We start from the raw sequence: 72,089 nt of genomic DNA, 5'->3' as shown, positions 1-72,089 counted from the left end.
CAGATCCTGATGAAGTTGTACCTAACTTCATTTATACGGGAGCATCCATCACTCCCAAAGTTGCCTTGCTGGTGGATCAGCTGACTATTGATTCCTAAAGTGCTATAGTCTCCGCCAGCAAATTACCAGAAGAGGAGCTGACTGAGCTATTATCTCAGCTGGATCGACCAGCAAGAGAAGAGGTATATGAGATATTGGACATGCTACAATAAGTTAATGAGCAGCCATACTATCACTACTTTGGTATGGCTCCAGCTGCTTCTCCATGGCCTGGTATATGAAGGCCTCTCAAGTTCATCATAGATCCTGCTACTGGTAAATGTGTTATGCAAAATGTCCCTGATTCGCCAGTACCTTCTGATTCATCAGCTTCTTCCTCATCATCTTCTTCATCTGATGGTGATGCTGATAAAGGTACAGGTAAGGGCGGACCAGTCACTCATGATAATGTGACTGGTTCCAAAGACAAACCAGTGGATCTAACTGATGATGCTGATAATGATGCTGACAAGGATACCAGTGGTTCTAAACCTTCGGGTGAAGGTAAAAATGATGGTGATCATGGTGACGAGTCAGATTATGACCTTCCACCTCCACCACCCCACGAAGGTACTCCTATGTTAGCTGCTAGTGATCGCCCCTTAACCAGCAATTTTAATGCTGATGAGGTAGCTGCCATCTCCACCCTGGCTGTCTATAAGATGTTAGCTGAAGTTATACTAGATCTACAATGCACCATTCGCTCTGCTATTGTTGATAGAATAACTGAAGCCATACGCAGAGCTGGAGAGGTTACCACTTCTACCATTGATAACCAGCTCAAACAAGTATGTGCTTTTGCTGATCTAGCGGTGGAAGCTATTGTCAAACAATATGAAGAAGAGGAGGATCTCAAAAGGCAAATCATCTCTCATAATGAATATGCTGATCATATTTCCCGTCTTCAAACTGATCTTGATGCTACTAATCGAAGGAATATTTTTCTTAATGAAGAGAATCGGGTATTGATAGAGAGGTTGGATTCGCAGGAACAACAAATGGCTAATATGGTTCTTGTCTCTGCTTATCTTCAATTGGTGGAGACTATGCAACAAATGGCTGCCCTACAAGCAGATTTTAAGGCCGCTGTTAATCAAATGGCCATGGGTGTTGCAAGAAATGAAGTTAGATCTTCAAATCTGTGTCTCCGACAATATGGTGTAGATCCTGGTGCCCATCTCTCTCCTGCTGATGCTGACTGGAACAACTTTGCATTTTCAGTTCCTGAGTCAGATAGTGACCTTGATGCACAGGTTTCCCCTGATCACCCTTCTGCCCCTGCTGATGACAAAAAGGGGGAGAAGAAGTCTAAAAAGAAGTCCAAAAAGAGAAAACAATCTGAGGGGGAGCATGAGCATAAAAAGGATCCTAAATAGCAAAGGAGAGATGGTGATGATGATGGTACTGGTACTGGTCAAGGTGCTGACACTAAGCCCAACAACGCTCATACTGAAGTTGGTGTACAGGCAGCTGGTGAATCTCAACCCAGTATATCTGCCACATCAGTGGATGATATTAGTTCTGGCAGTAAGCCCAGTGATGTTTCTAAGCTCGCTGTTGCTGAATCTTTTATTGTCTCTCAGATAATTGAAAGGAAAATGAAAAGAAAACTGGAGAGACATCAGAAGAGACAGCAAGATTTAAATGATGCCTTTAATGCCAAATGGGAGGCTTATGTTACTCATAAACAACACAGAATTAAACATAGAAGAAGCCTGGTCCCAGAAAAGTTGGATATTAATGATGAACTACTCAGCATTAAAAAGTACAAAAGAGATGCTCGTAAAAGAAATGCTAAGTTCATGGTTAAGTATGACAAGAAAAAGGGCAAAGCTGTATGCTGGAGGAGCAGAAAGTATCAAACGAATGAATCCTGAAGAAATGATAGATTATCTACAATCTACTGGGTTAGGAGGAGTTAGAGCTGACGTGTTCATGAAATGGCTAGATGCAATGTTAGAAACTAGCTCATCTTCTCGACCAGCATCTTCTGCTCAGCCAGCTACACAACAGCAGCCAGCAGAAATAATAGACCTTGATGATGATGATTTTAAGGGGGAGCATCTAGCAATTGTTCCCTATCTGCCTCTACAAGAACCAGTATCAACACAAGAACCATCAGCTGAACCCATGCCAATCGATAAACAAAGGGTGAAATCTGCTCCTAGGGACAACCAGCCCCTAAGGAAAGGACCCCTATTTGAGGCAGCTGATGAAGATACTGAGGCAGTTGTGCCAGCTGATACTAATTAGTCAGCTGGTACTGAAGACATAGCAAGGAGTGCTGTGATAGAAGACTCGTCCAGTAGTGTGCTACTGGGTGAAACAAGTGTTGAAGACCCAGCCAAGGGGGCTGAGCTGGGTGTTAAACAAGATACTGATACTGTTGATCCTGCTGATTTTACAGTCTGGGATAGAGGAGATCATCTGTTTGTTCAATCACCTATCTCTTCCCGGACTCTTGCTTATTTTGACAGAACACAGGATAAACGTATTAATCAGTTTTCAGTGAGTTCTTCAGGCATATCAGAATCATACATGTATCCTCCATCTTCCCCAAAACCTCATGATAAACACACAACTTGGGAAGATGATTCAGTTGCCTGTGGTGAGCCAGATCTAAGAAGGATGAATCCAGATGAAAGAGAGGCTTACAGGCTGGAGATCACTGTATCAGAATTGCTTGAGCAAAGATAAGCAGCTATTTCTGAAAGGATACGTCAAGTTAGATTGCTGCATCATCGTCTTGATCAGCCATTCTATATCACTGCTTTAACCTATGGCATTGAAATTGACGTGTATCTAAATAACAATGGTCAAAGGCTTCATACTAATGAAGAGAAAGCTCAATTTTAAGAGGCTCAGTGATATTGCTCAAAATGAACATATTATTAGTTGCAATATCAATCCTTAATGTTATGATTTTATGTGTATTCAAGTAGTTTTTGTGTTATAATTGGTTAAAATGTCTAAAGCGTCGAATTAAATGTTATTATAGATTATCAGTGAAGTAATGCTCAAAATGAAGACAAAACGAAGATTTCCTATGAGCAACAAAAGACTAAAAACATCACGCCTCAAGACTACAAGTTAAAACGATCGAAATCACCAAATCGCTGCACGAGAAAAATCATAACTAAATCATCCGGACCCGAAAAAGGTGAATCCAAAGCCAAGACGTCCGTAACTCAGACGACTACAACTTTGATTTGAATATCTAACTGTAAATCCAAATCAAATGCGATGATTTTTGACTAACTCTGCACGAAAGTATTTTAACATATAAAATTAGGTGACTGTCGGCTAGATAAAGTCAAGTGTTTTATACACTTACTGCACCAAGAATTAAACAATGATATACTGAGATGGTGGGTATTTATTTAAATCAAAAGCATAAAAAAAGATGAGGAATATTACAAATGGGGAGACAAGTTGAGAAGTGTGGTTATTTAAAAAGAATAGTTGACATTATTAAATTTGCAAGATGTCGAGTGTGAGTAGGCACATCTCACCAATTTCTCAATCACATCATTCATAAAAAAATCGAAAGGAGAAATCAAATGCAATAATATGATGTTGGATATGGATTGATATAGATGAGCTATATATAGAGAGACTGGGATGGACAGAGACACACACAACAAGTTCAAAAAATGTAGAACTTATACTCCGTCCGTAATATTTAGTTAATAGTAGTAATTAATATTTACTCCATAGTTAAATAAGGGTGTTATTATTTGGTGTTGTACGGGTGTTGTAATTCAAGATTTCTACCGCGAAGATGATACAAGTGAAGAAGTGAAAGGTAAAAGACTTTAAAGCTACAAAGAAAACGTCAACGTACAAGTTACACTCCGAAAGGTACAATTTATTGATGCATTAATTCTGAAGATTGAAGATTGTACAAGATACGCAACGCAAGTTACAAGCCTATGAAGCATATATATATATATATATATATATATATATATATATATATATATATATATATATATATATATAATATATAATATATATAATATATATATATTTCTGTCGGCAGAGCTAAGCAACAAAAGACATGTGAGCTGGGACAGCTGGCCATGCGATCGCATGGCCAGGAAGGGTTAAAACCATGCGCTCGCATGGGCTCTAAAGCTTGGTCAGGTCTATAAAAGGCCACGAATTATGGACGAGTTACACACACCTTCAATATATTTTTCTCTCTTCTTTCTGTAAGATTATATTTATATTTATATTTATAATTAAGTTTTAGTAAGATTAATAATAAAGTTATGGTTTAGTTGGGTTATTGTAAGAAATGTGTTACGGGTTTTAAAGTCGAAACTCTGTCCGTGTAACGTTACGCGATTAATAATCACTATAAGCTATGTTCTTCCTTTTTAAATTAATGTCTCGTAACTAAGTTATTATTATGCGTATTTAAGTCAAAGTAATCGTGATGTTGGACTAAATATTAAGACGGGGTTATTGAATTTTGTACCATAATTAGGGTTTAGACAAAAGACCGACACTTGTAGACATTGAACCATGAACTATTAATAGATGGGGGGTATTGTCTAATTGAGCGACAACTCATTGGAATCTGTCGAACCTTTCTTCAAATTAGTTAATCTAATAATTATTAAATGATTATGAATGTCCTATTTAGTGACGTTTATACGACATCCTTTACAATCATTTAATTAATTATTCGGGTTGGGTAATTGATTATTCAAACTGATCAAGTGGGTAAATTAATATTCATATCTCATTAAAATAGGGGTGGATTACATACAACGATAATTGGTGTAATTGTTAACAAAGTATTAAAACCTTGGATTACACACAGTCAATAACTTGGTGTAATTATTAACAAAGCATTAAAACCTTGTTACAGTCTAAATCCCTAATTAGTTGGAATATTTGACTTCGGGTATAAGGTTAATTTGATGAGCATTTTATAATTATGACCGATGGACTATTATGGACAAAAATCAGATAGGTTTCAAATAAATCCAGGACAAAGGACAATTAACCCAGAGTAATAAATTAAAATCAAAACATCAAACATCATGATTACAGAAGTTTAAATAAGCATAATTCTTTTATTGTATTTCTCATCGTACTTTTAATTACTGCCATTTAATTTATCACAATTTTATTTTACGCATTTAAATTATCGTCATTTATCTTTACGCTTTATTAAAAATTGACAAAACGGTCATTAAACGGTAAAACTCCCGTTTTATATATTATTATTGCTATATATAAATACACACACACACATATATATATATATATATATATATATATATATATATATATATATATATATATATATATATATATATATATATATATATATATATATATATTGTAAAAATATAGTTGTTAAAAATATAGTACGTAATCACTAGCTCCTCGTGGAACGAACCGGAATTACTAAAAACTACACTACTCTACGATTAGGTACATTGTCTATAGTGTTGTAGCAAGGTTTAGGTATATCTCATTCTATAAATAAATAAATAACTTGTGTAAATTGTCTAACGATCCGTCCAAATCCATAAGGACGAATACATTACATTTGGTTACATCGCGAGGTACTTGACCTCTATATGATACATTTTACAAACATTGCATTCATTTTTAAAAGACAAACTTTCATCACATCGAAAGTTGACAGGCATGCATACCATTTCATAATATATCCAACTATAATTGACTTAATAATAATCTTGATGAACTCAACGACTCGAATGCAACGTCTTTTGAAATATGTCATGAATGACTCCAAGTAATATCTCTAAAATGGGCAAATGCACAGCGGAAGATTTCTTTAATACCTGAGAATAAACATGCCTTAAAGTGTCAACCAAAAGGTTGGTGAGTTCATTAGTTTAACATAAATAATCATTTCCATCATTTTAATAGACCACAAGATTTTCATTTCCAGTTCTCATAAATATACGTCCCATGCATAGAGACAAAAATCATTCATATGGATTGAACACCTGGTAACCGACATTAACAAGATTCATATAAGAATATCCCCTATCATTCCAGGAAATCCTTCGAACATGATATAAAACAACATCGAAGTACTAAAGGATCCGCTCCAACGGATGGGGTTCGTTAGGCCAAATAGATCTATCTTTAGGATTCGTGTCAATTAGTAGACTGGTTTACTAATTCTTAGGTTACCAAGGAAAAAGGGGCATATTCGGCTTCGATCATTCAACCATATAATGTAGTTTTAATTACTTGTGTCTATTTTGTAAAACATTTATAAAAGTAGGGCATGTATTCTCAGTCCCAAAAATATATATTGCAAAAGCATTTAAAAAGGGAGTAATGAAACTCACAATACTGTATTTTGTAGTAAAAATACATATGATGATATTGAACAATGCAGGGTTGGCCTCGGATTCACGAACCTATATCAATTGTATATCTATCAAAATATATAATGGAAATCACATAATTTCATTTATTATTATATTTTATTTATATATTTGTAGTTATATAGAATTTATACAAGATTCCATTTAAAACGTATACTTATAATAATAATAATGATACTAACAACTGTAAATATAATGATAATACTAATATTTAATGATAATAATACTAAATTGTAGTATGTTAGTAATATTAATAGTTAAAAATAATAATAATAATATTCAAATTTGTAACCATAATCATAATAATAATAATGTTAAAAATAGTAATAATAATAAAAATAATACTTATAATAATAATAATATGATATATGATAATAATAATAATAATAATAATAATAATAATAATAATAATAATAATAATAATAATAATAATAATAATAATAATAATAATAATAATAATATTAAAAATAATAAATATACTACCTCAAAGAAGTAGATCATAAAAAAAATAAAGCGCCCACATCAGGACTCGAACCCGCAACCTCTCCTTTCCCACAAGCACCCTTAACCATCTAGTCCATCTTGTTTTTCTGATAAAACACTAAACCCAAAAATATATAACTCGTTTTCTGTCTTCTGTAATATTTCATGTATCACTATTGAGGTCCAATCTACATGAGTCCAATATGTTAGCCTACTAGTTCCTTTCTAGTTTGATTAAAGCCCGAATGTATTAGAAGCCCACTTAACAAATCCATGGGGTGTCGTTGATCTTTAAAAGGGAATCGATTAGTAAGGTTTACGGTTACAGTTGTTTACAGGATCATCATGAATCATCGTTATTACATCGTTCACCATCATCATCATCATCACAAATACATCGTCACTTCATCATCATCATCATCATCACAAATACATCGTATTCATCATCTCTGTAGCATCATCTTCATTCCATCATCGAGTACATCATCATTCTCCATATCTTTCATTCTTACGAACTCATCACCGCTAATCATAATAGTCGATCCATCATCATCATTAATCATTCCGTGACTTTTCATCACCGAAGCACCATCATCAATATATCATAATCATCATCATCATTCGTTCGTTACTGAAACAAAAAAAATAGAAACAGAAAACGTATTTGTAGCTACAGAGTGACGGTTGAGATTGAAACAGAAAACAGAAGATATCTGCAGCAGGTTTATGGTGATCATGATAGTTTAAGGTGACGGTTTGAGACTGGAAAACAAGCAGGGACATCAATATAGCAGTAATTTTATTTGTTTGAATTACACAGGAACGTAGCAGCAGTATAGTGCTCGATTAACTAGGAAAATAGAAGAAAACCGAAATAAAAATAGCTGTAGCAGTAATATTAAAACATAAAATGATGATGGTTGTGTAGGTTGGTTTGAACAAGACGATGAATAGTAGCTGTAGTAAATGTGGTGAAAGTTGTTTGTTGTTATCGTTGTTGGACAGGAACAGTAGAAAAAAATAATATCGCGAGTAGAGGTTTCGAGGTAGTGGATGGTTTTTGGGTTGATTAATGAAACATAAACAGAGTTCTTCGAGTGGCATCCAGTGGGTTTGAAACAAAGCAGAAATTTGCAGTAGTGGTGGTGTTTGTAGGATGTAAATGGGGTGTACGTATTCAAATGAAAACAACAACAAATAATCTCGATGATGTTTGAGTTTGGTTGTGAGAGGTGGTGATTTGTGATTAATAAGAGGAGAGAGAGAGGAGAGATGGGGTGATTGTAGATGAAGATGGTGGCAACAGATCATGGGTGGAGGATGGTAGGGCGAGAGAGCTGAATGGTGGTGATGTTTGGTGAATTCCTTCGGCCCATAATAGTGAGAAGAAGATTAAAACAAAACACGCTCAAAAATATTAGCAAGGGTGTGATGGTAGCATATATCATAAACCGATAACAGTAGTTGCAAGTTGTTGAGTTAATTAGTCTATGGTTTAAGAGCATGCATGGGGAGGATGAATTACAAAGATAAAGTGGTGATAGTAGTTTATGTGAGATTGGTGTAACAAGAATTGAAACAAAGAATAAAAAGGAAATAGGTTTTTATCTGCATCGTATATATATTTTTTTATATATAGAGAAAGTGGTCTAGTTTATAAATCAAGTGGGAGTCTTGGATGCTCACATCATTAACATTATACATATAATAATATTACTAATATAATTATAAAGCTATATTCTCAAAATATGTTCATATATTGTAAGAGTCAAACAAACAAACACAGAAACATATATTTAAATCAGGTACAGTGTAAAGTAAATAGTAATCAAATAATTTAGCAGTCTCAATTTTGTATATTCCTACCGACAGTTTTCACGGACTGTGTATCGTGCGAAATCAGTTGCGGATAAAAGTGTTCAGGAATATCCCATATTTTTAAATTAACTATATTTATTTATTTTGGTCATTATGGTATAAAATTCGATCCTTGATTTGTTAAATGAAAATTACATCACATGTCCCTCTCATTTATGGATGAAATATAAAAAGTGTTAAAATTTAATAACTAGGTCCTAAATATATTTTTAGTAAGCCTAAAATTTATAGAACTCATTTTTGAATCACCGTTTATTTTAAAATTACATAAGTTTGAATTTAACTTGCTTAATATCAATCGGAACATCAAACGAGTATTACAAGCATTTAATATTTATTTTTAATATACTTTATTTATATATAGAGATATATTTTAAATAATAATTATTATAATATCCTATCTTTATTTTATTAATTTTTAATAACAACAACATATAATACTTCAAATTATATTTCGAATTATTATTTATATATACATACACACATATCTATTTACACTTAATTGTTTCGTGAATCGTCGAGAGCAGTCGAAGGTCAAATGATTTCATGAAACAGTTCAAAAATTTTGAGACTCGGTTTAATAGACTTTGCTTATCGTGTCAAAACTATATAAAGATTAAGTTTAAATTTGGTTGGAAATTCCCGGGTCGTCACACAAAATTTGAGTGAGGTGGTCATGGCTGACAATAGAAATGTTTTCATGACAAATATGAGTTTATGAATAGAGTTTTATCATCATTGAGTAATACAGATAAAACAATTCAATTATTCGAAGTGTATGAGTGAAGTTATGACAAAAGAGTGAATTGAATTAAGTAGAGGTTCGACTTAACTTTTGACGTAGTCACAGTTGATTTTCGGAATGCAAGGGATTTAAAGAAAATCTTCAAAATCTACAAGATATGGTTCTTCGGTGAATAAGGAAATTAGAATCTCTATAATTAAATACGGTGATCTACCTCGATTACTCTGTCTGATATTTCCATTATAAATTAAATTCTTTCATCCCATTATTCTCACCATTCCTATACTTTCTTTCTTAGTTCATACATCCAAAAGATTGTGAAAATGCATAATCCAGTTCTAATACTTGATATTTTCCTAATTATCATTTCCGTCATCCTTCTTTCCAATCTTCCGCCAGAGAAATATGTTTACTTCTACTATTACCTTGGGTGATACTATTCTTAATTACACCGTGTATTTATATTGCTATTCTTATTAATATCCATGGTTTGTGACCTCCGTGTTGTTTTTGGGCTTTATATTTTCTCTTATATTTTGGATCTCTTTGCTTTTTTATTTTCCTCTCGACTTCTAGTAAAGCGAGTAACGGTTCAGAATTCGTAAGTATGGAATTTCTAATGGACTTAATGTTCTAAACAAGAAAGAACGAAATCGCACGATTTGATTTGTCAAATTATCTGAATCACTGAGAATAGAACTATCAAGAATATATTTTCTTGATATGTTCAGAAGTTAATCAGAATGAAAGAGTTATGTAACATGACACATGATGACGTTATAATCTGTGAATCATCATGTTCCATTTAGAAACTTAGCATGACTTACTGTAATATAATCACGTTGATCAAGTGTCATTATATTATACTAACTCGTGCATCAATTCCCAACACTACTTCAAAAACATTCATAATTTAAACTCGAATTTTAAGGAAATTTAGAAACTAAAGTAGTTTCCTTTTATGATATAACACAGATAGCACAGAGAGATAATTGCACGGAGAGATAATTAATATCGAACGAGAATATTTATGAAGATATCTTCAGAAATATTGAGGATATTTATAAGGAAAGATACGATAACATCGTAGAATTTTAGATTCAAAGTGTGATGAAGAAATTCATTCACAATGATTTAGAGCGATTAAGGAGTAAGGTAATCGCTAAAGATTTCATCAAACACAGAATCATCAGGATTCTTTATGTACAAGTTTAGTCCTTGTAATTTGTTCAGAGTTTTAGGATGAGAGATCATAATTCTAAGGGATAAATATTATATGTATATATAACTTTTGATGTAGACACGCTGCGAGATTTAAAATACTGATTGCTGATTTTTTGATACTTGGTATGGAAATTCTCGTTACAAGATGCCGATGAGTTCATGATAAGACTTCAATAGATAAATATAGTGATTTGTCGAAGAGATTTAAGCCAAGGAGCAACGAGGTTGCTGATACGTCTGCTGGTAATATAATGGGATATAAAAGGTTCCCTGATAACAATAAAAGAGCACGCATATATATCAAGGTTATAATAAGGTTGTTTCGAACGAAAAGTCGTAGTTGACTTGTTGGAGCTGTGACAAAATTTGCTACTTTGAAAGGGATTACCAAGTTATTTTGGGTAATAATAACGCTAAGGAATTAGCACAGCTACGTGTTAAACGTTTACTCTGTTGCCGAGAGTTTCTCAGGTGCATAACTATATGCATAAATCTTTTCTTCCGTAGATGAAGTGCGGTTGGTTCATCCTCTCGATTGAGGTGTTTTCAAGAATTATGAAAGGTTTGAACGCAGATTGTAATCATCAAGATACAAACGAGGTTTAAGATGAAATCAAGTGGCAAACTTGAAGAATTATTTAGTTTCATATGTTATAATCAGTATTTTAATTCATTTTAATTGTCCAATATTATTCATCCACAGTCGATAGTCCACAGTTAACAGTCCAATCATTCATATATAGTTTAATATATAATATTCGAATTAATTAATACGTATCGTGACCCGTGTACATGTCTCAGACTCGATCACAACTCAAACTATATATATTATTGTAGAATCAACCTCAACCCTGTATAGCTAACTCCAGCATTACTGCATATAGAGTGTCTATGGTTATTCCAAATAATATATATAGATGCGTCGATATGATATGTCAAAACCTTGTATACGTGTCCCGATATTTAAAGTGCGTAAAATAAATAACAGAAATTAAATGACGATTAATAAAATTGCGAGAATTAAAATTGTGATAAATAAAATGCGATAAATAAATTGCGATAAATAAATGGTAATACGGAATTAACAGTTAGCTAGGAATAGTTAGCTAGGAACAGTTAGCGTGGATTCTTAACAAAATTTCTCATAGTTAATTTGTTTGTTTCTAACAAATTTTATTTTTTCCAATGTTTTCTTCATTATGCCACTTGTTCGATTCTGATAAATCAAAATCCAAATATGAATTTGAATAAAAATGGTTATTCTGCGGTGAACGGATACATATATCTGTGGATGAAAGTGGGATAGTAAATGACTGTTGAATCAGATTCGAAGAATGTACAATGTAACTTATTAATGTGAAATCTAAATTTTTCTCGGGTATTACCTACCCGTTAAAATATTTTCACCATTAACAGTTTGTCGAAAGAATTTTTAATTACAATCTTTATGAAAATATACTTACATATATATTTTCTTCAGATGTAATCATGGATTTAATGAGTCAATATGATATTAATCTCATTTGATTTACCGTTAGAATAGAATATATAATCTCTAAATCATTAGAGATCACATAATCGCCATATCGAATGAAGATAAATGATGTAGAACGTCATGTAGAACGAGGATTACACTCGAGGTACATAATAAGATGTTGATGCATGGATTGTTGATGGTACTAGTGTCGATGTTAGTAGTACTGTTGGTGCCGGTGATGTTGCAGAAGCTGGTAAATTTTGTGCCATATTCTCCAAATTGATTACTCGAGCGCGAAGTTTGTTGATTTCTTCTATTATTCCGGAATGATTTGTCAGTCGGAACGAGCGGATGAATAAGGTTTAGAATTGTGGATAGAATATAATCGTGTCAAGCTACTCTGGAAATGAGGGTGAAAATGGTGTTTCGGACTGATTCGCCGGTAAGTGTTCCAGGTTCATCGCCAAGAGGAAAATTTGGTTGGTGGAAAGGAATTGCCTTCTTCTCGTTTCCGTTGATTAAGTTGACTACGAACTTATCAGATGAATTGGGGATGGCTGATTGGTTGATTCATTCTGGTGACGCTGCTTCCAGAGTTCGAGTGGAAATCCATATCGGAATAGCTGTCGGAATAACTATCGGAATAGATATCGGAATCTAAGGGACTCGAACTGGTTGAGGGATTCATCTCGTACGATCAGATGAAGGATTTTCGATAAGAAATAGATTATAGGATATAGATTAGTACCCTGCAATACATAATTTACATATGCATATATAAAACTAAAATCTCATAAGTTACGGAGGAATCTACGGAAGCTGTCAAGCAAAGTCTACAGTAACAGCTACGCTAAGATGTGAATTAGCAGATATGCTAAGATATGAATTTTGTCTATACACTAATCATGCAATCAATGCAATAAGATGTGTCTAGACTAAGGATGATAAGCAAGTGATTCTCAAAGAATGATAAGCAGGTAATTTTCGACACGAAATGATAAGCAAAACTTTTGACATGCAGACACGGTCGAAGTCCAGACTCACTAATGCATCTAAACAACTATCAGTTAGACACACTAATGCAAGACCTGGTTCGCTAAGACCACCGCTCTGATACCAACTCTAACGATCCGTCCTAATCCATAAGGACAAATACATTACATTTGGTTACATCGCGAGGTGCTTGACCTCTATATGATACATTTTACAAACATTGCATTCGTTTTTAAAAGACAAACTTTCATCACATCAAAAGTTGACAGGCATGCATACCATTTCATAATATATCCAACTATAATTGACTTAATAATAATCTTGATGAACTCAATGACTCAAATGTAACGTCTTTTGAAATATGTCATGAATGACTCCAAGTAATATCTCTAAAATGAGCAAATGCACAGTGGAAGATTTCTTTAATACCTGAGAATAAACATGCTTTAAAGTGTCAACCAAAAGGTTGGTGAGTTCATTAGTTTAACATAAATAATCATTTCCATCATTTTAATAGACCACAAGATTTTCATTTCCAGTTCTCATAAATATACGTCCCATGCATAGAGAGAAAAATCATTCATATGGATTTAACACCTGGTAACTGACATTAACAAGATGCATATAAGAATATCCCCTATCATTACGGGAAATCCTTCGGACATGATATAAAACAACATCGAAGTACTAAAGCATCCGCTCCAACAGATGGGGTTTGTTAGGCTCAATAGATCTATCTTTAGGATTCGCGTCAATTAGTAGACTGGTTTACTAATTCTTAGGTTACCAAGCAAAAAGGGGCATATTCGGCTTCGATCATTCAACCATATAATGTAGTTTCGATTACTTATGTCTATTTCGTAAAACATTTATAAAAGTAGCGCATGTATTCTCAGTCCCAAAAATATATATTGCAAAAGCATTTAAAAAGGGAGTAATGAAACTCACAATACTGTATTTTGTAGTAAAAATACATATGACGATATTGAACAATGCAGGGTTGGCCTCGGATTCACGAACCTATATCAATTGTATATCTATCAAAACATATAATGGAAATCACATAATTTCATTTATTATTATATTTTATTTATATATTTGTAGTTATATAGAATTTATACAAGATTCCATTTAAAACGTATACTTATAATAATAATAATGATAATAATAACTGTAAATATAATGATAATACTAATATTTAATGATAATAATACTAAATTGTAGTATGTTAGTAATATTAATAGTTAAAAATAATAATAATAATAATAATATTCAAATTTGTAACCATATCCATAATAATAATAATGTTAAAAATAATAATAATAATAAAAATAATACTTATAATAATAATAATAATATGATATATGATAATGATAATAATAATAATAATAATAATAATAATAATAATAATAATAATAATAATAATAATAATAATAATAATAATAATAATAATAATAAATAAACTACCTCACAGAAGTAGATCATAAAAAAAATAAAGCGCCTACAACAGGACTCGAACCCGCAACCTCTTCTTTCCCACAAGCACCCTTAACCATATAGTCCATCTTGTTTTTCTGATAAAACACCGAACCCAAAAATATATAACTCATTTTCTGGCTTCTGTATTATTTCATGTATCACTATTAAGGTCCAATCTACATGAGTCCAATATGTTAGCCCACTAGTTCCTTTCTAGTTTAATTAAAGCCCGAATGGATTAGAAGCCCACTTAACAAATCCATGTGGTGTCGTTGATCTTTAAAATGGAATCGATTAGCAAGGTTTACGGTTACAGTTGTTTATAGGATCATCATGAATCATCGTTATTACATCGTTCACCATCATCATCATCATCACAAATACATCGTCACTTCATCATCATCATCATCACAAATACATCGTATTCATCATCTCTGTAGCATCATCTTCATTCCATCATCGAGTACATCATCATTCTCCATATCTTTCATTCTTACGAACTCATCACCGCTAATCATAACAGTCGATCCATCATCATCATTAATCATTCCGTAACTTTTCATCACCGAAGCACCATCATCAATATATCATAATCATCATCATCATTCGTTCGTTACTGTAACAAAAAAAATAGAAACAGAAAATGTATTTGTAGCTGCAGAGTGACGGTTGAGATTGAAACAGAAAACAGAAGATATCTGCAGCAGGTTTATAGTGATCATGATAGTTTAAGGTGACGGTTTGAGACTGGAAAACAAGCAGGGACAGCAACATAGCAGTAATTTTATTTGTTTGAATTACACAGGAACATAGCAGCAGTATAGTGCTCGATTAACTAGGAAAATAGAAGAAAACCGAAATAAAAATAGCTGTAGCAGTAATATTGAAACATAAAATGATGATGGTTGTGTAGGTTGGTTTGAACAAGACGATGAATAGTAGCTGTAGTAAATGTGGTGAAGGTAGTTTGTTGTTATCGTTGTTGGACAGGAACAGTAGAAAAAAATAATATCGCGAGTAGAGGTTTCGAGGTAGTGGATGGTTTTTGGGTTGATTAATGAAACGTAAACAGAGTTCTTCGAGTGGCATCTAGTGGGTTTGAAACAAAATAGAAATTTGCAGTAGTGGTGGTGTTTGTAGGCTGTAAATGGGGTGTACGTATTCAAATGAAAACAACAACAAATAATCTCGATGATGTTTGAGTTTGGTTATGAGAGGTGGTGATTTGTGATTAATAAGAGGAGAGAGAGAGGAGAGATGGGGTGATTGTAGATGAAGATGGCGGCGACGGATCATGGGTGGAGGATGGTAGGGTGAGAGAGCCGAATGGTGGTGATGTTTGGTGAATTCCTTCGGCCCATAATAGTGAGAAGAAGATCAAAACAAAACACGCTCAAAAATATTAGCAAGGGATGTGATGGTAGCATATATCATAAACCGATAACAGTAGTTGCAAGTTGTTGAGTTAATTAGTCTATGGTTTAAGAGCATGCATGGGGAGGATGAATTACAAAGATAAAGTGGTGATAGTAGTTTATGTGAGATTGGTGTAACAAGAATTGAAACAAAGAATAAAAAGGAAATGGGTTTTTATCTGCATCGTATATATATATTTTTATATATAGAGAAAGTGGTCTAGTTTATAAATCAAATGGGAGTCTTGGATGCTCACATCATTATCATTATACATATAATAATATTACTTATATAATTATAAAGCTATATCTCAAAATATGTTCATATATTGTAAGAGTCAAACAAACAAACACATAAACATATATTTAAATCAGGTACAGTGTAAAGCAAATAGTAATCGAATAATTTAGCAGTCTCAATTTTGTATATTCCTACCGACAGTTTTCACGGACTGTGTATCGTGCAAAATCAGTGGCGGATAAAAGTGTTAAGGAAAATACCATATTTTTAAATTAACTATATTTATTTATTTTGGTCATTATGGTATAAAATTCGATCCTTGATTTGTTAAATGAAAATTACATCATATGTCCCTCTCATTTATGGATGAAATATAAAAAGTGTTAAAATTTAATAACTAGGTCCTAAATATATTTTTAGTAAGCCTAAAATTTATAGAACTCATTTTTAAATCACCGTTTATTTTAAAATTACATAAGTTTGAATTTAACTTGCTTAATATCAATCGGAACATCAAACGAGTATTACAAGCATTTAATATTTATTTTTAATATACTTTATTTATATATAGAGATATATTTTAAATAATAATTATTATAATATCCTATCTTTATTTTATTAATTTTTAATAACAACAATATATAATACTTCAAATTATATTTCGAATTATTATTTATATATACATGCACACATATCTATTTACACTTAATTGTTTCGTGAATCGTCGAGAGCAGTCGAAGGTCAAATGATTTCATGAAACAGTTCAAAAATTTTGAGACTCGGTTAAATAGACTTTGCTTATCGTGTCAAAACTATATAAAGATTAAGTTTAAATTTGGTCGAAAATTCCCGGGTCGTCACAAATTGTATCGTATTAAATATATAAAAAATTGTGTAATATTTCGTCGTATTTTGTAGTAAACAATAATAGTATTTCGTACGCCCACGCTGCACACATCAAGTTTTTGGCGCCGCTGCCTGGGACTCGGTGAAAAACGCTATATTAAAACTTTATTTTTGTAAAAAAAAAATTATTATATCTTATTTAGTAAAAATATTTTGTATTTATAATAAGTGTTAAAAAAAGAATATATATATATATATATATATATATATATATATATATATATATATATATATATATATATATATATATATATATTTTTTTTTTTAAAGATTTTATTTAAAGTATAAAAAGTGTTTTTATTTTTAGTTCTTAAAATTTAAGTTTATTTTTTTATATATATAAATTTTACTTATATTAAAAAAAAAACCGAAACTGCCTGATTTGAAGCTGCAAAAACATCAAGTTTTGAACCTGTATATCAAATTTGAACCTGCAAGCCATGCGACCGCATGAACCTATAGGCAAAAATCCATGCGACCGCATGAGATAAGTTGATAGACCCAAAACCTCGGACGCATTTATTACGCTAGGGTTTAATTATTATTATTATTATTAAATAATTAAGATTAGGGTTTATATTTAATAATATTTAGTTTTAGTGTTTAATTAAATTTGTATTGTAAGTTTAAGTTATTATTATTTTCATATTTATATTAATACTTTTATATATATAATATAAAAATAATATTTTTATAAAATTTGTATTTTTATCATTTTAGTTATAATTTGTATTTTTATCGTTTATTTCATAATATTTATCGTTCGTAATTAATTGCGTAGTTATAGATTTGCCGTAGATTTTTAGCTTTTAAGACTTTGCTGTAAAATCCCTTAAGTGCTTTTTCTTTAGATTAAGATTTAGGCGCTCTAGAATTTTGCGACGCAGTTTATAAATTTTAGTACCTTTTAAGTTATTGCCGTTTTGGATATAGAATTCCTTTTAAGTTTTAATACCTTTAGGCGCAACTTTTTAGATTTAGTTTTTAGACTTTTAAGTTTCAACTTTTTTCTTTCTTATTTTTATTTTTTGACGTTTTTTTTCGACGCGTTTCGTTTTCTTTTTCATTTTTGCGCTCTAGTTTTTAGGACATAGAATTTTCTTTATTTTCTTTAAATTTCAACGAAAAATTATAAAAAGCAATTAAATAATAGACATCTAAATTTTCTGGTTCATAGTAATAGTTGGATTTGTTAGTGGCGAGTTGTGGATTTTCTGATTTAATGGATCCTGGCTACTTGCTGCATCTATTGGTTATTCGAAACGTGGGCAAAATCAGAAAAGTCTATTAATTTGATAACTTTAATAATTTTTATATTTATAACTAATAGGATATTCAGTGAATGCACCGAGCAAAACATTCAGCACCTTTCATACGTTCACCACCTGTAACCAGATCAAGACATCTAGCTAATATTGCCGCTGTTGATTTTTCTTTAGAATCATCATCTAGTCGAACAAGAACTCCAATTCAAATTTCTGATAATCCATTTTTTGAACCCGACTTCACAAGTGAGAACCCGGAGGATATTCAAGGACAATTCCAAGATCCTGAAACACTGATCATTCCTCCTGAACCACAAACCGTTAAATCAGAATCTTCTAGTGATTCGAATTCAACAATTTCAATTATGGAAATGATAGAACCTCAAAGTATGGAAGACCGAATGAGAACCACACGCACGGGCCAAGGACACGCCATTATTCGACCAGATGTTAATACGCCAGATTATGAAATCAAAGGACAAATCCTACACATGGTAACTAATCAATGCCAATATAGTGGTACGCCAAAAGAAGATCCAAATGAACATCTTCGAACCTTTAATAGGATCTGCACTCTATTCAAAATCAGAGAAGTTGAGGATGAACAGATATATCTCATGTTGTTTCCCTAGAATTTAAAGGAAGAAGCCAAAGATTTGTTAGAATCGTTACCTGAAGGAGCGATTGACACATGGGATGTCTTAGTTGAAAACTTTCTTAAAAGATTCTTTCCGGCATATAAAGCCGTGAGACTTCAAGGAGAAATTGTTACGTTCGCGCAAAAGCTAAATGAAACATTATATGAGGCGTGGACAAGATTCGGAAAGTTGTTGAGAGGATGTCCTCAACACGGTTTAGACACTTATCAAATAGTACAAATATTCTACCAAGGTGTCGATGTTGCTACACGAAAAGACATCGACACAGCAGCTAGTGGTTCCATTATGAAGAAAACCGCTACCGAAGCTCACAAAATCATTGATAACACAGCCTCCCACTCGCATGAGTGGCACCAGGAAAAAGATATCTTTCGTTCATCTAAAGCGGCTAGAGCCAATTCTAGCCATGAATTTGATTCAGTTTCTGCAAAAATAGATGCTTTCGAGAGACTAATGGAAAAGATGATTAAAGATATTCACGCAATACGAATCAGTTGTGAGCAATGCGGTGGACCACACTTAACGAAAGATTGTCACATTGAGCAAACGATGGAAAAATGTGAGAATGTTTCCTACATGAACCAAAGGCAGGGAAATAATTATCAAAATAATTATCAACCGCTAAGGCCAAACTTCAATCGAAATCAAAACATTCTTTACAATCCAAATGGACCCAACAATAACTCGTATAACCAACAAGTTTCGAATAACCAACCAACTCAAAACAACACTTTCAATTAACAAAGACCTGGTTTATATAAACCACCTCAACAAACCGAAGAGAAAAAGTCAAATCTAGAAGAAATGGTACAAAAGCTAGTTGAATCTCAAACACAATTTATTGCAACTCAAACTCAAACGAATGAAAGGTTTGATCAGTCATTTAGAACTCAACAAGCCTCCATTTTAAATCTAGAAAAACACATAGGTACTCTTGCTAGCATGATGAGTGAGAGGGAACAAGGAAAGCTACCGAATAATACTGAAATAAATCTTCGGAATGAGAATGTTAATATGGTGTCAATAAATTCTGAAAACCGAGCTCCAGAAGATGGGAAGGTTTTAGATGTGAATAACAATGAAGAAGTTACAACACCACCACCACCCGAGTATGTAAAGCTAGTGGTGGCACCATACAGACCACCCATCCCGTTTCCAAGAAAAGGAGTTGAGTATGAGCAAGTAATAGGTAATATAGTTTGTGATACCTTTGGAAAGAAGAAGAAGAATAAGAAAGTACAAGAAACAAAACCCGTAGAAGTAAACCCAGTGAAGACAGTTCCACCAAAACTTCCACCAAGGTTGGGTGATCCGGGTGAATTTATTGTTCCTTGTCTACTTAGTGATTGTGTCATGTATGATGCACTAGCAGATTTAGGTGCGAGTGTGAGTGTTATGCCTCTTTCATTATATAAGAGATTAGGAGTAGGTGAGTTAAGTCCAATGGAAATGAGTGTTTGACTCCTTGATAAAACTATTAAGCACCCAGTTGGAATTGCTGACAACCTACCCGTTCAAGTGGGTAATTTAACCTTTCTAGTCGAATTTATTGTCATTGACATAGAAGAGGACTCAAACATTCCTCTAATTTTAGGTCGACCATTCTTAGCGTCCACCGGGGCGTTTATCAATGTAAGAAAGTGTAGAATGACACTTAGTGATGGTGACAAATCGGTCACCTTTGTGATTCGAAAGTCTAAATCTCCACCAACCAAAACCGTTGAACCGATAAAGACGATTGGTAAAAACCATATTGTTTTACCAACTCCAACGGTAGTGCTTAACAATGATAAAACGCCTAAGCGTGGGAAAGATGAAGTAACACCTAATGATGACTTGATAACAAAGAACCCCGTTGTTGATACGAAATTAAATGACCCCGTTATTAACAGTTCAATGAAGAAACTTTATAAACGGGTTTAAGATGCTAGAATTAAGGGGAACTTTAAGTTATGTAACCGGTTAGTATCCAATCTATCGCCTAAAGAAAAGGCGAAACTAGTTGAATTTGTGGATAATATAGAAGAAGCCGACCATTGGCTTAAAGCAAAAGTCACAGATATGCAAGTTGATTATGGCCCAAAAGAAATTGACGATGAAGTTATTCACAATTTCGACACCACAGCTACCTAAGTGTGGGGAGATTCAAATGTTCTAAGAAAAAAATGTTGTCTAGAGTTAGTTGTTCTGTTCTCGTGTAGTTTCGAGAATGGAATTCGATTGGTCTTTTCCACCAGCAGACACTAAAGAACTAGTTTTCTCCCCCCATTCTGAATTTTTTTTGTAGGTTTTGTATAAAATTAATATGCATTTTAAATTTAAGTTTTGTGTGAATTTAAAAACAAAATTTACTTTATTTCTTTAAGTTTAAAAAATGATTTCTAAAATTCATCGTAAGTTAAAGACTAGGTCATGGAACCGAAATTGCTTTACCCGAGGACGGGGCGAAAAATTTTATTATCATTATTTTAATATTATTGATCTAAAGTATGAATATATATATACATACATATATATATATATATACATACATACATATATATATATATATATATATATATATATATATATATATATATATATATATATATATATATATATATATATATATATATATATATATATATATATATATATATATATATATATATGTTTGAAGTTTATTTTATGTAAAACAGGGTAAAACAGTGCACTTTCAAAGACTGGCATTAAGTTCAGCAAAAGCTACTAATTTTGACGATAAGAAGCAAAACAAATGTGAACTTACAACAAAAGGAATGAACGATGAGGCGCGCCATCTATCATTCGACGAGCTTAGTAATTACAAACTGGGTATTTTTAATCACTTTTCTACACTAACACCCTCATGAATTTATAATTATAGTCTGATTTCATGCAAATGAGGGCATTGCATGATCTCAAGTGTGGGGAAGGGTTATAAATTCTCTCGGGTATACACTTGGTTTAATTGCCAAATTTTGTGAAAATTTGAAAAATTTTCAACTAAATGAATTCAAAATTATGTTTATACATATTTATGAACGATAAAAACTAGGTGTTAATACCGAAATTATCGTTACCTCGGAAAGGACATAAATTGAGAAACAACCCAAAACGCTTGAATTCATTTAAAATGGAATAAAAGAGAATAAAAAGGCAAAGAAAGAAATAAATAAAAGCCAAGTGTGGGAAGAATATACCAAGTTATTCAATTAAAAACTATCTATCACATGTTTCTGTAAAGTTATTGCAGGTGCTTTTGTTTTGGACTAAATTAAATATTTTACCCGTAAAATTGGAATATAAATGAATGAAAAGATGGATCTACACGATGAATCAATTCCATTATAAAAAGGAAGTAAAGTCTTCCGAAAAAGACACGCACTTCTTGATTTAGGTCAGGAAGTTGTCGTCCAGACCAGCTGTAGGTTGACGAAAAATCTAGAAAAGTCATCTCTAAAATCAGCTGGAAATCCACGGACCTCAGCATCAAACAGGGTCGCCAAGTGGTCAGACTTATCCTAACCATGAGAGGATCTGTCTCGTAAAATGGGAAGGGCGCCGGGCAAATTAGCTTGATAAGACTAATGAATCAGACCCCCAGAAAGGATAATCTCCTAAAAGATCAAAAATCAGCTTTTAAGCCTGATATCACTCAATCCTTGAGATTGACCTTAAAGATTGAGATTTACAAACTCATGGAATTCGATGATATCTAAACTCGAGCTTGAACGAGAAAATATTTTGATCAAATTAAAATCGATTTGTTTTCTGAAAACCTATTTTCAAAGCGTTCATTACCATTGAACGTAAAATCCTAAGAATTCATCGGAATTCATTAGGTCACCTGAACCAAATCGGGTGTCAACCGTAAAAACGGTGGTTGTATAGCATGGTCGAAGACAGGACCTTGTGCCAGACCAAAAAATTATAGGGTGATCTTTACTATTTCTCCTACAAAGGATATTAATTGCATCCGACACGTTGTGGACCATGAACATCTTTATTTCATTCGACATTGCCTTAACAGTTGCTTGTTCAACGCTTTCCTTTACAACTGGATGGTAGTTTACCGAAAGGTAATATACGGAGCAAGTATACTGGACGTGTGCTTTCCTAATACAAGGTTAACAAGTGTGTGACACAAAACCGCAAGTTTTGAGCTAAAAAGAAAATACGAAACCCACAACCCACAAAAATATTTATGAAAACTTACACCGGTAATGGGTTAATCCGGAAAACGTGTCTAGTGTAACAACTAGCATGCATTTTCAAAACACAAAATGTTTTCATCAGGTTCCTATTTTCCCTAAGGATCCAAATTTTTCAAAGTCACGTAAGACTTTAAGTACGACCCTTAAGTTTCATTAATTTGAAACTTGATCGTTGATTATGAATTGAATTGACAGAAAACGCTTCTAGATTAATATCTAGAGGTAGTATGAAATTTGTACCGTGGATTGAAAATTATCATTGTATATAGTGTGAAAAATAGAGTGTGAAAAATAAAGGAGTAAATTGGGTGAAGTGTGATTTCTATTACTTCGGAGTATTTCTAGTTCTGTATTGCTTGAGGGCAAGCAATGTTCAAGTGTGAGGATTTTGATATTGCTTAAAATGAACATATTATTAGTCGCAATATCAATCCTTAATGTTATGATTTTATGTGTATTCAAGTTGTTTTCGGGTTATAATTGGTTAAAATGTCTAAAGCAATGCTCAAAATGATGACAAAACAAAGATTTCCTATGAGCAACAAAAGAAGAAAAACATCACACCTCAAGACTACAAGTTAAAACGATCGAAATCACCAAATCTGCGCGCCTGCACGAGAAAAATCATAGCTAAATCATCCGGACCCGAAAAAGGTGAATCCAAAGCCCAGACGTCCGTAACTCAGACGACTACAACTTTGATTTGAATATCTAACTGTAAATCCAAATCAAATGCGATGATTTTTGACTAACTCTGCACGAAAATATTTTAACATATAAAATTAGGTGAATGTCGGCTAGAGAAAGTCAAGTGTTTTATACACTTACTGCACCAAGAATTAAACAATGATATACTGAGATGGTGGGTATTTATTTAAATTAAAAGCATAAAAAAGATGAGGAATATTACAAATGGGGGAGAGAAGTTGAGAAGTGTGGTTATTTAAAAAGAATAATTGACATTATTAAATTTGCAAGATGTCGAGTGTGAGTAGGCACATCTCACCAATTTCTCAATCCCATCATTCATAAAGAAATCGAAAGGAGAAATTAAATGCAATAATAATGATGTTGGATATGGATCGATATAGATGAGCTATATATAGAGAGACTGGGACGGACAGAGAGACACACAACAAGTTCTAAAAATGTAGAACTTATACTCCGTGAGTAATATTTAGTTAATGGCAGTAATTAATATTTACTCCGTAGTTAAATAAGGGTGTTATTATTTGGTGTTGTACGGGTGTTGTAATTCAAGATTTCTACCGCGAAGATGATACAAGTGAAGAAGTGAAAGGTAAAAGACTTTAAAGCTACAAAGAACACGTCAACATACAAGTTACACTCCGAAAGGTACAATTTATTGATGCGTTAATTATGAAGATTGAAGAGTGTACAAGATACGCAACGCAAGTTACAAGCCTATGAAGCATATGTATGCATATATATATATATATATATATATATATATATATATATATATATATATATATATATATATATATATATATATATATATATATATATATATATATATTTCTATCGACAGAGCTAAGCAACAAAAGACATGTGAGCTGGGACAGCTGGCCATGCGATCGCATGGCCAGGAAGGGTTAAAACCATGCGCTCACATGGCCTCTAAAGCATGGTCAGGTCTATAAAAGGCCACGAATTCTGGACGAGTTACACACACCTTCAATATATTTTTCTCTCTTCTTTGTGTAAGATTATATTTATATTTATAATTATAATTAAGTTTTAGTAAGATTAATAATAAAGTTATGGTTTAGTTGGGTTATTGTAAGAAATGTTTTACGGGTTTTAAAGTCGAAACTCTGTCCATGTAATGCTACGCGATTAATAATCACTGTAAGCTATGTTCTTCCCTTTTAAATTAATGTCTCGTAACTAAGTTATTATTATGCTTATTTAAGTCGAAGTAATCATGATGTTGGACTAAATATTAAGACGGGGTTATTGAATTTTGTACCATAATTAGGGTTTGGACAAAAGACCGACACTTGTAGACATTGGACCATGAACTATTAATAGATGGGGGGCATTGTCTATTTGAGTAACAACTCATTGGAATCTGTCAAACCTATCTTCAAATTAGTTAATCTAATAATTATTAAATAATTATGAATGTCCTATTTAGTGACGTTTATACAACATCCTTTACAATCATTTAATTAATTATTCGGGTTGGGTAATTGATTATTCAAACTAATCAACTGTGTATTAATATTCATATCTCATTAAAACATGGGTGGATTACATACAATGATAATTGGTGTAATTGTTAACAAAGTATTAAAACCTTGGATTACACACAGTCGATAACCTGGTGTAAATATTAACAAAGTATTAAAACCTTGTTACAGTCTAAATCCCTAATTAGTTGGAATATTTGACTTCGGGTATAAGGTTAATTTGACGAGCATTTTATAATTATGACCGATGGACTATTATGGACAAAAACCAGATAGGTTTCAAATAAATCCAGGACAAAGGACAATTAACCCAGAGTAATAAATTAAAATCAAAACGTCAAACATCATGATTACGGAAGTTTAAATAAGCATAATTCTTTTATTGTATTTCTCATCGTACTTTTAATTACTGTCATTTAATTTATCGCAATTTTATTTTACGCATTTTAATTATCGTCATTTATCTTTACGCTTTATTAAAAATCGTCAAACCGGTCATTAAACGGTAAAACCCCCTTTTATATTATATATATATATATATATATATATATATATATATATATATATATATAGTTGTTAAAAATATAGTACGTAATCACTAGCTCTCCGTAGAACGAACCGGACTTACTAAAAACTACACTACTCTACGATTAGGTACACTGCCTATAGTGTTGTAGCAAGGTTTAGGTATATCCCATTCTATAAATAAATAAATAACTTGTATAAATTGTATTGTATTAAATATATAAAAACTTGTGTAATATTTCATCGTATTTCGTAGTAAACAATAATAGTATTTCGTACGCCCATGCTGCACACATCACTCGGCAACTGGGTATGGATCTAAGGCAGTATCCTGATTCCCTTAGAACTGATGAGGGAAGGAAAATGATTGAAACAGCAAAGTCCCTGAATATTACTGCCGATGATTATCTTTTGGGCTTAGAAGTTGAAAGGCAAAGAAGGGAGGATGCTGATGCTGAATATGCTGAAAGGGTAAGGCTTCAAGAAGTAGAAGCTAAATTGGCTGCTGATAGAATGCAAGAGGCAGAGTCCCTCAAGCTAGCCAAAGCTATTATTAAGGAACAAGATAAAGCTCTTGATGAACTGGAAGCTGCTGAAAAAGCACCTGCTACTGCTCCTATAGAAACTGAACGAACAATAGAGCTATCTGATCACTATTATAGGAGCAAGTATGGTGATGTACTGACCAGGAGATCAAATCCCAGTAAGATCATCAAAGTGCACAGAGGTACAAAAAGGGCTTTCAGTATCAGCAGGGAAGATAACATTCAAGAGAGGGTAGACTACACCGAATTGAGAACCTTCGAATTCAGTGAATGGATGGAGATATTGGAGTACTTCATTGGTAAGACTGAAAGTGTTATTAAAAAGAAATTGAAGCCAGAACTCCAAGAGCTCTTCAACAAAGCAACAAAATTTGGGAATGCACCAATAGTAAACGTAGAAGAAGTTCTTTCTCAAAAGCCTAAAAGAAAGAAATCTACTGGTGAAGGCCCACACAGAAGAGATCCCATCATTCTACCTCATCATGTTCCAATTTATAACCCTGCTGAGCTGCCTTACTTGTTTCCTGAAGCCTGGGATGCCTTGAAAGTGAAAGAAGAAGAGCTATCTGGTGATGAACTAGAAAAAGATAATGATAGAGACAGATAGCCTTGTAGTGCTCATTTTTCATTTTTGTTACTTCATTCTACCTCCTCATGTTCCAATTTATAACCCTGCTGAGCTGCCTTACTTTTGTTACTATATTTTTCATTATGATGTTTTGTAATTACTGTATATACTCTGTTGTAATGAAAATAAAATGAGTTTATCTTCAAAATCATATCAAGTTATAAGATATAGATAACTCAGCAAAAGATCCCAAAAATAAACTTAAAAGGGACAAATTTACTGTCTATTTTTCATTAGGTTCCTCAGTGCTGGCTTTAGTGTTTTCTCTAAATGTCATAAGTTTTATCATCATCAAATAGGGGGAGATTGTTGAGTCTCCAAAATAATTAAGGATTTAATTATGAAAAACTGTAATTTATTTGCACTAAAATGTTATGTGCAGCCAGCACAAGTTTGTTTATGTATAGACAGCAAATATTGCTATGTCAAGTGTTCAATATGCTGCCTAGTCTACCAACACAAGGTAGAGTGTATTCTTCGAATCAGCACAGGATGAGTAGTCAGCAATTCAAGAATATCAAGTGACTCAGCATAAGAAGAACCAGTAAACCTGGTAAGCAGCATACAACATAAGATAGCCATGCTCCATTACAAGCATGGTGGTTTCCCGAGTGGTCTACATCAATTGTACTATTCAACAGAAGTTAAAGACAAAGTTGAACAGGAAAGGACACGCGTCGGCGGTTGACAAGTGACCTTACAAGACCACGTGGGAATGCAGAAGTTTAACGCATGTGCAGACATGTGCTATACTTTGTCAATGCCTAGGGAACACAACATTCTATTTGTTTAAACAAATAGTGGTGCCAAACCAAATTGGGGTGTTCCTGCAAATAGTTACCAAAGAGGAAAGAGGAGAGCACGCTCTCTGATGCAGTTGTCCCCACAAGTACAGACATCCTATGTACCAGTGGACAATAGAACCATTACACGGTCAATAGGACTACTATAAATTGCTGTATCCACTATTGTAACAACTAGTGGTGTGGTTTTTGTTATTTAGAGTCCAAAACGTGTAATAGCTTTAAGTTTATCCTCATAGCTATACTTAGGTAAATCTGTATCAACCAACTATCATTCCGCCAAGGATAGTTGTAATTCTTTGTGATTTAATCAATAAAGAATAACAGTTGAAAAATTACCTTTGACTCTATTTAAATTACATGCTTGAATACTAAACTGTGTTTAATTGGTTAGTTAATCAAAATAAATTATATTCACCCCCCCTACAATAATCCTATTGTTAATCAAGGGACCAACAATATATTTAATCAGAAACAACTAAACATGAGGCAGCGTAGGTGGATTGAACTGTTAAATGATTACGACTTCGAGATTCGTTACCACCAGGAAAAGGCAAATGTGGTTGCCGACGCTTTAAGTATAAAGGACAGGGAACCTATTCGAGTAAAAGCTATGAATATAATTATTCATACTAATCTTACTACTCAAATAAAGGAGGCGTAACAAGGAGTTTTGAAAGAAGGGAATTTGAAGAATGAAATACCCAAAGGATCAAAGAAACATCTTAATATTCCGGAAGACGGAACCCGGTATATGGCTGAAAGAATTTGGGTACCAGAGTTTGGAGATACGAGAGAAATGGTACTTAGGGAAGCACATAAAACTAGATATTCAACACATCTCGGAGTGGGGAAAATGTACCAAGATCTCAAGAAATATTTTTGGTGGCCGGGTATGAAAGCTTATGTTGCCACATACGTAGGGGAATGTTTGACTTGTTCTAAAGTTAAAGCTGAACATCAGAAACCATCTGGTCTACTTCAACAACCCGAAATCCCAGAATGGAAATGGGAAAACATTACCATGGATTTCATTACTAAATTGCCAAGGACTGCAAGTGGTTATCATACAATTTGGGTAATAGTCGATCGTCTTACTAAATCAGCACACTTCCTACCAATGAGAGAAGATGACAAAATGGAGAAGTTAGCACAACTATACTTGAAGGAAGTCATATCCAGACATGGAATACCAATCTCTATTATCTCTGATAGGGATGGCAGATTTGTTTCAAGGTTTTGGCAGACGCTACAACAAGCATTGGGGACTCATCTAGACATGAGTACTGCATATCATCCACAAACTGATGGGCAAAGTGAAAGAACGATACAGACACTTGAAGACATGCTACGAACATATGATATTGATTTTGGAAATGGTTGGGATCGACATCTACCGTTAACAGAGTTTTCCTACAACAACAGCTACCACTAGAGTATTGATGCGGCACCGTTCGAGGCACTTTACGGTAGAAAGTGCAGGTCTCCAATTTGTTGGAGTGAGGTGGCGGATAAACAAATTACGGATCCAGAAATTATCCAAAAAACTACCGAGAAAATCATTCAAATTCAACAATGGTTGAAAATCGCCCAAAATCGGCAAAAGAGCTACGCGGACATTAGAAGAAAAGATTTAGAATATGAAATTGGTGACATGGTCATGCTTAAGGTATCACCTTGGAAAGGCGTTGTTCGATTTGTTAAATGGGGAAAACTAAACCCGAGATACATTGGGCCATTCAAGGTTATTGATCGTTTCGGACCGGTAGCTTATCGACTTGAATTACCGCAACAATTAGCCGGCGTACATAATACCTTTCACATCTCGAATCTGAAGAAATGCTTAGCTAAAGAAGATCTCACTATTCCTTTAGACAAAATTAAGATCAACGAAAAACTACAATTCGTTGAAGAACCCGTCGAGGTAATGGATCGTGAGGTTAAAGGACTTAAACAAAACAAAATACCAATCGTTAAAGTTCAATGGAACGCTCATAGAGGACCCGAGTTCACCTGGGAGCGTAAAGATCAGATGAAACAGAAATACCCGGACTTATTTCCAGATGATGCGTCAACACCTCCGATTACTTAAAATTTCGGGATGAAATTTATTTAACGAGTAGGTACTGTAGTAACCTGAACTTTTCCATGATTATATATTATATGAGATTCATATATAAATAATTAAATGTTTCCAACATGTTAAGCAATCAAACTTGTTAAGACTTGCTTATTTGAAACAGATTCTATGTAAACGTCTGATCACCCAGTTTGTCCGATAATTCACGAACGTTATAACTGGTATATGACATGATAATATATATATGGACATATATATATGTTTAACATGATGAAATGATAATTAAGTATCTCATTATGTATATTAACAATAAACTATATACATAAAACAAGACTATTAACTTAAGGATTTCGAAACGATATTTATATGTAACGATTATCGTTATAACGACGTCTTAATATATATATCATATTAAGATATATTAATACACTATGTTATCATGATAATATAACAATTTAACACCTCATTAGATATAATAACAATGGATTAATTGCATTAAACGAGATCGTTAACTTAAAGGTTTCAAAACAACGCATGCATGTAACGACTAACGAGGATTTAATGACTCAATTAAAATGTATATATATGTAGTGTATTAAGATGTATTAATACACTTTTGAAAGACTTCAAGACATATATCAAAATACTTCAACTTAACAAAAATGGTTACAATTACATTCCCATTCGTTTTCATCAACAATTCTACCCGTATTCAATCAGTATCCGTACTCGTATCATACCCAGCTTCTAGATGTATTTACTATTGGTATATACACATCAAATCATTACCTTAGCAGCCATGATTCAGCCATTAGACATGTGGGGGTAAAGCTTTGTCATATATTACAAATATCTAACTAGAAAACAAGTTACATAACCATTCTTTGTTTTATACCTTGAATTATTAAGCTAAAATACAAACTAGAATTTCCTTTATATCTAATCCAATATCCACGACCAAAAACACATTCAAACACTTTCATTCTTCAATTTTCTTCATCTAATTGATCTCTCTCATGTTCTATCTTCATGTTCTAAGTGTTCTTCATAAATTCTATAAGTTCTAGTTTCATAAAACATCCTAAAGAAAGAAAGAATCAAGAAGACTTCATGATTACTTCAAATCTTTTTAATCCAATCCAACAACTCATCAAAGATCAAGAACATACATTTAATCTTAGCAACTTTTCATTCTAAATTAAGGTAATAACCATATTCAAGCTTTGGTTCAATTCTTATAAACATAACTATCTTAATTCAAGTAGTAATCTTACTTGAACTTGTTTCATTCCATGGTTATACTTCAAGAACTTCCAAGCCATCAAAGATCCTTTGAAGTTCAAGTTTATTTCTCATCATTTCCACTAGGTTTACCTAATATACTTGAGGTAGTAATAGTGTTCATAACCTTGTTCAATTCATACCTATATAACTATCTTATTCGAAGAATATAACTTGTAATCACTAGAACAAAGTTTAGTTAATTCTAAAATTGTTCGCAAACAAAGTTAATCCTTCTAAATTGACTTTTAAAAATAACTTAACACATGTGTTATATCTATATGATCTAATGACCCGTCCTAATCCATCTGGACGAATACATTACATTTGGTTACATCGCGAGGTACTTGACCTCTATATGATACATTTTACAAACATTGCATTTGTTTTTGAAAGACAAACTTTCATTACATTGAAAGTTGACAACATGCATACCATTTCATAATATATCCAATTATAATTGGCATAATGATAATCTTGATGAATTCAACGACTCGAATGCAACGTCTTTTGAAATATGTCATGAATGACTCCAAGTAGTATCTCTAAAATGAGTAAATGCACAGCGAAAGATTTCTTTCATACAATACAATATTTTGTAGTAAAAACATTCATACGACGGAACTGAACAATGCAGGGTTGGCCTCGAATTCACGAACCCTCAATGCTAATATCATGCATCTCGTTATTAATATGACACAATCATCATTTATCACATCCGTATCATCATCAACTTTGTCATCATCACCTTCGTCCCTTCTCATCGTCATCATCTTCAATCATTTAATCATCACCACCTTATCATGTATCACCATCTTTACATTGTGTATCAACTCAATCACAATCTCTCGGCCCAAATCAAAAAAACATAAGCAGGCTCTCAGTTTTGGGTTTGTACAAACGGACCGGGTCACAAGACCCCACCAACGATCATTGTAACTATAGAGTAATATATATATATATATATATATATATATATATATATATATATATATATATATATATATATATATATATATATATATATATATATATATATTTTAAATAAAGTTTGAATTAAGGACATGGTGGCCCCTTTGTGTCGACATAATTGTAATAATTTAACATTGGTGAAGCGACCCGTCCTAATCCATCTGGACGAATACATTACATTTGATTACATCGCGAGGTACTTGACCTCTATATGATACATTTTACAAGCATTGCATTTGTTTTTAAAAAGACAAACTTTCATTACATCGAAAGTTTACGGCATGCATACCATTTCATAATATATCCAACTATAATTGACTTAATAATAATCTTGATGAACTTAACGACTCGAATGCAACGTCTTTTGAAATATGTCATGAATGACTCCAAGTAATATCTCTAAAATGAGCAAATGCACAGTGGAAGATTTCTTTCAAACCTGAGAATAAACATGCTTTCAAGTGTCAACCAAAAGGTTGGTGAGTTCATTAGTTTATCGTAATTAATCATTTCCATAATTTTAATAGACCACAAGATTTCATTTAATCAATAACCATACACTCGTAAGTGTTTAAAATTCATTCATATGGATTGAACACCTGATAATCGACATTAAAAAAATGCATCTAGAATATCCCCAAACATATAAACATCAAAGTACTAAAGCAGTTCAAATTCTCTGACAGGGGCGTGTCAAAACCCATAGATCTATCTTTAGGATTCGCATCAATTGGTGGCAATTATAATAAACATCAATTCTTAGGCTACCAAGTTCAACAAGGGCGATATCCGGTATAACAATTCAACCATAGAATGTAGTTTTAATTACTTGTGTCTATTTCGTCAAACATTTATAAAAGCGCATGTATTCTCAGTCCCAAAAATATATATTGCAAAAGCATTTAAAAACGGAGCAAATGAAACTCACAATACAATATTTTGTAGTAAAAATATTCATTCGACTGAACTGAACAATTGCAGGGTTGGCCTCGGATTCACGAACCTATATCATTCGTATATATATTAACACACATAATAACAACTAATGAGTTGATATATTAATAGTTTACATATCATATTACTAATTAAGTTATATTTATCCTATGTATTTTAGGTAGTTAATATTTATTTCTATATTACATTTATTAATATTAATATAGCAAATACTTATTAAAGTAGTTTAAGAATATAATATTTATCATTTATCGTAATATATTACAAATAGAAATTTATTTCAAGGTTTATATATGATAAGAATATATATATTTAATCAATATATTTTATATATAGCTTACTTAATGTCATAAAAATTTAGTAATATATAATATTAATATATTTGTAATCTATTTTTGTAAGATAATATTTATTTGTAATAATAACAATAATAGTGATAATAAAAATGATACTTTTGATAATGATAATTTTTAATATAAATGGTATTAATAATAATTTCAATAATGATACTAATAATAATAACCTAAATGATTGATAGTGCTCCAAATGAACATATATTTAGTAGCAATATCCTCCCAATATGTAAATTATTTAGTTATAATTGTCCTATTTTAAGTTGTAATCGTTTATATTAAATAAGTGCGAAGACAAAAGGCGAAAACGACGATTTGAAGACGCAAATGACCAAAAAGCTCAAATGTACAAGATACAATCCAAGTGGTTCAAATTATTGATAAGAAACGTCTAAAAATGACAAGAGTACAAGTTTTGAAACGCAAAGTACAAGATATTAAATTATACGAAAGGACGTTCGAAAATCCGGAACCGGGACCAGAGTCAACTATCAACGCCCGACGCAACGGACCAAAAATTACAAGTCTACTATGCACAAGAATATAATATAATATATATATAATTATATAAATTATATATATATTATATATATTTATATATTATGTCGACAAAGAAGAAAACAAGCAAATGTGGCTGGATCCAGCTGGCTATGCGATCGCATGGCCTGGAAGCACAAATCTCATGCGATCGCATGGCCTACTTTTTCTGGCCACATTCCTATAAATTGCAAGTTTGGGCAACGAATTTATACACACAAAAATATATATTACTCCCTCTGTTTAGTATTATATATATATATATATATCTATATATATATATATATATATATATATATATATATATATATATATATATATATATATATATATATATATATAATATAGGTTAGTTTTATATTAGATTAGTTTTGGGTTATGCAAAGGTTATTTTACGGGTTTTAAAGTCGGAGCTCTGTCCGTGTAACACTACGCGATAAATAATCAATGTAAGCTATGTTCTCCTTTTCAAATTAATGTCTCGTACTTAAGTTATTATTATGCTTATTTAAGATGAAGTAATCATGATGTTGGGCTAAAAATATTAAAATTGGGTAATTGGGCTTTGTACCATAATTGGGGTTTGGACAAAAGAACGACACTTGTGGAAATTAGACTATGGGCTATTAATGGGCTTTATATTTGTTTAACTAAATGATAGTTTGTTAATTTTAATATAAAGATTTACAATTGGACGTCCCTATAAATAACCATATACACTCGATCGGACACGATGGGCGAGATATTTTTATGTATGAATAATCGTTCATTTAACCGGACACGGAAATGGATTAATAGTCTATGGAATTATTAAAACAGGGGTGAAATTATGTACAAGGACACTTGATGTAATTGTTAACAAAGTATTAAACCTTGGATTACACACAGTCGATATCCTGGTGTAATTATTAAATAAAGTATTAAAACCTTGTTACAGTTTAAGTCCCCAATTAGTTGGAATATTTGACTTTGGATATAAGGATAATTTGACGAGGACACTCGCACTTTATATTTATGACTGATGGACTGTTATGGACAAAAACCAGACGGGCATATTAAATAATCCAGGACAAAGAACAATTAACCCAGGGTAATAAATAATCAAAACGTCAAACATCATGGTTACGGAAGCTTAAATAAGCATAATATATTTTATTTCATTTTTCCTCGTACTTTTATTTATTGTCATTTTAATTATTGTCATTTATTTTATATTGTTAGTTAAATATCGTCATTTACTTTACGCTTCGTTTAAAATATAAATCGACAAACCGGTCATTAAACGGTAAACCCCCTTTTATATATTATTATATATAATTATATATATTTTGTACAAATATAGTTGTTTAAAAATATAGTGTGCAATAAGCCCTCTCCCTGTGGAACGAACCGAACTTACTAAAAACTATACTACTCTACGATTAGGTACACTGCCTATAGTGTTGTAGAAAGGTTTAGGTATATCCCATTTGTAAATAAATAATTAAAACTTGTGTAATTTGTAACGTATTTCGTAGTAAAATATAGTATTATCATGTACCCCCACGCTACCACATCAAGTTTTTGGCGCCGCTGCCGGGGACTCGGTGAAACGCTATATTTTTAATATATATTTGTAAAAATATAATTATATATAATTTTTAGAAAAACAATATAAAACTTAAAAAAAAAACCTGGAACCCAGACCCATGCGATCGCATGAGCCGGGTGCCTTAAAACCATGCGATCGCATGAAGCCAACTGACACGCCAGGTTTGACTCTGCAACTGCATCAATTACGGAGTATATTTTAATTATTATTATTAAAACCCTAATTAGGGTTTATTAGTTAATTAATATTAATTAGTTTAGTTTTATTTATTTAATTTGTATTTTTAAGTTTAATTAGTTTTATAAATTATAAAATTAATACTTTTATAAAAATAAATAATATAAAAATAATATTTTTATAAAAATTGTAATTTTTACAACTTTTAGTATATTTTTATATTTTGTTTCTTTTTAATTGTTTTTAGCGTAATATTTGTATTTTCCGTTCATATTTAGTTTTAAGACATAGTTTTTGCCATAGTTATTTTTATTTCTAGATTTTTAGGCTTTGCCGTAAAATCCCTTAAGTGCTTTTTCTTTAGACTAAGATTTAGGTGCTTTAGAATTTTGCGACGCCCTTTTTAAGTTTTAGTACCTTTTTAAGATATTGCCATTTGGGATATAATTTTTCTTTTAAGCTTTAATATTTTAGACGCAACTTTTAATTTTTAGTTTTTAGTTCCTTTTTAAGTTTCGACGCGCTACTTTCTTATTTTTATTTTTCGACGCCTTTTATTTTTTCAACCCTTTTCTTTTTCGACGTTTTTCGACGCGTTCTTTTTCTTTCTTATTTCTCGCCATTCTAGTTTTTAGGACATCGAATTTTCTATTTCTTATCTAATATTTCTTTAAATTACGAAAAATTATTTTAAGCGGTTAAATTGATAGACATCCAAATTTTCTACTTCGTAGTAATAGTTGGATTTGTTAGTGGTTGAGTTGTGAGCTTCCGATTTAAAGGGTTCTGGCTCCTTGCTGCATCTATTGGCTATTCGAAACGTGGGCAAAAGCAGAAAAGTCTATTAATTTGATAACTTATATAATTTTTATTTTTATAACTAATAGGATAATTAAAATTTGGTAATAAGCGCATTATGAAAAGTCTCGAAGATATTTTGGAAACTCTTAATGAAATACGAAATCAATACTCTCAACCGAGTGTTGATGACAATTCGCTCATTCAATCTTGGATCACGAACGACGAAACAATAACTGATTGTGAAATCTGTGGAGATTATCACTTAACATGGGAATGTTACTATTACGTTCCTATGGAAAATTACGCACCCACGGAGCCTGAATGGAACGATTACGAAGAATACAATTCAAATTGGGATTATTCCCAAGAATATATCCAAACTCAACAACCAGTAGACGAGGAAAATTACGTGTCTGAAAATTTATTAGACAATATGAAAATCAAACTCGAAGAACTCAATGCTCAAAATGAACAAATGAGAGAGTTTGTAAACCGGCAAGCTGAAACTCTATCAGACTACACACCTGTTGATCTGAGGAGTATTGTGCAAGAAAATCTCATATCATCGAATTTTGATGAATTCGAGAGCTCCGAAATCACCAACTATCCCGATGATACTTTTTATTCAGTTTTACCAATTTCAGAACATATCGACACATTAGCCTCTACCGACGAAATCAACGATCCATCAATGGATGAAGAAGAAGAAGTAAGGGTGACAAATTGGTACTCTTGGAAAAATGATAATGTTGAAAATTTTACCCCCAAGACCAAAATGGTGGGACCGATTAATGAAGAAGAATTTGCTTCGATCCCGAAATTCACTACTCAACAACCTTCCAACCCAATATTCTCAATAGACGAGTCATCTACCGAAGATGAACTACGAGCTTTAATAGATAATGACACCTCGGATTTCACCCAAATGGGTAATAGAGGTGAAAACTTTGATCCAGAGAATAAACGGAAGGAAATGTTAGGAATTGTCCACCCTATAGTATGTATGTCGGTGTATATCGATCCATTTGACCAAGAACCAGAAAAGAGATATATCCATTTACTAAAAGCTACACTTAAAAAAGAATTAAGTAGTGACAATCGGGTGGGTCTAAACTTTAAACCCATTGATATATTTTATACCACCCGAGATGTTAATAAGTGGCTCACTATTTTAATTCGTGGAACTTATTCTACCGACTTCACATGTCGTCAGCTAAGTGTGGGGAAGTTTAACCCCACTTAACGTTAAATTAGGGGTTCGGGTTAGTGCATAACTCGTTAATAAAAATGCACGATTAGGGTAAAAGACGCATTTTCAAAAATTATCAAACAGTTCAGAAAAGCAACCGTTTTTGAAGAAAAACATGTGTGATAAAACAAGAAGGAATGAACGATGAGGTGCACCATCTATCATCCTGCAATTTTATGGTATCTTTAACTACTTTCTACACTAATCACCCTCATGAATTTATAATTATAGTCGGATTTCATACAAATGAGGGCATTGCATGATCTTAAGTGTGGGGAAGGGTTATAAATTCTCTCGGGTTTACACTTGGTTTTATTTGCCAAATTTTATGAAAATTTTAAAAATTTTCAACTAAATGAATTCAAAATGATGTTTATACATATTTATGAACGATGAAAAATAGGAGTTAATACCGAAATTATCGTTACCTCGAAAAGGACATAAATTGAGAAACACCCTAAAACGCTTGAATTCATTTAAAATGGAATAAAGGAGAATAAAAAGGCAAAGAAAGAAACTAAGTGTGGGGAGAATGTACCAAGTTATTCAATTAAAAACTATCTATCACATGTTTTCGCAAAGTTATTGCAGGTGCTTTTGTTTTGGACTAAATTAACTATTTTACCCGGTTTATTGAAAAGATGGATCTACACGATGAATCAATTCCATCATTAAAAGGAAGTAAAGTCTTCCGAAAAAGACACGCGCTTCTTGATTTAGGTCAAGAAGTTGTCGTCCAGACCAGTTGTAGGTTGACGAAAAATATAGAAAAGTCATCCCTAAAATCAGCAGGAAATCCATGGACCTCAGCATCAAACAGGGTCGCCAAGTGGTCAGATTTATCCTAACCATGAGAAGGATTTATCTCGTACAATGGGGGGCACCGTGCAAATTAGCTTGATAAGACTAATGAATCAGATCCCCAGAAAGGATAATCTCCTTAAAGATTAAAAATCAGCTTTTAAGACTGATATTACTCAATCCTTGAGATTGACCTTAAAGATTGAGAATTCAAACTCATGGAATTCAATGATATCTAAACTCGAGCTTGAACGAGAAAATATTTTGATCAAAATTAAAACCGATTTGTTTTCTGAAAACCCATTTTTAATGCGTTCATTACCATTGAACGTAAAATCCTAGGAATTCACCTGGAATTCATTAGGTCACCTGAACCAAATCGGGTGTCAACCGTACGAACGGTGGTTGCATAGCATGGTCGAAGACAGGACCTTGTGCCAGAACAAAAAACTATAGGGTGAGCTTTACTATTGCTCCTACCAAGGATAGTAATTGCATCCGACACGTTATAGACCATAATTAAAAGCATGTCAGGGGACATTGCCTTAACAGTTGCTTGTTCAATGCTTTCCCTTACAACCAGACGGTAGTTTACCGAAAGGTAATATACGGAGCAAGTATACTAGATGTGTTGCTTTCCCAATACAAGGTTAGCAAGTGGGTGACACAAAACCACAAGTTTTGAGCTAAAATTTTCAAATCTAAAACCCACCAAACCCACAAAAACAATTTGCAAACACCGGTGAAGGGTTATTCCGGAAAACTTATCTAGGGTAAAAGCTAGATTGAATTTTTAAAAGATCAAATGTTTTCATAAAGATCCAATTTCCTTAAAGGATCTAAATTTTCATAGTCATGTGGGACTGTAAACCACATCGTTACTATCATTGTTTATACGGCCGTATCAAAATCACTAATGTATAAAGTGTGAAGAATAAAAAAAGTGATTCGAGTGAAGTATGTTTTTATTTCAAGTTCTGTATTGCTTGAGGACAAGCAACGTTCAAGTGTGGGGATATTTGATAGTGCTCCAAATGAACATATATTTAGTAGCAATATCCTCCCAATATGTAAATTATTTAGTTATAGATGTCCTATTTTAAGTTGTAATCGTTTATATTAAATAAGTGCGAAGATAAAAGGCAAAAACGACGATTTGAAGACGCAAATGACCAAAAAGCTCAAATGTACAAGATACAATTCAAGTGGTTCAAATTATTGATAAGAAACGTCTAAAAATGACAAGAGTACAAGTTTCGGAACGCAAAGTACAAGATATTAAATTAAACGAAAGGACGTTCGAAAATCCGGAACCGGGACCAGAGTCAACTATCAACGCCCGACGCAACGGACCAAAAATTACAAGTCTACTATGCACAAGAATATAATATAATAATATAATATATATATAACTATATAAATTATATATATATTATATATATTTATATATTATGTCGACAAAGAAGAAAACAAGAAAATGTGGCTGGATCCAGCTGGCCATGCGATCGCATGGCCTGGAAGCACAAATCTCATGCGATCGCATGGCCTACTTTTTCTGGCCACATTCCTATAAATTGCAAGTTTGGGCAACGAATTTATACACACAAAAATATATATTACTCCCTCTGTTTAGTATAATATATATATATATATATATATATATATATATATATATATATATATATATATATATATATATATATATATATATATATATATAATAGGTTAGTTTTATATTAGATTAGGTTTGGGTTATGCAAAGGTTATTTTACGGGTTTTAAAGTCGGAGCTCTGTCCGTGTAACACTACGCGATAAATAATCAATGTAAGCTATGTTCTCCTTTTTAAATTAATGTCTCGTACTTAAGTTATTATTATGCTTATTTAAGATGAAGTAATCATGATGTTGGGCTAAAAATATTAAAATTGGGTAATTGGGCTTTGTACCATAATTGGGGTTTGGACAAAAGAACGACACTTGTGGAAATTAGACTATGGGCTATTAACGGGCTTTATATTTTTTTAACTAAATGATAGTTTGTTAATTTTAATATAAAGATTTACAATTGGACGTCCCTATAAATAACCATATACACTCGATCGGACACGATGGGCGAGATATTTATATGTACGAATAATCGTTCATTTAACCGGACACGGAAATGGATTAATAGTCTATGGAATTATTAAAACAGGGGTGAAATTATGTACAAGGACACTTGGTGTAATTGTTAAAAAAGTATTAAACCTTGGATTACACGCAGTCGATATCCTGGTGTAATTATTAAACAAAGTATTAAAACCTTGTTACAGTTTAAGTCCCCAATTAGTTGGAATATTTGACTTTGGATATAAGGATAATTTGACGAGGACACTCGCACTTTATATTTATGACTGATGGACTGTTATGGACAAAAACCAGACGGGCATATTAAATAATACAGGACAAAGAACAATTAACCCAGGGTAATAAATAATCAAAACGTCAAACATCATGGTTACGGAAGCTTAAATAAGCATAATATATTTTATTTCATTTTTCCTCGTACTTTTATTTATTGTCATTTTAATTATTGTCATTTATTTTATATTGTTAGTTAAATATCGTCATTTACTTTACGCTTCGTTTAAAATATAAATCGACAAACCGGTCATTAAACGGTAAATCCCCTTTTATATATTATTATATATAATTATATATATTTTGTACAAATATAGTTGTTTAAAAATATAGTGTGCAATAAGCCCGCTCCCTGTGGAACGAACCGAACTTACTAAAAACTATACTACTCTACGATTAGGTACACTTCCTATAGTGTTGTAGCAAGGTTTAGGTATATCCCATTTGTAAATAAATAATTAAAACTTGTGTAATTTGTAACGTATTTCGTAGTAAAATATAGTATTATCACGTACCCCCACGCTACCACATCAATGATAATAATAATGTTAATTCTAATATCAACGTTAGTAATAATAATAATAATAATTATTTTATTAATCATTTTAGTACTAAGGATAATAATTTTAATAGAAATGATAATAATAATAATAATAATAATAATAATAATAATAATAATAATAATAATAATAATAATAATAATAATAATAATAACAATAATAATAATGATATTAATATTACTAACAATAATGATAATAATATTAATTGTATTAACAATACTAATAATTATGTTCTTCATATTGGTAATAACCTAATAACAATAATAACTAATAATAGCAATAATAATAATGATAATAATAATAATAAAAATGAGTAATAAGTAAACTACCTCAATGAAGTAGCCCTTAAAAAAATGCCCAAGTCCGGGTTTGAACCCGCGACATCCCGCTAACTCGATAACACCCTTAACTATTCCCCTGATCACGATTTTTCTGATTATACATCACAACATTAACATGTACATCATCATCATGCATCGTACCCGTAACATCACCATCATAATCAATATCATCAACATCATCTAATCCTAACTATCATCATAATCTTATCTTTACTATCATCATCATCATCGTATACATCATCTTGATCATCATCATCACCAATTTATTATCATCATAATACCCTTCGTGAATCATCATTATTCATCCCGTAACCATCATCATTACATCATCATATACATGACCTTGATTACAATCACCATTTACTATCATCATCCTCACTTATATATACAAACAGCTCGTTCACAATTCTATAGCATAGCCTAACCCTTCGGCCCAATTGCGATTACTTGGCCCAACAACCAATAAATTTCGGCCCAATAAACATCAAATGGGACACGGGCCTGTTTCTTTGATCAAGTAAACATGAGGTATACTACCATGGAACACTTCACTAGTTAAAAAAAAATAATCACACTAAATAAATAAAAAACGTCTCCTTTATTTGCTTCCCTTTGGTCGGCCATTATGCCAAATTGTTCCAAAAGTCTAATTGATAAAGTTCTTGATATAAATATTCTATTCTATATCCAAGTTGTCAAAATAGTAAACTGTGAGCCTTCCTACATTTTTATTTTTCATTTCGATCGCTTGCTCAAACAGTAGTAGTTACAGTGGCTTATTCGTGGAGTAGCTTCACGATAACCAAACAGAACCAGAAATAAAACGAGTATAAGTAACATATTAAAAGGGTTCATGGTGGTGGATGTGAGTCCGATGGTTATGAGGTTTACCAGAGTAGTGGATTAGGTGAGATAGAAGAAGAGGAAAGGTGGTGGTGGATTTTGGTTCTACGAAAAAAAATATATAGGAGAGGGAGAGATAAAGAGAGAGAGAAAGTGGTGGCCTACGGTAGGTGTTTAGGTGTTGAAAGTGGCGGATGGAGGTGATTCCAAGGTGGAGTGGCGGATTCACGTGGTGGTTTACGAATAAAAAAAGTAGCAATAAGATTCATTGAAGGTGGTAGTAAGGTGGTTATTGTAGTAGTTTGATAAGGTGATCGAAGTAGTTTTTAATGGATGGTGATTGCTCGTGGCTTCAACAAATACAGTGACGAGTTGATGGTGGTTATGACTTTGGTGATGGTGTCCGGATGGTGGTGTTCCTTGAAGGTCTCGGTGGTAATAGGTTTTGTAGGTTGGTGGAAGTCGTAGGTGGTGTTTCCAAATGGGTTTAGGATTGTAACGGAGAAGCGTGATGATTCATGAACATGGTGATGGTGGTTCGATGGATGACTAAAGGGTAGTGGTCTCAAGAGTGCTCGATGGTTTTTAAGTTGGTGTGTTTGAATGATGAAGATAGTGATAGGTGGTGACTGGTAGCAGTGGTGTGGCGATGTTTGTTGAGTGGTGATGGCCGTAGGTGGCAGTGGTTTCGACGTATAGCAGCAAATTTTTGTTCAAGCACTAGCAAGTAACAGAAATAGAAATATGAATGTGTGGCAACGGATGGTGAGACAAGTTTGCAAAGGTGATGGTTTGAGAGGGAGAAGAAGAAGATTGTACTCCCTTAATATGTATGATGTATATGTGCATATATTGTGAGTTTTCAAGATGCAAAACAACCACCACAGTGATCATTAATTAAATAATTTAAAGTTAGTGGAATGAATTGAAACAGTTAAGCAGCTGAGTTTTTGGTTGCTTCTACCGATAATATCCTACGGACTAGATTTCGTACTCCGTTGATAATCAGGGGCGGATAAAAGTTATTAGAAAAATTCCAAATTTTTAGATTAACTATATTTATTTATTTTGGTCATTATGGTATAAAATTCAATCATTAATTATTAAATAAAAATTACATTAATTATTCACTCCCAACCCCAAGTAAAATATAAAAAGTTTTAGAATTTAATAAATAGCTTCTAAATACATTTTTACTACGCCTATAATTTATAAAACTCATTTTTGGATCACCGTTTATTTTAAAATCACATAAGTTCCTTTTTAACTCTTTTACTATCTATTGAATGACAATTGAGTGTTACCATCGTTTATTAAATAGCTTCGAAATAACAAAATATATATTCTATATACTTTATTTTATATATATATATATATATATATATATATATATATATATATATATATATATATATATATATATATATATATATATATATACTCTTTAAATAATAATTGTTATATATTATTATGATTTTTCAACATTGATTATAACAATTACAATATATAACATTTCATTTTAATATATATATATATATATATATATATATATATATATATATATATATATATATTTAATTATATGCATATCTATATATACTGATATTATTTCCAAACAATTAAATCATATATTATTTCAAATAATATTTCAAATAAAATTATATATATCTATTTACAAATTAGTTGTTCGTGAATCGTCGGTAATGGTCGAAGGTCAATTGAATTTATGAAATAGTTCAAAATTTTTGAGATTCAACATTAAAGACTTTGCTTATCGTGTCGAGACCATGTAAAGATTAAGTTTAAATTTGGTCGGAAATTCCCGGGTCGTCACAGTACCTGCCCGTTAAAGAAATTTCGTCCCGAAATTTGATTGTAGTTGTCATGGTTAACCATAAATATGTTTTCATGATGAATATGTATTGATAAGATAGAATTTTATCATCATTGAGTAATACAGATAAAAACAATTCGATTATTCGAAGCGTACGAGTGAAGCTATCACAAAAGAGTGAAATGAAAAAGTTAAAAATTCGTTTTAACTTTTGACGTGGTTAGGGTTGAATTCCGGAATTTAAGGGATTTAGAGAAAATCTTTGAAATCTAAAAGATTTAATTCTTCGGCAAATAAGGAAGTTAAGATCTCTATAATTAAATACGGTGATCTGCCTTGATTGTTACGTCTGATTTTTCCTTTATAAATTAAACTCTTTCGTCCCATTATTCTCACTATTCCTATACTTTCTTTCTTAGTTCATACATCTAAAAGATTGTGAAAATGCTTAATCCAGTTCTAATCCTTGTTCTTATCCTGACTATCGCAACAATTATTCTCCTTTTCCAACTTCCACCAGAAAAAATCTGTTAACTTCTACTATTACCTTGGGGTGATACTATTCTTAATTCTACCGTGTCTTTATGTTGCTATTCGTATTAATGTCCACAGTTTGTAACCTCCGTGTTGTTATTGGGCTTTATATTTTCTCTTATATTTTGGAGCTCTTTGCCTTTTTATTCTCTTCTCGACCGCTAGTAAAGTGAGTAATGGTCCAGAATTCGTAAGTATGGAGTTTCGAATGAACATGACAAATGTTCTAAGATGGAAATCGTAACGGCGCAATTTTGATTTGTTAAATTACCAGAATACCTTGAAAAAGACCGAATCATCAAGAAATATTGTCTTGATATTTAGAGGTTAAATAGAATACAAGAGTCGTGTAACATGGCACATGATGACGTTATGATCTGTGAATCATCACATTCCATTTAGAAACTTAGCATGACTTACTGTAATATAATCACGTTGATCAAGTGTCATTATATTATACTAACTCATGCTTCAGTCCCCAACACTTCTTCAAAACATTCATATTTTAAACTCGAAGGTTTACAGAATATAGAAACTAAACAGTTTCCTTTATGATGTAATACTGATAACGCGAGAAGATAAATGATTTCGGATAAGAATAGTTATGAAAATATCTTCAGAAATATCGAGGATATTTATAATGAAAGATACGATGATATCGTAGAATTTCTAATATCAGAGGATGATGAAGAATATTGTCTGCAGAGATTTAGAGTCAGGAGCAAGGTATTCGTTAATGACTTCAGTAGATACTGAATTATTTAGATTCTTTGAAGGCAGGTTTAGTCTTTGTGATTTATCCACAGCCTCCTTCATACTTTGCTCAATCCGTTTTCCAGTTCCAAACCTTCTATTTTTCTGAGCTTTGCCAGCACACTATTCTTTATCATCAAACTTTTTATTGTTAAGGTGGTTTATAGTTTTTGCTGCTTCATCAGCATTTCGAGAACTAGTTCGCAGTTCAGAGTGTTTTTCAGAAACTTCACATTCAAAGTGTGTAAGTCTAGGAGATAGACGTTATATGTACTCATATAACTATTGGCATAGACATGCTACAAAATTTTCAAAATACTGATTGCTAGTTCCCGATGATTCATATGGCAATTCTCGTTACAAGATGCAGATGAGTAAATGATGGGGTTTTGATGAATATAATGATTTTTCAGAAAATCAAAGATCAATGAAGTTGCTGGTAAGTTTACTGCTAATGTGGTGGGATATAAACGGTTCTCCGATAACGATGATGAAGGGGTAATCTTTATAATAAGGTTTATTCGAATAAAAAATTGAAGTTGATTTGCTGGAGCTGTGACAAAATTGGCTAATTTGAAAAAGACTTGCAATGTTATTTTCGATAATAACAATGCCAAAGGAGCTAGCACAGATACGTGTTAAACGTTTACTCAGGTTCCGAGTGTTTTCAAGTGCATAACTATATGCATCAATCTTTTCTTCCGTAGATGAAGTGCGGTTGGTTCATCTTTTCGATTGAGGTGTTTTCAAGAATCTTGAAAGGTTTGAACGCAGATTGTAATCGTCAAGATACAAATGAGGTTTAAGATGAAATCAAGTGGAAAACTTGAAGAATTATTTAGTTTCATATGTTATAATCAATATTTTAATTCATTTTAATTGTCCAATGTTGGTAGTCCACAGTTAGTAATTCAATAATTCATATATAATATTCGAATTAATTAATACGTTTCGTGACCCACTGTATACATGTCTCAGACTCGATCACAACTTAAAGTATATATATTATTGTAGAATCAACCTCAACCCTGTATAGCTAACTCAAGCATTACTGCATATAGAGTGTCTATGGTTATTCCAAATAATATATATAGATGCGTCGATATGATATGTCAAAACCTTGTATACGTGTCCTGATATTTAAAGTGCGTGAAATAAATAACAGAAATTAAATGACGATAAATAAAATTGCGAGAATATAAATTGCGATAATTAAATTGCGATAAATAAAATGTAATCAGTTAGCTGGGAACAGTTAGCTAGGAACAGTTAGCGTGGATTCTTAACAAAATTTCTCATAGTTAATTTGTTTGTTTCTAACAAATTTTATTTTTGTCCAATGTTTTCTTCATTATGCCACTTGTTGGATTCTGGTAGGTCAAAATCCAAATATGAAATTGAATGAAAATGTTTATTCTGCGGTGAACGGATACGTATATCTGTGGATGTAAATAGGATAGTAAATGACTGTTGAATCAGATTGGAAGAACATACAGTGTAACTTGTTAATGTGAAATCTAAATATTTCTAGGGTATTACCTACCCGTTAAAATATTTTCACGATTAACAGTTTGTACAAAATAATTTTTAATTACAATCTTTATGAAAATATACTTACATATATATTTTCTTCAGTTGTAATCATGGATTTATAGATATCGATTGTTAAATCGTTGATGAAAGATGTGAATGATAACATATGTGAATTAATTATGATAGAAGCCCTTTAAAGCTTCTTTTATCTTTCTCGGGTATTACCTACCCGTTAAAAATTCACACGTCATAGTTAATATGAAAAGAATTTTTATTACGATCTCGAGATATACATAAATATATATACATATATCTTTTACTCATGAACAGAAAGTAATGAATTAATATTTCATAATTCATCATTCTCGGTACTCTTCGGTGTCTATGGTGCTTACGGAGCTTGTGATGATGGAAATGATGTTGGTGCTGGCGGTGTTGCTATTGGTGTTGGTACTGCTTGTGGTACCTGCGTAATAGATGCGAGCCTAGCTTCCAAATCGAACACCGTCACATCCAAGGTTTCTACTTTACGCTCGAGTCTATGAATTAGTTCTACCCATTCTTCCGTAAGGTTTGTCAATTCTTGATATTTAGTTCAAAGCCTTCTAACTTCTTCTAATAATCCTATCTGATTAGAATTCGGGAGTAGAGGACGAATACTATCTTTAACGACATCGACTCGACCTTCGAGGCAGAAAATCTGTGCGAAAAGAGTGAAAACGGTATTGCGAACAGGTTCGCCGGTAAGCGGATCGAGCACTCTGACGTTAGGTGGTAAGTTCGGCTCATGATATGGAGAACCTTCTTCATTTCTCCATAGGGTAAGTATTTCGCGAACCCATCCCCACTTTCTAAAGAAATCACGGTAGTTGATCGGTTGGTGCGCTCCCGCCACGCTGTCTTCGGAGTCAGAGGAACTTGGTCGATTCGTAGAGGCCATCTTACGTGATCACAGAAAAGATTTTTGGTATGAAAAGTTAAGTGACAGCAAATGATAGTTGGATGGTATTATCAATGCATAATATGCATAGATATATATAGTACCAGGATCCCTTAAATTACGGAGAAATTTACGGGAGATATCAGGCAAAGTTTACCGTAATAGATACGCTAAGATATGAATTTGTCTATACACTATCTATGCAATAAAGGCAGTAGGACGTGTCTAGCCTAAGAATGAAAAGCAGGTAATTTTTGACACGAAATGATAAGCAAAACTTTTGACATGCAGACACGGTCGAAGTCCAGACTCACTAATGCATCTAAACAACCATCAGTTAGACATACTAATGCAAGACCTGGTTCGCTAAGACCACCGCTCTGATACCACATGAAGTGACCCGTCCTAATCCATCTGAACGAATACATTACATTTAGTTACATCGCGAGGTACTTGACCTCTATATGATACATTTTACAAACATTGCATTCGTGTTTAAAAAGACAAACTTTCATTACATCGAAATTTGACGGCATGCATACCATTTCATAATATATCCAACTATAATTGACTTAATAATAATTTTGATGAACTCAATGACTTGAATCCAACGTCTTTTGAAATATGTCATGAATGGCTCCAAGTAATATCTCTGAAATGAGCAAATACACAGCGGAAGATTTCATTCTAACCTGAGAATAAACATGCTTTCAAGTGTCAACCAAAAGGTTGGTGAGTTCATTAGTTTATCGTAATCAATCAATTCCATAATTTTAATAGACCACAAGATTTCATTTAATCAATAACCATACACTCGTAAGTGTTTAAAATTCAATCATATGGATTGAACACCTGGTAACTGACATTAACAAAATGCATCTAGAATATCCCCAAACATATAAACATCGAAGTACTAAAGCAGTTCAAATTCTCCGACTGGGGCGAGTCAAAGCCCATAGATCTATCTTTAGGATTCGCGCCAATTGGTGGCAATTATAATAAACACCAATTCTTAGGCTACCAAGTTCAACAAGGGCGATATCCGGTATAACAATTCAACTATAGAATGTAGTTTTAATTACTTGTGTCTATTTCGTCAAACATTTATAAAAGCGCATGTATTCTCAGTCCCAAAAATATATATTGCAAAAGCATTTAAAAAGGGAGCAAATGAAACTCACAATACAATATTTTGTAGTAAAAATATTCATTCGACCGAAGTGAACAATTGCAGGGTTGGCCTCGGATTCACGAACCTATATCATTCGTATATATATTAACACACATAATAACAACTAATGAGTTGATATATTAATAGTTTACATATCATATTACTAATTAAGTTATATTTATCCTATGTATTTTAGGTAGTTAATATTTATTTCTATATTGCATTTATTAATATTAATATAGTAAATACTTATTAAAGTAGTTTAAGAATATAATATTTATCATTTATAGTAATATATTACAAATAGAAATTTATTTCAAGGTTTATATATGATAAGAATATATATATTTAATCAATATATTTTATAGATACCTTACTTAATGTCATAAAAATTTAGTAATATATAATATTAATATATTTGTAATGTATTTTTGTAAGATAATATTTATTTGTAATAATAACAATAATAGTGATAATAAAAATGATACTTTTGATAATGATAATTTTTAATATAAATGGTATTAATAATAATTTCAATAATGATACTAATAATAATAGCCTAAATGATAATAATAATGTTAATTCTAATATCAACGTTAGTAATAATAATAATAATAATAATAATAATAATAATAATAATAATAATAATAATAATAATAATAATTTTATTAATCATTTTAGTACTAAGGATAATAATTTTAATAGAAATTAATATAATAATAATAATAATAAGAATAATAATAATAACAATAATAATAATGATATTAATAATACTAATAATAATGATAATAATATTAATTGTATTAACAATACTAATAATTATGTCCTTCATATTGGTAATAACCTAATAACAATAATAAATAATAATAGCAATAATAATAATAATAAAAATGAGTAGTAAGTAAACTACCTCAATGAGGTTGCCCTTAAAAAAAATGCCCAAGTCCGGGTTTGAACCCGCGACGTCCCGATAACACCCTTAACTATTCCCCTGATCATGATTTTTCTGATTATACATCACAACATTAACATGTACATCATCATCATGCATCGTACCCGTAACATCACCATCATAATCTATATCATCAACATCATCTAATCCTAACTATCATCATAATCTTATCTTTACTATCATCATCATCGTATACATCATCTTGCTCATCATCATCACCAATTTATTATCATCATAATACCCTTCGTGAATCATCATTATTCATCACGTAACCATCATCATCACATCATCATATACATCACCTTGATTACAATCACCATTTACTATCATCATCCTCACTTATATATACAAACAGCTCATTCACAATTCTATAGCATAGCCTAACCCTTCGGCCCAACTGCGATTACTCGGCCCAACAACCAATAAATTTCGGCCCAATAAACATCAAATGGGACACGGGCCTGTTTCTTCGATCCAGTAAACATGAGGTATACTACCATGGAACACTTCACTAGTTAAAAAAAAATAATCACACTAAATAAAAAAAAACGTCTCCTTTATTTGCCTCCCTTTGGTCGGCCATTATGCCAAATTGTTCCACAAGTCTAATTGATAAAGTTCTTGATATAAATATTCTATTCTATATCCAAGTTGTCAAAATATTAAACTGTGAGCCTTCCTACAATTTTATTTTTCATTTCGATAGCTTGCTCAAACAGTAGTAGTTATAGTGGTTTATTCATGGAGTAGCTTCACGATAACCGAACAGAACCAGAAAGAAAACGAGTATAAGTAACATATTAAAAGGGTTCGTGGTGGTGGATGTGAGTCCGATGGTTGTGAGGTTTACCAGAGTAGTGGATTAGGTAAGATAGAAGAAGAGGAAAGGTGGTGGTGGATTATGGTTCTATGAAAAAAATATATAGGAGAGGGAGAGATAAAGAGAGAGAGAGAGAGAGAAAGAGGTGGCCTACGGTGGGTGTTTGGGTGTTGAAAGTGGCAGATGGAGGTGATGCCAAGGTGGAGTGGCGGATTCACGTGGTGGTTTACGGATCAAAAAAGTTGCAGTAAGATTCATTGAAGGTGGTAGTAAGGTGGTTATTGTAGTAGTTTGATAAGGTGATCGATGTAGTTTTTAATGGATGGTGATTGCTCATAGCTTCAATAGATACAGTGACGAGTTGATGGTGGTTATGACTTTGGTGATGGTGTTCGGATGGTGGTGTTCCTTGAAGGTCTCGGTGGTAATAGGTTTTGTAGGTTGGTGGAAGTCGTAGGTGGTGTTTCCAAATGGGTTTAGGATAGTAACGGAGAAGGGTGATGATTCATGAACAGGGTGATGGTAGTTCGATGGATGACTAAAGGGTAGTGGTCTCAAGAGTGCTCGATGGTTTTTAAGTTGGTGTGTTTGAATGATGAAGATAGTGATAGGTGGTGACGGGTAGCAGTGGTGTGGCGATGTTTGTTGAGTGGTGATGGCCGTAGGTGGCTGTGGTTTCGACGTATAGCAGCAAATTTTTGTTCAAGCACTAGCAATTAATAGAAATAGAAATATAAATATGTGGCAACGGATGGTGAGACGAGTTTGCAAAGGTGATGGTTTGAGAGGGAGAAGAAGAAGATTGTACTCCCTTAATATGTATGATGTATATGTGCATATATTGTGAGTTTTTAAGATGCAAAACAACAACTACAGTGATCATTAATTAAATAATTTAAAGTTAGTGGAATGAATTGAAACTATTAAGCAGCCGAGTTTTTGGTTGCTTCTACCAACAATATCCTACAGACTAGATTTCGTACTCCGTTGATAATCAGGGGCGGATAAAAGTTATTAGAAAAATTCTAAATTTTTAGATTAACCATATTTATTTATTTTGGTCATTATGGTATAAAATTCAATCATTAACTATTAAATAAAAATTACATTAATTATTCACTCCCAACCTCAAGTAAAATATAAAAAGTTTTAAAATTTAATAAATAGCTTCTAAATATATTTTTACTAAGCCTATAATTTATAAAACTCATTTTCAGATCACCGTTTATTTTAAAATCACATAAGTTCTTTTTTAACTCTTTTACTATCTATTGAATGACAATTGAGTGTTACCATCGTTTATTAAATAGCTTCGAAATAACAAAATATATATTCTATATACTTTATTTTATATATATATATATATATATATATATATATATATATATATATATATATACTCTTTAAATAATAATTGTTATATATTATTATGATTTTTCAACATTGATTATAACAATTACAATATATAACATTTCATTTTTTAATATACATATATATATATATACATATATATATATATACATATACATATATATATATACATATATATATATATATATATATATATTTAATTATATGCATATCTATATATTATATATTAAATTAATAATATTAAATATACTGATATTATTTCCAAACAATTAAATCATATATTATTTCAAATAAAATTATATATATCTATTTACAAATTAGTTGTTCGTGAATCTTCGATAATGGTCGAAGGTCAATGGAATTTATGAAATAGTTCAAAATTTTTGAGACTCAACAATACAGACTTTGCTTATCGTGTCGAGACCATGTAAAGATTAAGTTTAAATTTAGTCGGAAATTCCTGGGTCGTCACAATTGGATCCCTTTTAAATCAGTATCATTTATTAAGGAAGGATGTTTAGAATGTGCACCAATAAAACATCCATAAAATACTCATCATCTTTGTTATTTAATAGAAACCGAAACAGAAAAAAACAGTTGGGTTTAAGGCGGTTTTTTGCATGTTTACGAAGAAGAAGAACACGGCAGTAGCAATGACAATACAATAGCCTGTGGTCCCTGGAAGTTGGCTGCAAAAACAAGAAGCAAATAGCAGCGGTTGGATGGTGTTTTGGGTTTAGTTACAGCGATACATAACAGGAAAGTAGCGGCAGTTTTGTAGGGAGAGAAAATGAGAGAGGGGATGAGAGAGAGTGAGTAGTTTTGGGTCGTGATGGTTTGATCAAATGATAGTGAGGGTGGTGAGTGTTGGAGGTTTAAGGTGGTGTTCGATTATAAGTTGTGGTGGTGGCGATGAATCTCGGTTAGGGTGGCCGTGGAAGGTGAAGTGGTGTTGTGGTCGAACAGAAGATACCAGTCGTGGGTTCAGGCAGCAACCTTACTCGAGACAGACTAGCAGCAGCAAGTTAAATGGGTGGTGGTTGGGTTGACTTTCGAATCAAAACAGAAAACATGAACGATTATAATAAGTGATGGTGGAAGTTTCGATATAGTTACAGAGAATAAGGGTGATGATGGAGTGGTGTTTGACGGTTGCAACAACAAACAGTTAAACCGAAAAATCATTGCATTAAGATAATGATTAAAGGTGTTGGTTAGATGGTTGTCGATGGTGTACCTGGTTTGGTGTTTCGAAGATGATGACCTCGAGCTAAAACAAGTAGATGGGTGGCGATGGTTAAAACAAAAATATGCAGATGGGTTTTGTTTGAGTTGTTCACAAGTTGGTTCTTGTCATGAAAAGAAGAGGGAGACAAGATAGAGATGCTGAGATATGGGTTGATGATGGTAAGGTGGTGCACGATGGTGAGCCGGAGAAGAAAGTGGCTACATATTAAATATATCTATGTGTGTATTAAGTATATGTCTATGCATATGATGGATATATATAAGTAAGAGAAAGAGATAGATGATTAAGTTTGGGTGTTCCCGGTGATGTTATATATAGATAATATATCTATATATCATATAGATAATTTCACCCGAATCTCATTCTCAATTCAATAATTATAATAATAAAATAATGAAATCTGAAATCATAATATAACAAAAGATTCGATTTCCTTGTTTGCTTAATGCTACCAGGAGCATATATACAAATACAGTAATAGTTTATTTATTAAAAATTATAAAATTGATGGTAACATGTAACAAGAATATATCACTCGTAATTTTTAGAAAAATCCTACCAACAGTTTTTACGGATTGCTAAATCATGGTCCGTTGGTAATCAGTGGCGGAATAAAAAGTCTTCAAAAAATCCCATATTTTTGAATCAATTAGTTTTATTTATTTTAGTCATTATGGTATAAAATTCGATCCTTAATTTGTTAAATAAAAATTACATCAATTGTCCCTCTAAATTCTGAGTAAAATATAAAAAGTGTTTAAACTTAACAAATAGTTCCTAAATACATTCTTAATAAGCCTAAAATTTATATTACTCATTTTCGGATCACCGTTTATTTTAAAATCATCTAAGTTCATATTTTACTTGTTTAATATCCATCGAAACATCAAACGAGTATTACAATCATTTAATATTTATTTTTAATATACTTTATTTATATAGATGTGTTTGTAAATATTAATTATCATAATATCATATTATTATTTTATTTTACATAATTAATTTTAATAACAACAACATATAATATTTTAAATTATATTTTCAATTATTATATATATATATATACACACATACACATATCTATTTACAATTAATTGTTCGTGATCGTCGGAACTGGTCGAAGGTCAATTGATTTCATAAAATAGTTCAAAAATTTTGAAATTCAATTTAGTAGACTTTGCTTATCATGTCGAAACCATATAAAGATTAAGTTTAAATTTTGTCAAAAATTTCCGGGTCGTCACAGTACCTACCCATTAAAGAAATATCGTCCCGAAATTTGATTGGGATGGTCATGGCTAATAATAAATATGTTTTCATGATGTATACGAGCTAGAAATTAGAGTTTTTATCATTAGTGAGTAATATGGATAAAACGATCCATTTATGTGAAGAGTATGAGTGAAGCTATCACGAAAGAGTGAAATGATTAAATGCAGGTCCATCTTAACCGGTGACATAGTCACGGTTGATTTCCTGAATTCAAGGGGAAAAGATAGAACTATCAAGATAATATGTTCTTGATATGTTTAGAGGTTAGATAGAATGTAAGAGTCGTGTAATATAGCACATGATGATGTTATGATCTGTGAATCATCACGTTCCTTTTAGAAACTTAGCATGACTTACTGTAATATAACTACATTAATCAAGTGTCATTATATTATACTAACTCATGCTTCAGTTCCCAACACTACTTCAAAAATATTCAAATTTTAAATTCGAATTTTCCAGAATTTAGAAACTAAAATAATTTCCTTTCTGATGTAACACTGATATCGCGAGGAGATAATTGATTTCAAATAAGAATAGTTATGGAAATATCTTCAGAAATATCGAGGATATTTATAATGAAGGTACGATGATATCTTAGAATATCTAAGATCAGAGGATGATGAAGAATATTGTTCGCAAGGGTTTTAGAGTAAGGAGTAAGGTATTCGTTAATGACTTCAGCAGATACTGAATCATTTGGATTCTTTAAAGGCAGGTTTAATCTTTGTGATTTATCCACAGCCTCCTTCATACTTTGCTCAATCTGTTTTCCAGTTCCAAACCATCTCTTTTTCTGAGCTTTGCCAACACACTATTCTTTATCATCAAACTTTTTACTGTTAAGGTCGTTTATAGTTTTTACGGCTTCATCAACATTTCGAGAACTATTCCGCAGTTCGGGGTGTTTTTCAGAAACTTCACATTCGAAATTGTAAGTCCGTTATATGTACAAATATAACTGTTGGCGTAGACATGCTGCGAGATTTTTAAAATACTGATTGCTAATTCCCGATGATTCGTATGGCAATTCTCGTTACAAAATGCAGATGAATAAATGATAGGGTTTTAATGAATAAATATAATGACTTTTTGGAGAGGCTAAAGTCAAAGGGTAATGAAGTTGTTAGTACATCTGCTGATAATGTGGTGGAATGTAAAAGGTTCCCCGGTAACAAAAGGATAATCGTATATATCCGGTTTACAATAAGGCTACTCCAGATGAAAAATTGAAGTTGACTTGCTGAAGCTATGACAGAATTTTCTACTTTGAAAAGGAATTGCAAAGTTATTTTTGCTAATAAATGCCAAAGAATCTGACGCAGATACATGTTTAAACTTTTACTTTGGTTTCAAGAGTTTTTCTGGTACATAACTGTGGGTAACATGTGGTTGGATCATCATCTCGATTGAGGTGTTTTCAAGAATCATGAAAGGTTTGAACGCAGATTGTAATCGTCAAGATACAAATGAGGTTTAAGTTGAAATCAAGTGGTAAACTTGAAGAGTTGTTTAGTTTCATATGTTATAATCAATATGTTAATTCATTTTAATTATCCAATGTCATTAGTGCATAGTTAGGAGTCCACAATTAGTAGTTCAACAACTCATATATAGTTTAATATATAATATTCGAATTAATTAATACATGTCGTGACCCGTTATATACATGTCTCAGACTCGATCACAACTCAAAGTATATATATTATTGTAGAATCAACCTCAACCCTGTATAGCTAACTCGATCATTACTGCATATAGAGTGTCTATGGTTATTCCAAATAATATATATAGATGCGTCGATATGATATGTCCAAACCTTGTATACGTGTCCCGATATTTAAAGTGCGTAAAATAAATACAGAAATTAAATGACGATAAATAAAATTGCGAGAATTAAAATTGTGATAATAAATTGCGATAAATAAATGTAATATGGAATCAACAGTTAGCTAGGAACAGTTAGCTAGGATTTTGTTAACGTGGATTCTTAACCAAATTTCTCATAGTTAATTTGTTTGTTTCTAACAAATTTTATTTTTGTCCAATGTTTTCTTCATTATGCCACTTTTTGGATTCTGATAAGTCAAAATCTAAATATGAAATTTAATGAAAATGGTTATTCTGTGGTGAACGAATACGTATATCGGTGGATGTAAGTAAGATAGTAAATAACGTTTGAATCAGATTCGAAGAATGTACAGTGTAACTTATTAATGTGAAATCTAAATATTCCTCGGGTATTATGTTAAAATATTTTCACCATTAATAGTTTGTACAAAAGAATTTTTAATTACAATCTTTATGAAAATATATATACATATATATTTTCTTCAGATGTAATCATGGATTTAATGAGTCAATATGATATTAGACTCATTTGATTTACTGTTAGAACAAGGATATATAATCTCTAAAACATTAGAGATTACATAATTGCCATGTCGAACGAAGATAATTGATGTAGAACGATACGTAGTATGATGATTATAATCGAGGTATAGAATGAGATGTTGAGGCGTGTGTTGTTAATGGTACGGGTGTTGATGTTGGTGGTACTGTTGGTGTCGGTGATGTTGCTGAAGCTGGTACGTTTTAAACCATATTTTCCAAATTGATTACTCGAGCACGAAGTTCATTGACTTCTTCCATTATTCCGGGATGGTTGTCTTTCGAAACGAGTGGATGAATAAGATCTAGAATTGTGGATATAATATATAATCGTGATGAGCTACCCTGGAAATGAGGCTGAAAATGGTGTTTCGGATAGGTTCGCAGGTAAGTGCTTCAGGTTCTTCGCCAAGAGGGAAATATGGTGGATGGAAAGGATCACCTTCTTCTTGTCTCTAATAGTTAAGTAGGTTACGAACCCATCAGATGAATTGGGGATGGTTGATTCGTTAATTCATTCTAGTGACGCTGCTTTCGGAGATTAGGTGAAACTCCATATCGAAATAGCTGTCGGAATCCGAGGAATTCGAACTGGTTGAGGGATTCATCTCGTACGATCAGATGAAGGATTTTCAATAAGAAATAGATTATAGGATGTAGATTAGTACCCTACAATACATAATTTACATATGCATATATAATACTAAAATCCCATAAGTTACGGAGGAATCTACGGAAGCTATCAGGCAAAGGTAACAATAACAGATACACTAAGATATGAATTTATCAATACACTGTCTATGCAATAGAGGCAGTAAGACGTGTCTAGACAAAGAATGATAAGCAGGTAATTTCCTACGGATGATAAGTAGATGATTTCCGACTAGAAATGATAAGCTAAACTTTTGACATGCAGACACGGTCGAAGTCCAGACTCACTAATGCATCTAAACAACTATCAGTTAGACACACTAATGCAAGACCTGGTTCGCTAAGACCACCTCTCTGATACTACCTCTAATGACCCGTCCTAATCCATCTGGACGAATACATTACATTTGGTTACATCGCGAGGTACTTGACCTCTATATGATACATTTTACAAACATTGCATTCGTTTTTGAAAGACAAACTTTCATTTCATAATATATCCAATTATAATTGACTTAATGATAATCTTGATAAATTCAATGACTCGAATGCAACCTCTTTTGAAATATGTCATGAATGACTCCAAGTAGTATCTCTAAAATGATCAAATGCACAGCGGAAGATTTCTTTCATACAATACAATATTTTGTAGTAAAAATATTCATACGACGGAACTGAACAATGCAGGGTTGGCCTCAAATTCACGAACCCTCAATGCTAATAGCGTGCATCTCGTTATTAATATCACACAATCATCGTTTATCACATCCGTATCATCATCATCATCAACTTTGTCATCATCACCTTCGTCCCTTCTCATCGTCATCATCTTCAATCATTTAATCATCACCACCTTATCATGTATCATCATCTTTACATCGTGTATCAACTCGATCACAATCTCTCGGCCCAAATCAGAAAAACATAAGCAGGCTCTCGATTTTGGGTTTGCACAAACGGACCAGGTCACAAGACCCCACCAACGATCATTGTAACTATAGAGTAATATATATATATATATATATATATATATATATATATATATATATATATATATATATATATATATATATATATATTAAATAAAGTTTGAATTAAGGCCACAGTGGCCCCTTTATGTCGAAAAAATTGCAACAATTTAACATTGGATCCCTTTTAAATCAGTATCATTTATTAAGGAAGGATGTTTAGAATGTGCACCAATAAAACATCCATAAAATACTCATCATCTTTGTTATTTAATAGAAACCGAAACAGAAAAAAAACAGTTGGGTTTAAGACGGCTTTTTGCAGGTTTACAAAGAAGAAGAACACAAGCAACGACAATACAGCAACCTGTGATCCCTGGAAGTTGGCTGCAAAAACAAGAAGCAAACAGCAGTGGTTGGATGGTGTTTTGGGTTTGGTTATAGCGATACATAACAGGAAAGTAGCAGCAATTTTGTAGGGAGAGAAAATGAGAGAGAGGATAAGAGAGAGTGAGTGGTTTTGGGTCGTGTTGGTTTAATCAAACGATAGTTAGGGTGGTGAGTGTTGGAGGTTTAAGGTGGTGTTTGATTATAAGTTGTGGTGGTGGCGATGACTCTCGGTTAGGGTGGCCATGGAAGGTGAAGTGGTGTTGTGGTCGAACAGAAGATACCAGCTGTGGGTTCAGGCAGCTGCCTTACTCGAGACAGACTAGCAGCAGCAAGTTAAATGGGTGGTGGTTGGGTTGACTTTCGAGTCACAACAGAAAACATGAAGGATAATAATAAGTGATGGTGGAAGTTTCGATATAGTTACAAAGAATAAGGGTGATGATGGAGTGGTGTTTGACGGTTGCAACAACAAACAGTTAAACCGAATAATCATTGCATTAAGATGATGATTAAAGGTGTTGGTTAGATGGTTGTCGATGGTGTACCTGGTTTGGTGTTTCGAAGATGATGATCTCGAGCTAAAACAAGTAGATGGGTGGCGATGGTTAAAACAAAAATATGTAGATGGGTTTTGTTTAAGTTGTTCACAAGTTGGTTCTTGTCATGAAAAGAAGAGGGAGACGAGATAGAGATGGTGAGATATGGGTTGATGATGGTAAGGTGGTGCACGGTGGTGAGCTGGAGAAGATAGTGGCTACGTATTAAATATATCTATGTGTGTATTAAGTTTATGTCTATGCATATGATGGATATATATAAGTAAGAGAAAGAGATAGATGATTAAGTTTGGGTGTTCCCGGTGATGTTATATATAGATAATATATCTATATATCATATAGATAATTTCACCAGAATCTCATTCTCAATTCAATAATTATAATAATAAAATAATGAAATTTGAAATCATAATACAACAACAGATTCGATTTCCTTGTTTGCTTAATGCTACCAGGAGCATATATACAAATACAGTAATAGTTTATTTATTAAAAATTATAAAGTTGATGGTAACATGTAACAAGAATATATCACTCGTAATTTTTAGAAAAATCCTACCGACAGTTTTTACGGATTGCTAAATCATGGTCCGTTGGTAATCAGTGGCGGAATAAAAAGTCTTCAGAAAAATCCTATATTTTTAAATCAATTAGTTTTATTTATTTTGGTCATTATGGTATAAAATTCGATCCTTAATTTGTTAAATAAAAATTACATCAATTGTCCCTCTCAATTCTGATTAAAATATAAAAAGTGTTAAAACTTAACAAATAATTCCTAAATACATTCTTAATAATCCTAAAATTTATATTACTCATTTTGGGATCACCGTTTATTTTAAAATCATATAAGTTTATATTTTACTTGTTTAATATCTATCGAAACATCAAACGAGTATTACAATCATTTAATATTTATTTTTAATATACTTTATTTATATAGATGTGTTTGTAAATAATAATTATCATATTATTATTTTATTTTACATAATTAATTTTAATAACAACAACATATAATATTTCAAATTATATTTTCAATTATTATATATATATATATATATATATATATATATATATATATATATATATATATATATATATATATATATACGCACATATCTATTTACAATTAATTGTTCGTGAATTGTCGGAACTGGTCGAAGGTCAAATGATTTCATAAAATAGTTCAAAAATTTTGAAATTCAATTTAGTAGACTTTGTTTATCATGTCAAAACCATATAAAGATTAAGTTTAAATTTGGTCAAAAATTTCTGGGTCGTCAGATATGATATGCTAACTTAATGATTTAAAACTTGGAAACAAGATGAACACCGTAAAACTGGACATACGCCGTCATAGTAAAACCGGTGGCTGTTTTGGGTTGGATAATTTAAAACTATCATAATCTTTGATATAAAAGTTGTTCTTCTGAAAAAATGATATTTCATATGAACATGAGACTATATCCAAAAATCTTGGTTAAACTCAAAATAGAAGTATGTTTTTCAAAATGGTCATCAAGATGTCGTTCTTTCGACGGAAATGACTACCTCTTTCAAAAATGAATTGTGATCTGTAACTTCGACTATAAACCACCACTTTTTCGGTTTAGTTTTACAAATTTCAGTTCATTACGAAACCATAGCAATTTGATTCACTCAAAACGGATTTATAATGAAGAAGTTATGAGCAAAACAATATTGGTTAAAAATGGTTAAAATGACTACGTGATGATTTTACAAAAATCTATACTAACCACATCCTAGCTAAATTTTCTTGTATTATACATGTATTCTAACATGTCATGAGTATTTCCATGTAATATACTAGTCTCGGATGAGTCTGAGACAATATCATGTAATCTTGATTAGTTAAGACATTAGTTACACAATACGTCGGATAAATCGAAAGACCCACATACACAATACCTGTAACTACAATAGCAGTATCGTGGGTCATGATTGAGTCTTATATAATACGTGTATACTATGTTTTGATTATTACAGGGTGATATTTTGAATTATATACGTACTACTAACATTGGACTACTAATTGTGGACTACTAACGTTGGACTGCTAACTTGACAACTTAAATTGTCATCACGTAAATAAAAATATGATGTGAATATATTTCTATCATACCTTGATATCTATGTATATATTTGTTATAGGTTCGTGAATCGACACGTGGCCAAGTCTTACTTCCGACAAATTTAAAATCTGTGAAAGTGAGTTATAGTCCCATTTTTACTACCTAATATTTTTGAGATGAGAATACATGCAGTTTTGTAAATGTTTTACAAAATAGACACAAGTACTTGAAATTACATTCTATGTTGGATTACGAATACCAAATATCACCTCTTTTAGCTTGGTAGCCTAAGAATTAGGGAACTGGCCCCTAATTGACGCGAATCCTAAAGATAGATCTATCGGGCCCAACAAGCCCCATCCGGGTTACGGATGCTTTAGTACTTCGAATTATTATTACAGATGAGAGGATTCTATTTTAGGGATATTCTATATGCATCTTGTTAATGTCGGTTACCAGGTGTTCAACATATTAATGATTTTTATACACAGGTTATGTGTATCATGTTTTGTACACGAGATATGTGCGCAGTTAAATAATTGAAATCTTGTGGTCTATTATTACGATTTATGATATAGGTTAACCTATAACTCACCAACATTTTTGTTGACGTTTAAAGCATGTTTATTCTCAGGTGATTATTAAGAGCTTCCGCTGTCGCATGCTAAATAAAGACAAGAATTGGAGTCGGCATGCTTGTATGATAATGTTTAAAAACTGCATTCGGAAAACACTTTGTTGTATCATATTATTATAAACCATTATGTAATGGTCGTGTGTAAATGTTATATTTTAGATTATCATTACTTGATAATCTACGTTTTATCTTTTAAACCTTTGTCGATAAAATAAAGGTTATGGTTTGTTTTAAAAGAAAAACGAATGCAGGATTTGAAAAACATCTCATATAGAGGTCAAAACCTCGCAATGAAACCGATTAACAAAATGCATCTAGAATATCCCCAAACATATAAACATCGAAGTACTAAAGCAGTTCAAATTCTCCGACTGGGGCGTGTCAAAGCCCATAGATCTATCTTTAGGATTCGCGCCAATTGGTGGCAATTATAATAAACACCAATTCTTAGGCTACCAAGTTCAACAAGGGCGATATCCGGTATAACAATTCAACTATAGAATGTAGTTTTAATTACTTGTGTCTATTTCGTCAAACATTTATAAAAGCGCATGTATTCTCAGTCCCAAAAATATATATTGCAAAAGCATTTAAAAAGGGAGCAAATGAAACTCACAATACAATATTTTGTAGTAAAAATATTCATTCGACCGAAGTGAACTATTGCAGGGTTGGCCTCGGATTCACGAACCTATATCATTCGTATATATATTAACACACATAATAACAACTAATGAGTTGATATATTAATAGTTTACATATCATATTACTAATTAAGTTATATTTATCCTATGTATTTTAGGTAGTTAATATTTATTTCTATATTACATTTATTAATATTAATATAGTAAATACTTATTAAAGTAGTTTAAGAATATAATATTTATCATTTATAGTAATATATTACAAATAGAAATTTATTTCAAGGTTTATATATGATAAGAATATATATATTTAATCAATATATTTTATAGATACCTTACTTAATGTCATAAAAATTTAGTAATATATAATATTAATATAATTGTAATGTATTTTTGTAAGATAATATTTATTTGTAATAATAACAATAATAGTGATAATAAAAATGATACTTTTGATAATGATAATTTTTAATATAAATGGTATTAATAATAATTTCAATAATGATACTAATAATAATAGCCTAAATGATAATAATAATGTTAATTCTAATATCAACGTTAGTAATAATAATAATAATAATAATAATAATAATAATAATAATAATAATAATAATAATAATAATAATAATAATAATAATAATAATAATAATAATAATTTTATTAATCATTTTAGTACTAAGGATAATAATTTTAATAGAAATTAATATAATAATAATAATAATAAGAATAATAATAATAACAATAATAATAATGATATTAATAATACTAATAATAATGATAATAATATTAATTGTATTAACAATACTAATAATTATGTCCTTCATATTGGTAATAACCTAATAACAATAATAACTAATAATAGCAATAATAATAATAATAAAAATGAGTAGTAAGTAAACTACCTCAATGAGGTTGCCCTTAAAAAAATGCCCAAGTCCGGGTTTGAACCCGCGACGTCCCGATAACACCCTTAACTATTCCCCTGATCATGATTTTTCTGATTATACATCACAACATTAACATGTACATCATCATCATGCATCGTACCCGTAACATCACCATCATAATCTATATCATCAACATCATCTAATCCTAACTATCATCATAATCTTATCTTTACTATCATCATCATCGTATACATCATCTTGCTCATCATCATCACCAATTTATTATCATCATAATACCCTTCGTGAATCATCATTATTCATCACGTAACCATCATCATCACATCATCATATACATCACCTTGATTACAATCACCATTTACTATCATCATCCTCACTTATATATACAAACAGCTCATTCACAATTCTATAGCATAGCCTAACCCTTCGGCCCAACTGCGATTACTCGGCCCAACAACCAATAAATTTCGGCCCAATAAACATCAAATGGGACACGGGCCTGTTTCTTCGATCCAGTAAACATGAGGTATACTACCATGGAACACTTCACTAGTTAAAAAAAAATAATCACACTAAATAAAAAAAAAACGTCTCCTTTATTTGCCTCCCTTTGGTCGGCCATTATGCCAAATTGTTCCACAAGTCTAATTGATAAAGTTCTTGATATAAATATTCTATTCTATATCCAAGTTGTCAAAATATTAAACTGTGAGCCTTCCTACATTTTTATTTTTCATTTCGATAGCTTGCTCAAACAGTAGTAGTTATAGTGGTTTATTCATGGAGTAGCTTCACGATAACCGAACAGAACCAGAAAGAAAACGAGTATAAGTAACATATTAAAAGGGTTCGTGGTGGTGGATGTGAGTCCGATGGTTGTGAGGTTTACCAGAGTAGTGGATTAGGTAAGATAGAAGAAGTGGAAAGGTGGTGGTGGATTATGGTTCTATGAAAAAAATATATAGGAGAGGGAGAGATAAAGAGAGAGAGAGAGAGAAAGAGGTGGCCTACGGTGGGTGTTTGGGTGTTGAAAGTGGCAGATGGAGGTGATGCCAAGGTGGAGTGGCGGATTCACGTGGTGGTTTACGGATCAAAAAAGTAGCAGTAAGATTCATTGAAGGTGGTAGTAAGGTGGTTATTGTAGTAGTTTGATAAGGTGATCGATGTAGTTTTTAATGGATGGTGATTGCTCATAGCTTCAATAGATACAGTGACGAGTTGATGGTGGTTATGACTTTGGTGATGGTGTTCGGATGGTGGTGTTCCTTGAAGGTCTCGGTGGTAATAGGTTTTGTAGGTTGGTGGAAGTCGTAGGTGGTGTTTCCAAATGGGTTTAGGATAGTAACGGAGAAGGGTGATGATTCATGAACAGGGTGATGGTAGTTCGATGGATGACTAAAGGGTAGTGGTCTCAAGAGTGCTCGATGGTTTTTAAGTTGGTGTGTTTGAATGATGAAGATAGTGATAGGTGGTGACGGGTAGCAGTGGTGTGGCGATGTTTGTTGAGTGGTGATGGCCGTAGGTGGCTGTGGTTTCGACGTATAGCAGCAAATTTTTGTTCAAGCACTAGCAATTAATAGAAATAGAAATATAAATATGTGGCAACGGATGGTGAGACGAGTTTGCAAAGGTGATGGTTTGAGAGGGAGAAGAAGAAGATTGTACTCCCTTAATATGTATGATGTATATGTGCATATATTGTGAGTTTTTAAGATGCAAAACAACAACTACAGTGATCATTAATTAAATAATTTAAAGTTAGTGGAATGAATTGAAACTATTAAGCAGCCGAGTTTTTGGTTGCTTCTACCAACAATATCCTACAGACTGGATTTCGTACTCCGTTGATAATCAGGGGCGGATAAAAGTTATTAGAAAAATTCTAAATTTTTAGATTAACCATATTTATTTATTTTGGTCATTATGGTATAAAATTCAATCATTAACTATTAAATAAAAATTACATTAATTATTCACTCCCAACCCCAAGTAAAATATAAAAAGTTTTAAAATTTAATAAATAGCTTCTAAATATATTTTTACTAAGCCTATAATTTATAAAACTCATTTTCAGATCACCGTTTATTTTAAAATCACATAAGTTCTTTTTTAACTCTTTTACTATCTATTGAATGACAATTGAGTGTTACCATCGTTTATTAAATAGCTTCGAAATAACAAAATATATATTCTATATACTTTATTTTATATATATATATATATATATATATATATATATATACTCTTTAAATAATAATTGTTATATATTATTATGATTTTTCAACATTGATTATAACAATTACAATATATAACATTTCATTTTATAATATACATATATATATATATATACATATATATATATACATATACATATATATATATATACATATACATATATATATATATACATATACATATATATATATATATATATATATATATATATATATATATATATATATATAATTATATGCATATCTATATATTATATATTAAATTAATAATATTAAATATACTGATATTATTTCCAAACAATTAAATCATATATTATTTCAAATAAAATTATATATATCTATTTACAAATTAGTTGTTCGTGAATCTTCGATAATGGTCGAAGGTCAATGGAATTTATGAAATAGTTCAAAATTTTTGAGACTCAACAATACAGACTTTGCTTATCGTGTCGAGACCATGTAAAGATTAAGTTTAAATTTAGTCGGAAATTCCTGGGTCATCACAATTGGATCCCTTTTAAATCAGTATCATTTATTAAGGAAGGATGTTTAGAATGTGCACCAATAAAACATCCATAAAATACTCATCATCTTTGTTATTTAATAGAAACCGAAACAGAAAAAAACAGTTGGGTTTAAGGCGGTTTTTTGCATGTTTACGAAGAAGAAGAACACGGCAGTAGCAATGACAATACAATAGCCTGTGGTCCCTGGAAGTTGGCTGCAAAAACAAGAAGCAAATAGCAGCGGTTGGATGGTGTTTTGGGTTTGGTTACAGCGATACATAACAGGAAAGTAGCGGCAGTTTTGTAGGGAGAGAAAATGAGAGAGGGGATGAGAGAGAGTGAGTGGTTTTGGGTCGTGATGGTTTGATCAAACGATAGTGAGGGTGGTGAGTGTTGGAGGTTTAAGGTGGTGTTCGATTATAAGTTGTGGTGGTGGCGATGAATCTCGGTTAGGGTGGCCGTGGAAGGTGAAGTGGTGTTGTGGTCGAACAGAAGATACCAGTCGTGGGTTCAGGCAGCAACCTTACTCGAGACAGACTAGCAGCAGCAAGTTAAATGGGTGGTGGTTGGGTTGACTTTCGAATCAAAACAGAAAACATGAACGATTATAATAAGTGATGGTGGAAGTTTCGATATAGTTATAGAGAATAAGGGTGATGATGGAGTGGTGTTTGACGGTTGCAACAACAAACAGTTAAACCAAAAAATCATTGCATTAAGATAATGATTAAAGGTGTTGGTTAGATGGTTGTCGATGGTGTACCTGGTTTGGTGTTTCGAAGATGATGACCTCGAGCTAAAACAAGTAGATGGGTGGCGATGGTTAAAACAAAAATATGCAGATGGGTTTTGTTTGAGTTGTTCACAAGTTGGTTCTTGTCATGAAAAGAAGAGGGAGACAAGATAGAGATGGTGAGATATGGGTTGATGATGGTAAGGTGGTGCACGATGGTGAGCCGGAGAAGAAAGTGGCTACATATTAAATATATCTATGTGTGTATTAAGTATATGTCTATGCATATGATGGATATATATAAGTAAGAGAAAGAGATAGATGATTAAGTTTGGGTGTTCCCGGTGATGTTATATATAGATAATATATCTATATATCATATAGATAATTTCACCCGAATCTCATTCTCAATTCAATAATTATAATAATAAAATAATGAAATCTGAAATCATAATATAACAAAAGATTCGATTTCCTTGTTTGCTTAATGCTACCAGGAGCATATATACAAATACAGTAATAGTTTATTTATTAAAAATTATAAAATTGATGGTAACATGTAACAAGAATATATCACTCGTAATTTTTAGAAAAATCCTACCAACAGTTTTTACGGATTGCTAAATCATGGTCCGTTGGTAATCAGTGGCGGAATAAAAAGTCTTCAAAAAATCCCATATTTTTGAATCAATTAGTTTTATTTATTTTAGTCATTATGGTATAAAATTCGATCCTTAATTTGTTAAATAAAAATTACATCAATTGTCCCTCTAAATTCTGAGTAAAATATAAAAAGTGTTTAAACTTAACAAATAGTTCCTAAATACATTCTTAATAAGCCTAAAATTTATATTACTCATTTTCGGATCACCGTTTATTTTAAAATCATCTAAGTTCATATTTTACTTGTTTAATATCCATCGAAACATCAAACGAGTATTACAATCATTTAATATTTATTTTTAATATACTTTATTTATATAGATGTGTTTGTAAATATTAATTATCATAATATCATATTATTATTTTATTTTACATAATTAATTTTAATAACAACAACATATAATATTTTAAATTATATTTTCAATTATTATATATATATATATATACACACATACACATATCTATTTACAATTAATTGTTCGTGATCGTCGGAACTGGTCGAAGGTCAATTGATTTCATAAAATAGTTCAAAAATTTTGAAATTCAATTTAGTAGACTTTGCTTATCATGTCGAAACCATATAAAGATTAAGTTTAAATTTTGTCAAAAATTTCCGGGTCGTCACAGTACCTACCCATTAAAGAAATATCGTCCCGAAATTTGATTGGGATGGTCATGGCTAATAATAAATATGTTTTCATGATGTATACGAGCTAGAAATTAGAGTTTTTATCATTAGTGAGTAATATGGATAAAACGATCCATTTATGTGAAGAGTATGAGTGAAGCTATCACGAAAGAGTGAAATGATTAAATGCAGGTCCATCTTAACCAGTGACATAGTCACGGTTGATTTCCTGAATTCAAGGGGAAAAGATAGAACTATCAAGATAATATGTTCTTGATATGTTTAGAGGTTAGATAGAATGTAAGAGTCGTGTAATATAGCACATGATGATGTTATGATCTGTGAATCATCACGTTCCTTTTAGAAACTTAGCATGACTTACTGTAATATAACTACATTAATCAAGTGTCATTATATTATACTAACTCATGCTTCAGTTCCCAACACTACTTCAAAAATATTCAAATTTTAAATTCGAATTTTCCAGAATTTAGAAACTAAAATAATTTCCTTTCTGATGTAACACTGATATCGCGAGAAGATAATTGATTTCAAATAAGAATAGTTATGGAAATATCTTCAGAAATATCGAGGATATTTATAATGAAGGTACGATGATATCTTAGAATATCTAAGATCAGAGGATGATGAAGAATATTGTCCGCAAGGGTTTTAGAGTAAGGAGTAAGGTATTCGTTAATGACTTCAGCAGATACTGAATCATTTGGATTCTTTAAAGGCAGGTTTAATCTTTGTGATTTGTCCACAGCCTCCTTCATACTTTGCTCAATCTGTTTTCCAGTTCCAAACCATCTCTTTTTCTGAGCTTTGCCAACACACTATTCTTTATCATCAAACTTTTTACTGTTAAGGACGTTTATAGTTTTTACGGCTTCATCAACATTTCGAGAACTATTCCGCAGTTCGGGGTGTTTTTCAGAAACTTCACATTCGAAATTGTAAGTCCGTTATATGTACAAATATAACTGTTGGCGTAGACATGCTGCGAGATTTTTAAAATACTAATTGCTAATTCCCGATGATTCGTATGGCAATTCTCGTTACAAAATGCAGATGAATAAATGATAGGGTTTTAATGAATAAATATAATGACTTTTTGGAGAGGCTAAAGTCAAAGGGTAATGAAGTTGTTAGTACATCTGCTGATAATGTGGTGGAATGTAAAAGGTTCCCCGGTAACAAAAGGATAATCGTATATATCCGGTTTACAATAAGGCTACTCCAGATGAAAAATTGAAGTTGACTTGCTGAAGCTATGACAGAATTTTCTACTTTGAAAAGGAATTGCAAAGTTATTTTTGCTAATAAATGCCAAAGAATCTGACGCAGATACATGTTTAAACTTTTACTTTGGTTTCAAGAGTTTTTCTGGTACATAACTGTGGGTAACATGTGGTTGGATCATCATCTCGATTGAGGTGTTTTCAAGAATCATGAAAGGTTTGAACGCAGATTGTAATCGTCAAGATACAAATGAGGTTTAAGTTGAAATCAAGTGGTAAACTTGAAGAGTTGTTTAGTTTCATATGTTATAATCAATATGTTAATTCATTTTAATTATCCAATGTCATTAGTGCATAGTTAGGAGTCCACAATTAGTAGTTCAACAACTCATATATAGTTTAATATATAATATTCGAATTAATTAATACATGTCGTGACCCGTTATATACATGTCTCAGACTCGATCACAACTCAAAGTATATATATTATTGTAGAATCAACCTCAACCCTGTATAGCTAACTCGATCATTACTGCATATAGAGTGTCTATGGTTATTCCAAATAATATATATAGATGCGTCGATATGATATGTCCAAACCTTGTATACGTGTCCCGATATTTAAAGTGCGTAAAATAAATACAGAAATTAAATGACGATAAATAAAATTGCGAGAATTAAAATTGTGATAATAAATTGCGATAAATAAATGTAATATGGAATCAACAGTTAGCTAGGAACAGTTAGCTAGGATTTTGTTAACGTGGATTCTTAACCAAATTTCTCATAGTTAATTTGTTTGTTTCTAACAAATTTTATTTTTGTCCAATGTTTTCTTCATTATGCCACTTTTTGGATTCTGATAAGTCAAAATCTAAATATGAAATTTAATGAAAATGGTTATTCTGTGGTGAACGAATACGTATATCGGTGGATGTAAGTAAGATAGTAAATAACGTTTGAATCAGATTCGAAGAATGTACAGTGTAACTTATTAATGTGAAATCTAAATATTCCTCGGGTATTATGTTAAAATATTTTCACCATTAATAGTTTGTACAAAAGAATTTTTAATTACAATCTTTATGAAAATATATATACATATATATTTTCTTCAGATGTAATCATGGATTTAATGAGTCAATATGATATTAGACTCATTTGATTTACTGTTAGAACAAGGATATATAATCTCTAAAACATTAGAGATTACATAATTGCCATGTCGAACGAAGATAATTGATGTAGAACGATACGTAGTATGATGATTATAATCGAGGTATAGAATGAGATGTTGAGGCGTGTGTTGTTAATGGTACGGGTGTTGATGTTGGTGGTACTGTTGGTGTCGGTG

Source organism: Rutidosis leptorrhynchoides, chromosome 5 (genome assembly GCF_046630445.1).
Source record: "Rutidosis leptorrhynchoides isolate AG116_Rl617_1_P2 chromosome 5, CSIRO_AGI_Rlap_v1, whole genome shotgun sequence".
Taxonomy (NCBI): Eukaryota; Viridiplantae; Streptophyta; class Magnoliopsida; order Asterales; family Asteraceae; genus Rutidosis; species Rutidosis leptorrhynchoides.
Note: the sequence above shows the minus strand (reverse complement) of the source record.